The sequence below is a fragment of the Catharus ustulatus genome, chromosome 20, assembly GCF_009819885.2.
Source record: "Catharus ustulatus isolate bCatUst1 chromosome 20, bCatUst1.pri.v2, whole genome shotgun sequence".
In the NCBI taxonomy this organism is placed as follows: Eukaryota; Metazoa; Chordata; class Aves; order Passeriformes; family Turdidae; genus Catharus; species Catharus ustulatus.
Window position 1 is genome coordinate 1845121 of NC_046240.1, and position 66250 is coordinate 1911370.

Here is a 66250-nt window from a genome sequence, read left to right on the forward strand (position 1 = left end):
TGCTGGGTACTGCTCCAGCCCAATCTCTTCAGGGGACTCTTGACAGTTTCAGCCCATGGCCAGAGCAGAATAGACCATGAAAGTAAACACAGTACCCTTGCAGTAAGCGAGAATCCAATTCCAAATCAGCAGTTAAGGAGGGTACCCATCCTGCCACATGAGAGGTGGCTCCATGGAGTACAGGAGGTCCTGCCAAGATCTTTTTTTGGCTCTTTAGTCAAAACTTCCCTTTGCCTAAATTTCCATTGCTCCTGGGCACAGTATGTGCCTTCTTGGAGCACCCCAAATAACCCCCGCTCGCTACCATCAAGTTATTGTTCCATTTAAATGATATTGGAAGCTCCTCCAGCCCCAGCCAGGGAGAAAGGCTTTCCCTCCTTGCCAGGGGACTATGTAATAGGACAGTTCTGTGCCAGAGCTGCTCCATGGGGGCCAGGAGAGAAGCAGGAGGGACATAATGTGCTTTCCATGAGGGAAGCCCATTCTACCAAGGTCTGCTGGGGCTTGTTCTGCTGCTGGCATGGTTGCCTCTCACAAGTTGTGCAGGACTTGATAAAGTCAGACAGCTGGATGAAAGAGCATAAATACCCTAAACTTAAACATGCTATTGAGGAGCTGAAGGCAGGACATAAATAACTGCACTCTCGCTTTCATGTTTATCATACAATTGCAACAGGACCATATTTGGAATAAGTATCCCAATATTTGAATGCAACATGTGATTGGAGTTTATCTGTTGTCATGTTTTGAATAAATATTCAGAAAACTCATTATTTCGGATATCCCCCTCTTCTCGCTTTTTCCCAAATGAGGTGGAGCTAGGCAGTTTGGACACTGCTGGAGCTGTCTTTCATGTTTTCAAAAGCTCTAAGCCCTGGAGCTGAGCTTAGCACAGCTTGTTTCTGAGCCGTCCAGGAGTCTGGATCTGTGCAGGGCCAGCCCCAGCCAGCAGCCAGCCCTGCCCCACACACCAGTCCAGGCTGTCCCTGTCCCTGTCCCTGTCCCTGTCCCTGTCCCTGAGGTGTGGTCACTCTGCTGGGCTGCAGCTCCTCCTCTCTGGAGGCCCTCACTTGGTGGGTGACAACAGAGAGGCTTTCCCATAACAATGACAAGGGACCATGGCAAGGTGCACCCAAGGGAGAGGGAGGCAGAGCATCCTGCCTGTGCTTCACAGACAGACTTTCTCTGCACAGGGTCAGTGCCAGTCCTGTGAGCTCTCAGGTACAACAGGAAACACTGGCATCATTTTACCCTTTGAGTTTTAATAATGTCAAGTGCAAGAGGCCCCCCAGCACCACCAGCCATGATCAGGTGAAGCATAAAAACACATCAAAAAGCCTTTGAGAAGGATGTAACAAAACCAGAGGATCAAGTCAACTACAAAGATCCTCTTTACACCCAAAGCAGTGTTTTTAACTGATTATACTCATTTGTAAGAAATTCAATCCTGTTAGTGTCTGGAGGATGCACAGACTGGTCTGCACCAGCACTGTGGATGATGTTATGATTGCAAAAAGCTACTTAAAGGCAGTCTCTGGGTAACAGAGCTTGCTCACCCTGTGGTGGGCATACCCAACAGGTAATGTGTTAATGTAAAGCTTTAATGGTGCTGCAGCCAGTAAAGGGGTCCAGGGCTCTACAGATCACGTGAGTCAGTGACAGGGTCCTGAGTGACAGTGCTGCTCCAGGGGTGCTTTACCCAGCTCTGCTGCTGAGGATTGTTCCAGCCCTTACAAACAGATGATTAGTGCAGTGGTACCTCGTTAGGACAATGTGGATTTGATCAGTACCCAAGGTTATCTTTGCTGGGAAATGCAGTGTTTCAAAGTAGCATTTCCAGTAACATTGCCTTTATTTTCCCTTTCACTCTTACTCTTACTAGATCAGATTTTGGCAGAAAACACTCCATTTACTTCTAAAAACATGAGTTCTGCAATTAATTTCATCTTTCTATTGTCTCAGAAATGTTGGTCAACAGGGAGAATAATTCTGGACTGGATTTCTAATGTGTATCGGGGTACGGCACCAAACCGTGCTGCCAGCTGACTCCCAGGCATGGGATGCATTAGGGAGGAAATGAAATCTCAGGGCATGGCGTGGGGAAATGCAGGATGTCTGCCTTGCACGTTTGCACAAGCAGCAGCACACATGTGCAGCGCTCAGTGCCAAGGCTCTCACGCAAACATTGACACCCTGAGTGCTGTTGTGTGCTCAGGGACCCTGGGCTCACACCCAGCTCACACCAGCACAGCCCCACTGCTGTGGTTCTTCCTTCACACAGATGGGCCCCGGGGTGCTCTGAGTTCTTGGGGCTGATGGAAATGCCCTGTCTCCAAATCTCCATGGAGCCAGCTGTGGGCAGAGCTGTAGGAAGCACAAGCTATGGATGAACAAACAGTTCACAACCTTCTGTCATGCAGGGAGCCTACAGGAGGATGGAGGGGACAGGACAAGGGGAAATGGCTTCACACTGTCTGAAAGTAGATTTAGTTTAGGTGTTAGGAACAAAGTTCTGATTGTGAGGCTGGTGAGATCCTGGCACAAGTTGCCCAGAGAAGCCGTGGCTGCCTCTGGATCCCTGAAGTGCTCAAGACCAGGTTGGACAGGCTTGGATCAACCTCATCTAGCGGGAGATGGAAGTGGATGATCGTAAAAATCCCTTTCAAACCAGGCCTTTCTGTGATGCTGTGATTCCATGATTCTCCATCCTCCTTTCTCCTGGTTGCATGGCTACACCTCCATTTGCTTTGTGACTGAGAGCACTGGACTGCGGAAATCTGTCACTCTCTTCTCCCAAGTGCCACTGCCCTTTTGCCAGATTCCCACTTCCTCCCATGCAGAGGACACAGCAGCCAGGACACAGGTCCCCACCTGCCAGAGAGCACTCAGTCTGTGCTTGGTCTCTTGGTTGCTCTGTGTGCAGGTGGGAGCATTCATGGAGCATTCATCCTCCATGGGTAATAGACCCATTCAAATGCTGCATTTAGACAAGTTCTTAACACTTAGCTACCCTCTCCTGAAACACCACATCTCAGAAGGATCACTATGAAGAGGGAAGCAGCCAGGGTGGACAGAAAGGATTGTGTCCCTGGTCTGTTCCTTTCTAATCTCCACTGAAAATGTGCTCTGGTACATCTCCTTCATTCGTGAGGTCCTGCACACTGCCTCAGCCCCTGCAGGTTCAAGCTGCTCCTAAACACGGTGCTCATTTGCTCGGAGCAGCTAACGCGGAACAGCGGGCTGAATTTGTTGACACATCTCAGAGAGATCTCACTGATTAATGTGCTGAATCTCAAACACAGGCTAAGACCATGAAATCCCTAACAGGGGTTTAGATCAGAGATAACATAATAATACACAGAACTCTTGGAAACATTTTCAAACCATGTAATGTCTATATTCTTAGTGTTCCTGACAGTGCTAATGGAACCAGAAATTTGACAAGATCTCCTCTGTATTCAATTCCCTGATTGCTTTTAAACCCCTTTTCGTGTAGACACGGTTCTTCCAGCATCACTGAAATCTTTCAGGCCTTTAGGATCTGGGATCTCAAGCTTGGCAAGCCAGGGTCACTTCTTCCCTTTCTGTGACCAGAGATGAGAGGCTGCAAAGGCTGCCCAGAAGGAGATGCCCTTGCAAAGGGCAGGGAGGGATCAGCTTTATGGGTGGAAAGGAAGATGAAACAGGCCAAGAGGAGGATGTGAGCTTCGTTTCTCATCTTTTGTGTCTCTGTCCTGCTTGTCTGCAGCGTGGGGAGGGGAATGATGAAATGCTGTTTGAGTGTTCAAGGCAGGTCAGGGGATGCTTATCACTGTGCCTCATCCCACAGGGAAAGGCATATGAGAGCAGACCATGCAGTGATTCATTAAAAAGTTCTGCTTCCCCCTGTCAGAGCCTTACATGGTGTATAGCTCACTCCTGCTGCCCTAATCCTTTGAAGATGCTGGGTCAGTTTTTCCTGTTCATCTGGCTTTAGCTGCACGTGCTCTCGGCGCACGGAACCGCCAGAGTTTCCTGGGCTCTCCAAAGGGGCAAAAGCGAGGTTTTAATTTATCTGATCTGTGCTTCGTTCTTTATTTGTAAAGGGAGCAACAAAAGTGGAAATGGAGTCCCTGCCTTTTCCCATCAAGCCCCACATGTGCCCATGCCATCGTGTTTACTCTCTTGAGGATTCACGGCAGGCAGCTCTGGGATTTCATGCTGAACAGTCAGGAATATTTTCTCTGGGTTTTGAGCAGTAAGGGGGAAGGTTCCCGGACCCCCTCCGAGTCCTGGCACTGGTGCAGTTGAATGAGCTGAAAAAGGGCCCTTCCCAGCAAGGGCTGTGCGTGCACTTATAATGGCATGTGCTCTCAGGAAGGGAGAAGCCCCCACCCAAACCGCACACGCAGCTGGCTCCAGATCGTACTTCACCCTCACCTGAGTCATTGTTAGGTCTCCACTCTCATTGATTGTATCTGCTTTACTCTGCTGGCTTCCTGCCCTGGGGCGGTGATCGCCTGTGCCGGTACAGAACGGGGAGCTGCGGGCAGGGCAGGCAGGGAGCGGAGCACGGTGGCTCCGGGAGAGCAGGGACTCGGGAGCAGCCTCTGGAGGGAGATGCCAGCCTGGCTCCGGCAGGAGCAGCCTCCGGAGGGAGATGCCAGCCTGGCTCCGGCAGGAGCAGCCTCCGGAGGGAGATGCCAGCCTGGCTCTGGCAGGAGCAGCCTCCGGAGGGAGATGCCAGCCTGGCTCCGGCAGGAGCAGCCTCCCTGAGCGGAGCTCTGCTCCCCAGCTGTGCTCTGGCTCGCTGTGGCATCACGGAGCACGGTGAAGGCATTCCCCAGCACCAGAGCCAGGCACGGAGCTTGAGCCAGCTGTGCCCGAGTGCAGGAGGGAGGAGATGCCAGGGCTGGAGCCAGCTGCCCCCGGAGCCAGCCCAGCGAGGGCAGGCTGCCCAGAACAGGGCACTAAGGGGGGGTCAGTGCCCCATCGGGCTGTGCCAGCACACACTGCACCTGGCAGAGCCTGGAGGGTCCTTGCAGCTCGCTGGGTACCGAGGCTGAACTCTCCCTCTCGGTGCTGCTGGGGTCAGGGAGGCTCTGGCACTCACTGTACCCGTGCTTGCCTTGCTCACCTTCCCAGCCCCCCTCCAGCCCCCCGGGGACCTGCAGGCTGCCAGGGAGGTGGGAACCTGCTGCCAGCCCCAGGGAATGCCTGATTTCCCCAGCAGCACTGTGTGCCGTGTCCTACCATGTGTGGGGCAGCCAGGGGTCCAGCCCCCCAACCTGCCCCCGGGCAAGCTCAGCCCCACCACCCCTGAGAGCCTCAGCACCTCATCTCCACCCCAGAAGCACTCAGGCAAAGTAGAAGGGACGAAACAGAGCAGGAGGTGTGTTCAGGAATTTCTGGGATACCTTAGAAGCAGTTTGCATCTACCTGAAGCAGATAAATAACAGAGTTCTGGGGCCAAAGGAGCAAAACCAATCCACAAGTTCTGAGGCTGCACTACCTGTGGTCCTCCAGGAACAGCAATTGGCCTTTTGCAGCCTTCTGGCTCCCTTTTCCTGCCTAGTTTTCCCACAAGTTGTCTGCCACTTTCCTGCTAAAGCCTCTGGTTTATGCCAAACCTCATGTCTGCTGCAGTGTATTAACAGCCAGTGATTGAGGGTTTGACTCCTCAGGTGGTGAGTTCTCTGCATTATTGTCAGAGAACATTGTGGTTTCAATTTTTTCCAGTCTTAGGAAATTTTGGGGCCTGCAGAGAATGGAAACTAAATTTGCTAGACCAAATTATTCTGTTTTGTTTTTTTTTCCTAGCAGAATAAGCACCATATAAAATACACCAGTGACAGTCTCCCAGCTATTCACTGCATGGGTTCAGCAGCACATCACACTGGAGAACAGCTTTAGAGCAGGATTTGGGCCTCAGCTTTTTCCTGGAGCTCTGAATGCCCTGTAAGACATTGCCTCATGCCCTCAACACAGCAAAAATTAACACAATTCACAAAACATTGGGTCCTGGGAGCACTACTGGTGCTGCTGTGGTGATGGTGTCAGCCACAACAGGAGAGACTTGGCAGAAATAACACTGCTGATGGGATTGCATCTTAGTTTTAGCTGATTATGGAGTGCTGGGAATTGGCTGTGACATCCCAGCATGAATCATGCCCTCGGGAAGTGGGCTTCTGCTCCAGACTGGGAGTTCAGCAGCTGGGACCCATGGGGAAGACTGGAGAGCGTGAGTTTATCATAAGACAAGTCTAACCCACTGAAGTCACAGTGAAAGGGAAAATGCAGTGCCAGGATGTCTCAGGATGGCTCCTGCATGAATGACAGGGAGAAACTGATGGCAGGAGCTCCGGAGAGACCATACCTGGAAAAGTGCATGCAGATCTGGTTGCCTGCTTCAAGAGAGACACATTGATTGCTCTCTGGACACAAGTCTGGAGTAAGTTCCAGGGATTAAGAAGATCTGTTCTTGACTCTTTAAGCTAAAGATCTTTGCTGGCAGAAGAACAAATGGGTATAAACTAGTTGTTATGAATTCAATCTCAAAATGAGGAAACACAGTCTGAGGTGGGGAGTGAGATACAGGAACAGCCTTCCCTACAAACAGCGGAGGTTGATCAAATCCCCTCACAATGGAGACAACTGCCTGGAGAACAAGAGCACGTTGCTGTGTGTAGAGGCAGGTCCTGCTCAGTGATTCTTTATTTGCAGAAGCTGCCCCATGTCTGGCTCATCTGGGCACAGGGGATTAGCAGGGCCACAGAGCTGAGGACAGCTGAAGCAAAGGCTCTGCTTATCAGCCCTTCCTCTGAAATGGTGTGTTTGTTTTGCTCAGTTTTTCGTCTCCCAGCACACACTGGGAGTTTTTTTCAGAGCAGGAGCTCCTGGGTGCTGAAAAGAGGCAGTGTGCAGCCAGAGGGACAGACTTTGCTATATCCTCACATTCTGGCTCTCCGTGCCTCAAAAGCAGCAAATGGTCTCTCAGAAGTTACCCCAAACCAATTTCTATAGCACAAGGGTCCTTCTCAGGGCAGATAGTGTATGTGTGCCACATGCAGCTCCTGCAGCTGCTCATCCTGGGCATCCCCTGGGCAGCCCAGCTGTGCACAGCCCCAGGGAATCTGAGCTTCATTTCCAGGTGAGAAGAGGCTGTGCAGAAGGCTCAGTAACAGGCTCAGTAATGGGTAGTGGGAGAGACAAGCACAAGCCACATGGGAACTCAGGAAATGCTCCTTATCACACATCTGGGGCAGAGGAGAGGCAGGAGCCTGCCGAGATGTGAGCGGAGGGGAAGAAGGATGTGCTTGTGACACATCAGTGCAGGGTAGTGACAGCTTCTCTCATGCTGAGGAGCTTTTAACCCCCCTCTCCTGGTGAGACCCAGCAAGTCTCCTCACACAAGCACTTGGCAAGGGGGAGCTCAGAGACCCCACAGCCAGGAATCAAGCTGCTCCCCCAGAGCTCTGCCAATGTGCCCTTGTTCACGAGCAAAGAGCTGAAACCACGATCCCTGGACTTGGCTGTTTGCTCGTGTTCACATCGTGTGACTGATAGCTTAAATCATCTGCCATTGTTTCTGTTCCCTGACTGGATGGCTTTAAAACAGGACACCCAAAAATACACTCTGGTTAGGCTTTTCAGATGAATATTCACTTGGGATTGGATTTGCATGTTTCTGCCTTGCAAACACTTGCCCCAGCCGTGCACATGCTCACCAGGAACCTCAGCACTCCCAGAAATCCCAGCTAGCTGGACACCAAGCCATGCTGAGCACACATCTTGGCAAAGCTCCTCTCTTTACTGTGTGACTGGCTCCGGGGGGTGCTGAGCAACTGCTCTGAGCACCAGGGGGTGAAGCACTCTCCAAAATCTGACCTGGCTTATTTATGAGCTTTGAGATCTCTTCTCCACATCTCCCCATGGGTGAAGTGTGGCTGTGAGCTTTGTGCTGGAGCTGCTGTCATGACAACTGCTGTCACTGTTCTGTCACAGACTGCCCAAGTCCCCTGCCTCTACACCTCTTTCCTCTGGGCTGCCAAGCCCAGGTGGAAATCATGGCTTTAGTAGTTCATTCACAGTCATGACTGTCAGACTTCTGCATGGCTGGGCCCAGGGTGCAGAGCACACAGGAGGAATGCAATGCTGGCTGCACCAGCACCTGCAGTGAGCAGAGTGCCCCACCTCCTCCTCACCAGCTGCAGGGAGCAAAAAGAGCATGGGTGGAAGTGAAGCCATTGGGCAGTGACACAGCAAAGCATGTGCCAGGTGCCCTGCTCTTCTCACCACCCATCATCTTCCTTTGGAAATGCTCCAGTCTGTCTCTCCAGAGGCCTTCAGGAAGCAGGAGCTGGTCCCTGCTGCAGCCCTCTAGGTCCTTGCAGGGAGGATGGGGAGCCAAACACCTCTGCATGAGCTCAGACTGGTGATAACTCCTGCCTGCCTGGCAGGTGGTCAGTGGTGTGCTGATGGACCAGGCATGGCACTGAGCTCCTCTCCATGCAGGGTAAGGAAGCAGAGCAGTGCCAGCCTCAGGCATGCTGACTTTCCAGGGAAGTGCTGTGGGAGTTCCTGGGAATGGCTGTGGAACGTCATCAGGACAGGCTCTGCTCAAAGGGTGGTGTGGCTGCCAGGGAACACAGAGACAGGACAGACACCAGCTGGCAAGGGAACCACACACACCTCCAACAGCATACCTGATGCCTGGAAAGGCTGACCTGGAACAGAGACTAGGCAGAGCAAAAGGGAGAAAATCGGTATTTATTGAAAGGATTCACCTTGGGCAGTGCAAAAGCCTGGCTGGGGCTGCACCCAAATCAAATCCCAGATGGATCCTGGTCAGGAGTCTTTACACTTTTATAAATTTTGGTTCATCTGCATATTGGGTCAACTATCCAACCACACCCCAGGCTATGAAGTCTCAGCCCCCCTTCCCTCACTGGTGTTTCTGCTTTTTGGGTACCAGCTGTCCTTGATTCTCCTGCTGGGAAGGGATTCTTCTGTCTACCCTGTGAAGAGACCTTACTAACACCTAATATGAAGTTTCAGAGTTACACATTAAGCAGCAAAGATTCTGGAAAATATAAAAGCTAAAGCCCAAGGCATCATACCTAGGGACAAGAAACCCATCTCAGCATTCTCCTAGAGCAGGATGGAGGGCCTGGCCACCAGCTTTCACTGGTGGATGTCTCCTAATTCAGAATTTGACCTTGAGATGGGTTTGAGGCACCAAGGCTTTGGATGAGAAGGGGTGGGTGAGGAGGGCAGGTAAGAACAGAGCCCTTGGCTGCCTGAGCCCCACTGTGTGTGCAGCTGTGTGAGGGTCACTGGCAGCTCCTTGTCCATTCACTCCTGATGGGCTGGCAGCAGCAGGACTCTCACATCTGGGGATCAGGACTGTGCTGAGGCAGCTGCTGTGGGTTACCCCAGCCCACCCTGCTGCCCGTGCGTGAAGTGCCTGCACACAGGGGACAGTATGTGCAAACCCGTGCCAGCTGAACCTCCCAGGGCTCAGGGAGAGAGGAAAGCTGCCCTTTAGCAGGAGCTACAGGAGCAGGTGGGTCTGGGCTGCCTCTGCCAGCGTGGGATATCCCAGGCAGCTGCTGCAGAGAGGCTGAAAGAGGGGCTGTGACTCCCCACTTGAGTCACTGTGTCATTTCACTTGGCACTCTGGGCTGGCTCTGGGCACTGCCCATTTCCACAGCCCAAACACTGCTCTGCAGATCAGCAAACTCTGCCTGTATTTAAATCTGCTGAGGCAGGTTCCACTTGCCAGAAGATTCAGGGCAGACTCTGTATCCTGAGTGATGTTGTGGGGACATTCAGGCAGGTGATTCTGTATCCCTGACACATCCCCCTGATGATGGATCCCTTGACAGAGCTGGCTGAGCACCAAACCTTGGAAACTCGAGGGATGAGTTTGTAGCAGAGCAGTGCCAGGTCACAGTGGCTGGGTTTTTACTGGAGACAGGAGAGATCCAGTTCTGCTGTCAAATCACCTCTGAAGGGGATTCAATAATCTCTTTCCTGAAAGTGTCTCACTCCCCCTGATAAGAGGGAAGGCCCTGAGGACTTCTGGTTCTCCACAAGAGGGGCTGGCCCATCTCAGTGCAGGAGAGGGCTCACAGCCCAGAGCCTGGGGCAGGGCTAATTTTGAGGGACAAGGTCAAGCCCTGTCCCTTGCCACAGCCTTTCCTGGTGCTCCTGTGTGTCAGTGAGGAGGATGAGATCCAATGGATAGGCTAAAGATGAGTCCTACACCATGGGACTCCCAATCTGGTGTCAACCCTCCAAGGGCTTCTGCTTCTCCACTTAGCAAACTCCCTGAGATGGCATCATGAGCAGATGGCAGCTGAGAATGTGATGTGAATCTCAGAAAATCAGGGCAACGCAAATATTTGTGATATTAGAAATAGCTGCAAAAATATAGAGCAATAGAAGACATGATTAGAATTATAATAAGAAGTGCATTCCAGAGCTGCCACAGTGCCTTAGCTTGCTTGGGAAGTTGGCATCTTGGCCTCTTTCAGAGATGGAGGAGGGACAATGGGAAATGGAGATGTCTGAGGAACTGTGCCCATTCCCATCTGAACATCCCTTCCTGATTTCTTCTTCCATGTGAAGGGTTTCCTTTGAAGAGAAAATCTGAGGGAGAGACTCCCAGCAGGTCTCAGTGGGCCAAGGGCATCTTGTTTGCAATGCCTGCTGATTTCCACTCTGTCTCACATTTGACTTTCTGGCTTTATTTGAAATTATTTTGTTTTTAAAGTCCTTTTTCTTCATGGGCTGCTCATAAAGAAAAGGACAGCTTGATGCCTCTGCTTCAAACTCTGGAAGACTCCTGGCCCCATCACAGAGGCTGGAGACTGAAACTTGCTTGAAATACAAAATACAGTGGCATCTGTACACTGAGAATGCCATAACTGGTGGTGAAACAGGAAAAGGGATCTGACATTTCACCTGGATAAGCTCGAGAAATGCCAGTGGGAATCTCATGTGGTGTAACAAGACCAAGTGCAAGGTGCTGCATGTAGATTGAGGCAACCCAGGTTTGGGATGAGCAGAGGGAGCAGCCCTGGGAGAAGGATCTGGGGGTGCTCTGGGTGAGAGCTGGGACCAGCAACTCCCCTTGCCCTGGGCTGAGCTGGGGGGGGCAGCAGGGAGGGGAGGGGGATTCTGCCCCTGTGCTCAGGTGAGACCCCACCTGCAGAGCTGCCCCAGCACAGCAGGGACCTGGAGCTGCTGGAGAGAGCCAGAGGAGGCTCCAGGATGAGCTGAGGATGGAGCAGCTCTGCTGGGAGGAAAGGCTGGCATAGCTGGGATTTGCTGGGAAAAAAAAATGTTTCAGGATAACCTAATTGAAGCTTTCCAGTGTCTGAAGGAAGCTACAAGAAAAATGGAGAGAGACCTTTTGCAAGGGCCTGCAGTGACAGGACATGGGGGGAATGGCTTTAAGCTGGAAGAAAGGAGGTTTAGATTGGATATCAGGAAGAAATTCCACCCTGGGAGGGTGGTGAGGCCCTGCAACAGGGTGCCCAGAGAAACTGTGGCTGCCCCATCACTGGAAATGTCCAAGGCCAGGCTGGACAGGGTTTGGAGCAACCTGGGGTACTGCAAAGTCTGTTTATGTGGCCTGGGCAGATGTGTGCTCTGAATGGACTGTCACTTTGTCCCTGCTGCTGGCATCAGGAGTTGCTCACAGCACTGTTGGGAAGCTGAACTGCAGGAGTGCAGGTGCCCTGCAAACACATGCCCAACCTTTTCACAGCAGCACAAGGACCACGGGAAGATCTATGAGAACCATTAACATTAGTCCTGGTTTTAGCTAAAATCTCATGTCTATGGTTTTTCTTTGGACTTCTAAACATTGTTCCATGTCTTTCTCATTTCTGAACTATTTGCATTGCATTACTCTTTATTTAATTGCTTCATGTGCAATCTGTCATCAAAATACTTTGAATTAATTGGTTTGGGAGGGGTGAGTTCCTTGAATTCCTCTCCATTCCAGCTCATGTCAAGATGGAGACACTGTCACAATCCTGCAAAACCAAATCTCTCTCTTTTCTCCCTGGCTCTAGCCCTGATTTTTTCTTGATTTGGTGTGCAGCCAAGAAGGGATGGGAACTGTCCACCACTGCAACCTAGGGTGGTAATGCAGTTCTGTGCTTGCTGAAGGCAGTGATATTATTCACTGAGAAACAGAGTTTTGGGTATTGTTCAGGCAGTTTAAAGAGCTTTTCATCAGACCTCACTGCTGCCCTCCCAATGCCACTCCAGATCTGCCTGCTGCTGGACAACATCTGCCTGCACAGGCTCTAGAGTGTATTCCAGCCCTGGCACCAAGGGGGGAGCCTGCAGGTACCAGAGGTAGAATTGTGTGGATGTATCCAGAATCTGGAGACAGGACAGCCAAAGGGATTGGCTGTGCAGGACATGGAGGTGGGACTGAGGCAGCAGCCAGCAAGGGGAGGGGTGGTGGGACATGCCTGACATCTTGTGTTCCCAGAGCTTGCTGCTGCCAGGAACACACGAGTGGTTGGTCCCAGCACGTCTGATGGCTGTCCCCTGGGTCAGTATGGCAGTGGAGAAAACAACCAGTAAATCTCACTGACCCCTCTGCTGACTGACCCTAATGCTGACTGACCCCATTGCTGACTGACCCTAATGCTGACTGACCCCACTGCTGACTGACCCCACTGCTGACTGACCCTAATGCTGACTGACCCCTCTGCTGACTGACCCCATTGCTGACTGACCCCACTGCTGACTGACCCTAATGCTGACTGACCCCTCTGCTGACTGACCCCATTGCTGACTGACCCCATTACTGACTGACCCCTCTGCTGACTGACCCCTCTGCTGACTGACCCCACTGCTGACTGACCCCACTGCTGACTGACCCTAATGCTGACTGACCCCACTGCTGACTGACCCCACTGCTGACTGACCCTAGTGCTGACTGACCCTAGTGCTGACTGACCCTAATGCTGACTGACCCCACTGCTGACTGACCCCACTGCTGACTGACCCTAATGCTGACTGACCCCACTGCTGACTGACCCTAATGCTGACTGACCCCACTGCTGACTGACCCCACTGCTGATTCTTTCCAAGCTGGAATATCTTGTCCCCCGAGCCTGCCCACCCTCCCAGCACAGCTCAGGTGTCATTCAGAGATGTCAGTGAGTCTAACTGAGGTATCTCCACATCTTGGCCAGTGGTTTTCCTCTGGACAGAAGCAGTCCCTTTCTGCCAGGCCCTGGAGCCGAGCCCACCGTGCTGCAGGAGGTGAGAGCAGGATCTCCTGTGAGCACAGCTCTGTTTGCTCACAGAACACACCAGGACTGGGACCCTGCCAGTTCCACTGCCCCTTCTCCTTGGCCCCATACACCATCCAGGAGGAGTGTATTTGCTTCTGTCGAGTTTTTCAGCATCCAGTTTAAAGACTTTCATTTTTCCTTATCATTGTCCCCAGGGGTTCACTTAGCACATTCTTTAGGTGGCATTTTTGTCACTTGCTTGCACCTTTGAGCACACACACAAACACACACTCAAATCAGAGTCAGTAATAAATAAAACTATTCCTTTCAAAACAAAAACTCGTTTTTGTCAAGATTCCCATCTATAAATACCTCTGAAAAGGACAAGAAAGTTTAGTTTGGCATGAAAATGTGGGTACCATGAGGAATGCCATTTTTCTGTGCTACCAGAAGGGGCCCTGCAGTAGATGCATGCCATGGATACAAATGTCCTGCCTGGAATACGTGCCTCTCTTGTGCCTGGCTGTGCTCTCTGACCTACAGGTTGGGCATGCCTGGGAAGCAAAAGTCTGCAGAAAGCTGCAGGGAGCTCCAGGCAGTCTGACTGGACAGGCAACAGTTCACAAATTCCAGAAAAATGCCTTCTACCATGAGGTAACAAGAATGGAGTCAGAGCATGACAAGGGACACCCCCACCCAGAGGAATTTCACATCTCAGTAAAGCCTGTGTGGGAGAGGAAGCAGGCCAGGAAGGGATTGCTGCAGAGGGACATCCCTGGTGACAAAGGCAGGTTCCTGAGCATCTGTGCCAGCCACTCTCTTTCTCCTCAAGTGCTCTCCAACCTGAGCTGCCCCTACCGCCCCCAGAGCCCCCTACACATCTGCAATGACTTGTGTTGCTCTTGGCTGCTTTCTGACCTGCCCTCCAGCAGCCCTTGCCTTCTCCATGGGACCTTGCACCACTGCTGGAAGAATCTGCTCTGCAGACACTGATCCATCCCTTCCCACAGCACATCCCACCCCTCAGACCCCACTGCTCACCAGCCCTGCCCCAGGCTGTGTGCATGTAGGACCAGGCTGAAGGGGCCAGGGCACGGCTGGCTGCTATGGCCGTGCTTGTGAAGTGCAGGTGCCTGTCTGACTGGCTGATAGAACTTCCACAGGCATCTGGATACCCCCAAATCAAGTGTGGTCTCAGTAACATGGCAGGAGTTCACCCAGCTTTGCTTCCCCAGGTGGCTGCCCTGATGCCAGGGTGTCCCTGGCACACCTCAGGGGACAGAAAGCAAAATGCAAAGGGCTCTCTCATGCCCTGCACCCCAGACACTAAACTGGGGTCAGAACAGCCCCTCCTCCCCCTTATCAGCTCTTGGGAAGAACCCCATCTGTGGTGGCAGCTGGGGCTGCTGATAGCGAGGTCCTTAGGTCAGGCTGTTTCTGAATAAAGCCCCCTATCTCAGCTCAAAATCCTTTCCCATTCTGGGTTGTGAAGCCATGTCTGGGGAGTCTGAGCACTCTGGGCAGGAGACACATTTGGCTAATCTCTGGTTGTGGCTGGCTGCTCAGAGCACAGCTGACACCTGTCAAAGTGATAGCAGAGGTGGCTTCCCAAAGAGCCCTGGCCTCCAAATCCTGCGAGGATCACGGCGAGTAGGAGCCAGCACCCCTTAGCCCTTATCTCCAGCTCTGCTGAGAGGAACCTGAGGTGTGTGAAGGCAGCTTTATCTCCCAAAGTGACAAAATGACTCCAATAAATAAGCTACCGGGCTGGGGAAGGTCCCAGACGTGTTTCTGGGACATGTTTTGAATGGCCCCAGCTCACTGCTGAGCTGGGAGGAGCTGATGGAGGAGTGGTGTGTGCTAGTGCAACCCTTCCTCACACCCACAGGAGAACCAGCCAGGTGTCCCACCAGAGAGAATGGCTCTGCCACACACCTCTGCACAGAGATGTGGGCGTTGCTGACCTGCTCACCAGGCCCTGCACTCTGAGGGTGATGAACGTCAGCCCACAGAGGAATCCAACCACAGAGGACGGGCAGTACCGTACCAGAGCAGTCATCTCCCTCTTTTAGCTCTCTCCCAGCTGCTTCCCTCCTTCTCTCGTACGAGGGAAACTGGTGACCAGAGCCCCAGGGTCAGGGCCATACTCAGAGGAGCAGGCAGTCCTGCCATGTCCTGATTATGTCATTGGAAGCCAGAAAGAAAACCAGGTTTTTCACATTTTTTCCCCAAATGTCATTTCCATTAGGTCGTCTGTTTCAGCCAATTTAAGCTCTCAGCAGAATTCCCACCAAATTTTGTATCGACTATTTTAGGGTAGGGTTTAAAAAAGTGAAAGAGTTTGACTAATTTTAAACCCAGTGTTCCCGAGGGACACTTAACAAAACACACAATGTCTAAAAACCTTTGGCGTTTCAAGGAGTTCAAAATAACATTCCAGAAGGGATCTTTAGAAAAATGTTCCTGCACCGGTCCCGTTCCCGCCGCTGGGCTGGGCTGCCTCCCTTTAATATCCCACATTTGTTTTCCATTTAGTTATCAAACCTACATTAAAATAAAATCTCAGAGTAAATGAAATCAAGCTAACCTGCCTCCTTTCATTTCCAGAATATTTAAGGCATATTAAAGGAGCAAAGCCTGTCTGTTTTCATTTCCAGGGGGTCAGGTAGCTCACGAGCTGCCCCTCTGAGCCCGTGGGATGGGGCCAGGGCTGAGCACACCTTTGCCTGCCCTCATCCCACACCCTCCTGCTCTGCACCAACAGCCCTGAAACCACCCCAGAGAGAAGCTCTGGGGCTGTGCTGCCACCCCCACTGTGATATGGAGGCAGCCCAGCTGCCACTCGCAGGGAATCCATAAATCTCATTTTACACTAATCCAAGGACTCTGCGAAGCTCCCTCTGTAGCTTTTGTCTGGAGAAACTGGATGTGTTTAGAGATGGTTTTATTAAAAGAGGCTTGGAAGGAGTTATTTAAATCACCCTGCTTGGCAACCTGACAAAATTACCTGTGCTGAGCCCAAAATAAAAGCACCCAGTCACTTGCAGAATCCCACACCTTATATAAAAATCAAAAAACTTCCCTCACCTGACAAAAAAATACGTGTTTCTTTATTACTGCTTCCCTCGCTCACTATTGCCCCTTCCTCACCCCTTTGCCCAGGTTACCCAGTGTCAGGGCTGGTCCCCAGCTCTGGCAGGTGATGGTTTGGGGGTTAACACCTGAAATCCCACGTGAGAATGAGCCTCATTTTTGTACAACATCACCAGCACCCTTCTGGTGATGGCAGCCCTTTGAAAGTTGTTTTACGTCATCTTGATTTGTGCGGTGGGAAGGGATAGTGACAATGTGAGATCTTTGGGAAAGAAGATTTATTTTGTCTAGTTTATTTCTAGTTTTCATAGTATGGATGCACTTCGATGCAAACATTTAATTTTTAGCTTCTTTTTTTTTCCATAAAATAACTAAAAATTAAAAATTTGTATGAGTCAACATCTGTCCAGAGAGCATTTGCTAAAATATTAACTGTACAAGTAGCTCAATACAAAGATTTCCCTCTTTCCATGAACAGCAGACAACATTTCTTTTTGTCAGCAAAGATATTTCAGATTTATTGAGGCATAGTAGGATAGTCTGTGTCCCAAACATACAAACAAAACTATAAATAGTTCAGGAAGATAAGAAAAGTATCTTACGTAAATACTCATTCTAAAATGAATACAGAATCCAGGAATCCTTCTTTGCTCCCCACTATATTTAACATTTCCAGATGTGTCTGGATGACCAGTTTGGGATTAGGGGTCTGAAGCTGCATGGCGTGGGGCCCACTCCTCAGAGACAATAAACTGGAATAAATGTCCTACAGCACATCTACTTTTCCACAGTTTTCCCTGTCCTGAGCAAGTATTTGCTGTTTCATAGCAGAGATGGTTTTCACTAGATTTTGCCTGTCCTGTAGATCAGCCCCTGGAAATTTCTTTTTCTTACTGTGGCTTCAAACTCTTTTTTCCCTTGGGACCACCTGGTCCCGTGCTCTTCACACTGAACAGACTCAGATGTTGCAGTGGACCGAGGGCCTCAGTGATCTCCACATTATCTTGTCCGTGATCTTGGTCAGGAAAAAACGTCACACCTTGCAGTCTGTGACATGAGATGAGCTCCACATCTAATTTCTAGGCAGTCCAGTCGGGAAGGACGGATGCAGCTCTGACAGCAGAGCAGGGCTAAAGGCATCCCCTGCTTGTTGCAGGATTGTCACTCCCACCTGCACAGGCAGGCACGACATCCCACAGCCAGCCTGCGTCAGGTGTGGACTTCTCAGAGTGTCTCTTCCTTCTCAACCAGAGATGTGAGGCTCTGAAAAATCCCTCAGTACCTTCAAGGAAAAGAAAAAGGGAAAAAAATTAGTTAATTTCTAAAAAGAAGTCTGTAGAAATAAGGGATCATAAAATAGGCACATTAGGCTCATTTTCCCTCAGAATTGAAAGGCTTTTTAGAGCAGTGTGCAGAATGATTTTATTTCCCCTACATCTGCTTTAGAATGGCAGGTCTGCGTTTACACAGCAATTCAGAGACCTCCAAAGAACTTCCCTGAGTGTTCCCAAGCCAGCAGCAGGCAGCTCCTGTCCCCAGTGCTGGGATCTTTTCTGGTTGCAGATCTCTGGCCACAGGCACACACTGCCCGTGTTTGCACTGCTCGGGCTCTAGCAGCACCTCGATTTCTCATCAGCCAGAAAAAAAATAAACATAAACATTACAAGGTTATATACAGCACTGATTTCTATTTTCGTCATCTTTAAAATAGTAGGTAAGTCCTGTAGTTCTATCCAAGTTGGCCCAATTCCTCTTTTTATTTGTTTGGGGTTTAATTATCTTGGAAGAAATTTGCCGGTGATTTTGGGTCTCCACTGCAATGCTGTGACCAAGTCTGTGCTCGGGTTATTCATTTCCAAGTCTGTGTTTTGCAAAGCTTGGCACCTCCATGCCCCTCCCCATCAGAGAGAATTTCAAAATCTCTGCTTTCTCTCCTCCTTGAGTAGCACAGACTGAGGGGAGGCTGCTGAAGTGGGATAAAGCACCAGCTCCTGGCTTCACAGCAGCACTGCTCCCATTTCTGAGCAGACAGGGACTGCTGGAGGAAGACAGTAAAATAAAAAAGTTTGTCAGGGGATTTTGGCAGCAAAAATGCAGTGCCCTATGGAGAGCTGCGGGGGAAGGGGGTCCTGGGGAAGCTGGCAGCTCCCGGGCTGCAAAGGCAGATGCTGAACAGAGCCGTGCGTGAGCAAGCGCTGCCGAGCAGCCAGCCAAGGTGCAGGACAGTAGCAGCCTGAAATTTTATAAATAAACAGTGCATGCAGATGGCAACCAGCAGATTCCTGTTCCTGCCCCAGGTCTGCGTGGCTGTGCAGGATGAGATGCTCCCCCAGGCTGCTGTGCTGTAAGCTCTGCTGGGTGCCCTCACCACAGCTCACCATCCTCCTGAGCAGGCAGAAGTGCAGATTCTCTGTTTTTCACCATTGTCTATGTCAGGAGCAGAGGCAGAGAATTGGGCTGGAGCAGGTCCATGTGTGAGAGGGAGCTGGCTCCTGTTCTGCCCCAAAGCACCATGGCCATGCTCATGTATTCCTGCCAGAGCTGGGCTGAGGGGCCGCTGAGGAGCAGCAGTGCAAGTTCTGAGCTCAGGTTAAACAGGGGAAGGGCAGAGCACTCAAAGCATCTGTGATGGGGCCAATATCTCCATGAGAACAGGGCCCAGGGAGACCAGGAGAAAGTCCTGTCCTGAGAGCACCAGGTGGGATCAGTGTCTGTGCATCCCTGTGCCTGAGGCACTCAGCTAAGCCCAGAGGTCACCTGGGTGGGAAGGGCTGGCAGTGCTGCATGCACAGTCCTCCAGGAATCTGACAGTTTGAGTGAAATTCGGGATCCATCTGCACCCTCTTCCATGGCCAAGGCAGGCAAGCAATGGCATAAGATTCAGCAAAATAATGCATCTAATCCGCCTGAGTAATGCTAATGCAAGCCTCTTGATTAGTGTTTAGAAACCAGGCAAACAATTGATTTAAAATAATTGGTAAATTATGATTAAATAAAAACATTTATACAAAAGAGTTTGTCATTGATATGGTTAAATAAATATTTGTAGAAGTAACTTATACTTGGCCCGATGCCTGGGCGATGAGCTCTCTTGGGCTGGCTGTGGTTTCATTTTAATAAAGACCAGAAGGCATTCCAGGAATACATAATGCTCCCAGCCCATCCGATGTATATCTGGGGCTTTAGCTCTGCTCACCACTAACCCAGGCCCAGCTTTGCTTTGTATCCCTCACTAGTGCTTGTCACACCCCTACCCAAAACACGCTCCTGGTTTAGGGCTGGGCCACCAAACAAAAGTGGCTGTGCAGAGGTGGCTCCTGGGCAGGAGGGAGGAATGCAGGTGGGAGCATCAACGTGTCCATGGTGGGGGCAGAGATGGGGCAGTGCAGGCTGCTCTGAGGGGAAGCCTCAAGCTCTGGAGCTGCTGCAGAGCTTAGAGCAGCACAGCTCTTATCTGGCCCTGCTCGGTGGGAGATTTCCAAGAGCTTTGCAGAGGGGTTAGCCTCATTATGGCCAGTTAGAGATAAGGAAACCAAACAGAGACGTGACTTGCTCAAAGTCCCTCTGCAGAGGGAACAGAAGCCAGGTCACCCCGGCCAGGCCCTGTGGAGCCTCCTCAGCTCTCAGGGTGCTGCAGACTCTTCCCCTTTGGCTCCACAGGCTGAGCATCCAGCTGCTAAATGGACCAAAGGGACTCGTGCAGCCCCTCTGGCACCTGCGCTGACAAGGAGCTCTGGAAACACCCTCAGAGTGAAGGGTGAGGGGGGACACAGGTCAGCAAATGGATTATCTGGGCACCTGGGGGTGATACTGGCACTGCCATGCTTCTCTGCCTCATTTCCAGCCAGCCACCAGTGCTTGGAGCAGCCAGACCAGGCACAGAATCCTTGCTGCCTGCACTGGCCACCCAGAAAGCAGCCGTGGGCTCATCACTGCTACACAGCACACCAGCTTGGCCTCGCGTGTTCCTCACTGCCCTCAGCACTGGTCGTGCAGCTGCTCCCACCAGTCCAGCTGGCTGGGAAGTCCTGCTCACAGGGACATCACCCTGGCCCCAGCCCCACCCTCCTCATGCTCTGGCACACGCTCCTGAGCCTGAGGGCTGCCCAGAGGGGGTGCACATTTGGCTGGGCAATGGCAGTAAAGGCAGGAGGGACACTGGACAGCACACACAGGTGTCCAGCAGCACAGCCTGGGGGTGGAAGGGGTGCTTGGACCCTTGCTGGGGTGAGCAGTGGAGCTGGCTACAGGAGCAAGGACACAGGTATCCAGCTCTAGCTTTGGTTTGCACCATGCACGAGGCAGTGGTGAGGTGGAAGAGGAAAACCCTGCTTTGCTGGGCTGCAGCATTTGAGGCTTACCCCAAGCACTACTTCAAGGGGAGCTCAGCACCTGGGAGCATCCTGCTCGTGGCCTGAGACATCAGAACAGCTGTGGGTGTGAGAGAAGTCCCTTGAAGGGAGCAAGTCACCAGCTCCATTGGGAAACCATCCCCAGAATGTCATCTCCAGTGGATTAAAATAGAAATGTGCCTGCTCCAGCTGTGAAACACAGAAATTCACAGTCCCATTCACTGTACACCCCCTCAGTTGTGCCTGCAGGGAATTCACAGAGCCTTTCCCCAGTTCTCCTCCCCACAGAGACAGGGGAACCAGAGCCTCCACTGAATTCACAGAGTCTTTCCCCAGTTCTCCTCCCCACAGAGGCAGGGGAACCAGAGCCTCCACTGCCTGTGAGTCCACTCCAGGCCATGCTCAGGGCATGTAGTGCTGCCGTGCTGGACCTCCCACCGAGGCCAGAGCCCTGGCCTTGGTGTCCCACCACAGTCATGAGTCAGGAGGCAGCTACTGGTATCTCCCATCCCACACCCCATGCCTCTGGACAGCATGGGCTGCGTCTGGCCTGGCCCTTCCCCCTGCTCTACATGGGACAGAGGAGGTCCCTGAGTGCCTTGAGCTCCAGCCAGCACAGCCCACTTGACCTGAGCACTGTGCTCCAGCCAGCGACCCCATGGAGAGCATCACCCCTGCTGCTGACCTCCCTCAAACCACCCTCAGACCTTGAGCCTTAACTCTTCTTTCACCTGCTCTGATCCCCTCTGCCTCTGTCCTGAGGCTCCTGGAGTTGATGGAGTGGCTGCAGCCACTGCTGCTCAAGGCCCAGTGTGTGTGTCAGGAGTGACAATCTGCCTGGAGCCAGCAGTCAGGGATGAGTGCCAGTGCAATGCAGGGTCCCTGCAGCCTGGAGCACACAGAGAGGAACAGGCAGGGACACGGCACGTGGCACATGGCACATGGCCCATGGCACGTGGGTCAGCCCCCAGCACAGTGCCTGGCTGTGGCTGCTCTCTGCACTCACTGCACATCCCTGCTCGGTAAACACAACAGCCAGAGTTTTACAATCAAATATTTATGCTAGTAAAAAACATTTTACATAATCTTTAAACAGCTATGTCATCTCCCTATTTTCATTCTCTGATCTTTCTGTTTTGAGTCGGGATTGGAGAATTTAGTGTATTTCCAAAGAAATAAATATTATGATGAAAACATCAGGCAGCTTAATAGTAGCTTTAGCAAAGTGCAGAAGTATTTTTGTGTTCGTGTTGTCAATTGCATAATATCTTCTGGACCTTCATAAATTGAGGAACCTTGCTTAGATGCTTAATAAATAGTTCACAGCTTCAATTCAAGCAAGGCTGTCTGCTGTCGGAATGGGAAGAGCTCATGACATCTCTGCCATAAATTTCAGCCCTCAAGCTCTGTGAGGAGATAGAGAGGGGACAGAGCACTTAAAAGCCTGGCAGACAGTGGCAAATTCAGGATAGTGGAATGCTGCTGTGGTGGTGCTTACCTGGTGCTATCAGAAGTGAAGGACTGGACCATCCCTGAGCTAAGAAAATACCATGCTCTGGGCATGTCCTGAGCTAGGACACAGCCAGGATCTTTCTGAGCTAGACCTAGAGGCCACCTCTGCTTCACAGGGGCAGAGGCACTGCTGCCTCACTAGCTCCAGCTCAGAAAGCCTCTGTTTGTCCCAGGACATGGAGAGAAATATCCTGACTGTGCCGTGTGAAAGCCACAGGAGCTCTTTTCTGTTGCAATTCCTCCCCAGGTAAGCCTCAGGCACACAAAGATAATTTCTCCTCAAGTTCCTAAAGGCCATGATGAGCAGCATGGCTGGAGCTCTGCTGGGGCAGCCTCAGAGCAGGAGGTTCATATCTGCCCTGAATTCAGATCCACTCATGGACAATTCAGCGAAAATTCTTTCTTAGGGAAAGATTTCTTCTTCCCAGTCTCCATCACAATGATGACATCCTGGCATCAGGCACCTTCAAAGGATGTCCAGAGTTCCTTGTGAGCCTTGGCTAGTGATTTCCCTGTGATATCTGCCCTGAGTTACTGCTCTATACTGTGTATTGGGTATGAATGGGAGAATGCATTCCTCCTGAGCAACATATTTGTAAAGGCAACTCTTTTTCCAGCCTTCCCACTCCTTCAGGATTCAGAGTTATGCCAGCCTGGGGACATTCAGCACAGAGCTGTGTGCCAGTGCAGCTGTCCCTCCCCATGGGACCTTGCACACCACAGCTGCACAAGCAGACAGCAAATTATCAACTACTCTACACAGAGGATGGGGCAGTCAGGGCTGGGAGCTCCTACCATCAGATCTGTCCTTCCAGAGCATGCTGTGGAGATTCAAGAAATAAGGCCATGGCAGGAGGGGTCTTTTCCAAATGGAGCTGCCAGGTGCTAGAGCAAAGAAATCAAAGACAAGCCGGTCTCATTGCCACAGGAGAGGACAATCTGAGCAGATATGGCTGGCACAACACCAGGTTTGGGGAAACTCCCCTTTGGCACAGACACTGTCACACACTGACCCCTCCAAGTCCCCATAGGGGTTTCACTGGAACTTCAGCTCAATTTGGTTCTTTTTCCCATAACTGCAAATCTACATACAAACAAACAATCTGCTTTAAAATAAATCAGTCCTATAAACGATAGGGTGTGTTGGAAGATTAGAAGGGATGGCTTCCTGAGATCTGGTGAGCAACACAGAGCTGATATCCTCATGGCTCTGGGGTGTGACTTCTCAGTTCAAAGGCATTCCCTTCCATGACTAATTTATTCTGGCATTTAAGGATCACTCTTGCACTCACCATAGTCATGATGACCTCCTTTACAACAGAGGCGCTTATAGCAGAGCTGGGAACATGGGAATGGGAAGCAATTGTGGTCTCTGCAGGGACCTTGGTGCCTGTGTCATCTTCCAGAGAAGTGGTGATGCAGCTGCTGCTGAGGCCGTTTTCAGAGCTGACCTTAGTGCAGACACAGCCAAAACACGAGAGCTGGGCAATGGCAACTCTGGAAACTCATTAAGACCTTGTAGGGGGATAAATATTTCTGGGCTACCTAAAGCAGGCAGCAGCCAGGCAAATGGCTCAGTATCTGTGGTGGGATCTCAGTCCTGTCCTTGGCTCTGAGATTCATGACAGACAACTTTCCTCTTCCCTGAGGACATCCAGAGTACACGTGGTCAGGGCTGAGTCTCACGTAATGAACATCACAGGGAAACACCAGCTCTGGACTGTGAGCAATTTGCTGAGATGAGTCAACAATCATAGGCTGTGTCACCCCTACGAAAGATATATCTCCATTCCCCCTGCTATCCCCTGGAAGAAGGAGGGAGGGAGGGAGGGAGGGATACCTGAGTGGAGCTTTGGCCAGCAGGAGCAGTAAGTCAAACAAGAATTTGCAAAGCAAAAAAGGACAAAATTGTGCAGTTTAAGACACAGGGTGTCAGTGAGTCCTGCCTTGTCCTTGAGCTGTTCATGGCATGGTTCTGCTGAGTGGTGGAGTTTGTTGTTGTGATTGTGATGTTAACTGCATTAGAGAGGACATTTCAAGTACAGTGGAGTAAACATAAGGAGAAATTAATAAGGTACAAGACTCTAGCCACCTTGCTAGACAACACAGTAGAACTCTGTTTACAAGCTCAGCTCAGTGCTTGGAGATCAATTTATTTAAATCATCTCTCCCTTGCCAGTCATTAAGGAAAATCCACTTCATCAGGTGTAGCATGAGCAGGAAATCCCATCCAGCCCATGGCAAGCAGGGAGCTCAGCTCAGGGCAGCCCCATTAACCTCAGCTGTCAGGTAACAAGCAACAGGCCAAGAGGAAAAGGTCTGAAGTTGTGCCAGGATTTAGGAAAAATTTCTTCACTGACAGAGTGTTCAGGCATTGGAACAGGCTGCCCAGGGGAGCGGTGGAATGGTGGTGGCCATCCCTGGAAATGTTCAATGAATGTGTAGATTAGCTGCTTAGAGATGTGGGCAGTGGTGGGCTTGACAGTGCTGGGCTGGCAGCTGGACTTGCTGTTCTTAGAGGGCTTTTCCAACCTAAATGATTCTGTGCTTCTGTAGTTCTGACACATGGACTACATGAGGGTGAGAGACCCCAGGAGCTCTCTGCTGTACTGGGGCATGATGAATCAGAGCCTCTGGGACCATGAATGTAGAAGCTCTGAAATTCCCCTCCCCAGCCCAAACTGTGTAGTACTTCCCAGAAACCACAGGATTTAAAAAAAAAAAAAAAAAAAACAACAAACAAAAATAAAAAATCCCAACAAAATTTCAAATCAGTCCTGAAGCATTTTTATGACCTAGAGGGAATTTAGGCAGCTTCCTAGGTGAGACCCACATGTCAGGGAAGCTGGGATCTGTCCTTGACTTAACTTGGCTTGAACTACTTACATTGCACAGTAAAAGGTGAAAGGTGCCAGCAGATCATCCACTCACTCAAGTGAATCAGATGTGGCCTCGAGGGAGGGGAGCCTCAAAGGGTCTGTTTCTCTTTATTTTGTGTATTTGCTATCAGCTTCTCTTCTCTGAGAGCTTGTTTGGAAGGTGGGGAGGGATCCTCCAACACAGCAGTGTCCTCAGCTTCCCTGGGATCGCTGTGGCAAAGGAAAATTCGAGCCAAGGGTTAGCCCTGCCTCACATGTCCCGTGTCCGTGTGCCACAGCACATGGGAGCATCTCAGGTGGATAATCCCTTGGATACAGCCACACACTGGGCAAGGTGTGCAGCACAGCTCAGGGCACACCTGTGCGGCAGCAGGGATGCCCAGGTGCCACACCCGAGCAGTGCCACACTCTGAGCAGAGCCACACCCTGAGCAGTGTCACCCCTGAGCAGGTGCCACCCCTGAGCAGGTGACATCCCTGAGCAGAGCCACACCCGAGCAGTGTCATCACTGAGCAGAGCCACACCCTGAGCAGAGCCACACTTGAACAGTGCCACACCCGAGCAGGTTCCTCCCCTGAGCAGATGCTACCCCTGAGCAGAGCCACACCTGAGCAGTGCCACACCCGAGCAGTGCTGCCCCCACACCTGAGCAGGTACCACACCTGAGCAACGTGCCACACTCGAGCAAGGTGTCACACCCTGAGCAGTGCCACACCCTAGCAGGTGCCACCCCTGAGCAGAGCCACACCCGAGTAGAGCCACACCTGAGCAGGTGACATCCCTGAGCAGTGCCACCCCCGAGCAGTGCCACACCCGAGCAGCCCCGTGCTCAGTCCCTGCTCTGTGCTCCCAGCAGCCACGTCCTGTGCCCTCCTGACGGGGATGGCACCCAAGGCAGTGCTCAGGTGCGACTCTCCCAAAGCCATCCTCTCGCCAGGACGCTGTCCCGACCCCAGCCCTTCCCTCCCCTTGGCGAGCCGAGCCCCCCAGCCCGGTGAGGTGCGGGGCCCGTGTCCCACCACAAAGAGTTAAGCCCTGGCTCTGTTGATATTTCCAGCGGTTCCCAAAGTCGGCTGAGACGGGGAGCGCCCGGATTGGCTGCGTACGGCCGGTAGTAATTAGGATCAGATATCAAACTTCTGTCTTTGCTAAGACCCTTTCCGATAGTCGCTGCTCCCCGCTAGACGATGACATCAGCCAGGACACCCAGCTGCTGTAGTAAACTCCGGGCGGGAGGAGGCTCCCGCTGGCTCCACGTTAATTAGTTCAACTCAGCACAGGGGGAGCAGTTGGTGTCTGTGCCGGGTCACTGCTGGATGGGACCAAATCTTACAAAGCCACTTGCTGCTCCTTGCCAGCCGGCTGTAAAAGCACCCAGAGAGTCCAGGAGAGCTGGATGAATCCTGAGCACCAGCCACGGTTTGGTCGGCTTTTCCCTGTGGAGGAAGTTAATGGTTTAAGTGAGGGGCGCCTGGATCTGGTCCCCGAGTCACCATGACACTCCTGGGGTCTGAGCACTCCTTGCTGATTCGGAGCAAGTTCAGATCAGGTAGGGAAGACCTCGAGATTTCTCTTAAAACTTCTCTCTCTGTCGAGCCGTAGCCACAGACTGTTTTGCATTAAATGTTCGGAAGCAGCATGTGAGCAAAAGGCTCGAGGGGTTGTAGAGCTGTCAGGGCTTTGCTCCTTACAGAGGCTGTTCCACAAGTGCAGACGCATCTTCCTTCCTCTCTCTTGCTTTTTTTCCCTCCTGGTTTTTCGCTGTCTTTGATTTATGTCTGTGCTTTATTTTGGTAAAACTGCAGTTCATGGCTCTCCTGCTCTGGCCCTGCTGCAAAGGATTTGGGCAGGAAGCCAAAAGGGCATCTGGGATAAACAAGGTGTCTAATGCCCTCCGTGTATTCCAGGTGCTCTTGCGGGTCTGTGTGGGATAACCACAGAGAGAACGGGCCTGACACGCTCTCTGCCAGGCAGGCAGCCGAGCTTGTTCCATTAAGTTGTGACTAATTGGAGAAAAATGAATTTGAAGAAATGCGTCATTTTTAGAAGTAAAAATAACAAATGGAACATGAAAAGTATTTAAAGTGACATCATCAGAGAAATAAAACCAGAGGCACACAATTGATTGCCACTCGCGGAGGGTTGGCGAGTTAAACATGCCTGCAGCTCGTAAGTCAGGGAAGCACCAGGCAGGGGCTTCTCCGAGGACGTGCAGTGAGTGAAGGTGAGTGAAGGTGAACTATGGGACGGTGGCTTCTAGATCAGCCCCTCTGCTGGATGTTCATGCCCTTAGTCACTGGCTGCACCTATAGTAAGTATGCTTTTTGGGAGTGGGTATCCTGACTTGTAGCTTTTTTAATGATCACAACATACTGCAAATTTTAACAACAATGCCAAAAAAAACGTTGTCAAGGTGCTTTCTCTGACCTTCCCAGAGGTGAAGGGAATATTGTGTGTGAGGATGTGCAGATAAATCAGTTGCATGTGCTGTTTGGGATGCTTTAAATCCAGACAGGGCAGTCACGTTGGAACATGCACCGCTCTGGCATGTCACCCACGCCGTGTGTGTTTTTGCCTCCTTACTCATTGTAGATAATGAAACGGGAGATTTATGGTACTGATGGGAGACATGAGTGGTGTTATCAGGATCTCTTAGATAGCTGGGTGGTCAACTTAAACTTTGTTTTCTCAGCAAATACAAAGTTGGCAATTGGTTGAAAACCCCAGAGTGTGTGTGCAAACACAAGTGTCCTAGTCTGGCTCAATTATACAAAGCCTGGGTCCAGGTCTTTGGTGTGGTTTCCATATCGCTCTGATCTTACATTTCATTAGATTAAGTCATTCCTTAAATTTTGTTGGTATATTATGGTACACTGCTGTTCATTTGAAAAAAAACTTAGTCTGTAACAATTTCTCCAGCTTGTACAAAGCAACACTGCCACCTCCCTGAGGAGCAGAGGATGGGCTGTGCATTGTCCCTGCATTCTTTTCAAATGAACCAAGATTGTTTTTAAGGCTCATTTCTAGTTTATTTGTAAGCTGGTTTTATTATGGAACCAACAGTGGGCTCTCTAAACATATTTTTCAAATGATTCTCCAAGAAAAGTAAACATTGTGGATCTTTGTGTCCATAAATTCTCGTGCCTTTCAGCATTTCTAGGACAGTCAATTTGTGGGGCATTCTTTCCTTCATGATTTATTCCAACAACTGCTATCCCTTGCTATGGCCTGGTGTAAGGCAGGCTTCCCATTTGACAAGATTTCTCTGCTTGTTGATTTTGTTGGAGCTGTGCTCACCAACATCCCAAATGCGTGTCTGCACCTCGCTGTCCCCATGGCTGTGACCGCTGGTGACATGGGACATGGCCACAGCACAACCCTGGGTGTCAGTGTGTGAGGTGGGAGGATGCTGAGAAACCCAAATAAGTCACTAAAGCAGCTTTCAGTTTGTGCTGGATTTTTAATATCATGGGCAACAGAGAAGAAAAAGCTAACATTTAATGCAATCTCTGACTTGCAAAGTCTCAAGGCACAGTTTCCTGTGGCATCCCTGCTCTGTGTGCAGGCTTTGTCACCTGTAAAGCCCCACAAGGATGGCAGGAGGTGCAGAGCCCTGATTTACCATCCTTCCTTTGCTTGGAAGAGGGTTGAAAGTCTCAGACATCCCATGGCTGTGCCCCACACCACCCTGCACGGCTCAGGGGCTGTGACACGGGCCAGCAGCAGTTTCAGAGCTGTGTAGCTTGCACAGAGGCAGGAGGGATCAGCCCCTGAAATGCCAAGCCCCAAGAAGGCACACTGAGCTGTGCACCATTGCTTTGGGAATGCTCTTGAGCCGCAGGTGTGAGGCTCTGTTTGCTCCCCAGGTTTGGGAAGGATTAGCTGTGCTCCATGACTCATGATATGAGTCTGAATCCCTTTTGAAGAATTCCAGGCCAATATTAAAGAGGGCTGAAGTAAATCTTAATAACTAAACTTTTGCTGTCTCTCCCTGGCCTGCACACTGAGCAGCTGAAGAAGCTATGTGAGTGCGTGAAGGGGAGCTGGAGAGACATCACTTGTTGTTTCCTCCTCCCAGAGTCCCTTTAATCTCTGTGTTATGCACCAGGCAGAAAAGTGGAGCAAGGAGCTGGCAGCTGGAAGGTGGTGGCACTGGTGTGGCTCCAGGGCCAGCTCTCCTGTCCTTCACTTCCATCTGACAGCATCAGTAGCAAGCAAAAGTGTGTTTATCCAGGAAAGGCTGCTGTGGTGGTGGCAGTGGCTTTTCTCAGTGTGCCCTGCAATCACCCCTTGAGTGCCACAGTGGTTTCTCCTGTTCTTCTCTCTCCAGTGGTCTCAGTGGAGGGCCAGCACAGCTGTGCCATGAGGAGGGACAGTGACTATCCCAGTGCCAGGCACCCAGATCCGCTCCAGAGGAGAGAGAGAAAATCACCACCATGCTGCAGTCCTGCAGGGTCCTGCTTCCCTTCCTCAAAGATCTGTGTGCCTCTTTATTTTGTCTGTTTGACCAAACATAAATATTCTAATCTGAGGTCATCCTGACAAATTTTGCAGGAATGATGATTCTTCAAGTATGCCATGCTGTCCCATACGATCCAACTATCAATGGGATTGCAGTAAATCAACAGGACATCTAAGTGCTATTCCAGAAACACATTTAACTCTTCCCAGAGATGATCATTTTTGTGCTCTCTTGCTCTGAGTACAAACCAATTGTTCTCCAGCAGTGGAGAAGCATTGGCATTGGACAAAGCAAACAAAGCTGACAAATGCAGATCCAGCCTTAGCCCTGACCTTTTTTTTGCAGCTGTATGGAAAGCACTTGCAAGGCCAACATCTGCCTAACTTCAGTGGTAATTCAGATAATTGGTGAGAAGTGAAAGTTTAACACTATAAATAAGACTCTGCATGGCTTGGCATGGGGTACCAAGACCTAATTGTGGACATATGGGTGTGGGTTTGCAGAGAACACTTGCTGGCTCTATGGAGGAAAGTATTCATGCTTCCACATAGGGCTTGAATGAAACTGAGATGGGAGAGGAATTTATTCTGTCTGCCTCCGGTGGCGAGAGTGATTTGGACCAAAATCAGCAGGTCAATAAAGGCAGAAGAGAATCGGTCTTGGTAGGGTGTTTGGCCAGGCGTTTTGGCAGAACCTTTATTTTGATTTTCCTGGTGTCCAAAGATAAAGCATGTGCCTGTGTTTCCTCTCAGATCATGAACTCATACAGGTCACAGCCAGTGTGTGTGCATTCAAACTATGGCCTTGCTGTAACTTATGAGACTTTTATGAAGTTTTCATAAAGCACTGACTTGGTGTAGATCAGTTTGGGCTTTTGTTTTTCTGGGACCTTATCCCTCTGTGGTTTAATGGGCAGTCAGATGTTCCTTTGTCAGTCAAGCATGTGTTGTAGCACAGATTGAAACAGACCTCATTGTGCTTCAGGGACATCTGCCTGGGCTGCTCATGGGGTGCTGAAGGGCTGGCTCCAAGGGCCTGTTCTCAAGACTACTGTGAGGTTGGGGTTGCACATTAGGATGGATTCACAGGGATTTCACAGCTGGTTGTGCCCATTTGGTGGTCTGGGCTCCTTGCTAGCCAGCTGTGCTAGCCTAGTGTCTCTTCTAAGGTACCTGAAGACCTGGACTTGGGGTTAGAAATGTAATTCTCACCCGTTCAGAGATTTTTAGTGCAGTCTCACAGGTAACACACACATTTGTAGCACATCTGTCTGTTAGAAGTAAAATGCTCCCAGCTCTGAAGTGACATCACAGGCAGAGATAAAGCAGTGCCCACCTGGGAAAGAACTGACCAGGGCTGTGCATGGCTGTCCTGGCTGAGCAGTGCCATTTCCAGCTTCATCTCTGAGCTTCATCTCTGCTCGCACAGGTCCCACAGAGGTCACGTTGTCAGAGGATAACATGGGCCTGGAGACGTGATGTTAGAGAGAAATCACTTAGTGGCTCAAGGCTATGGGCAGGGCAGATGGGCTGAAATCCATGGTGGGGATCAAGACAAAGCCTGGCCAAGGTGTTTTCACAAAACAGCAGCTCCAGAAAAGTCCTATGGGACTCTGCTGTGGCTAGCTTGTCATCCAGCTCAGAATCACTCCACACTGGAGTTTAATGCCAGCTGGGAGGGAGCCCCAGGGTCCTGCCCACATCCTGCTTGAGAATTGACTCTTGCTCCTGGTGCAGCTGTGAGGAAAAGACACACTCCTGAGAGAGCCATGAACAGCATGATTGAACCTGCCAGAGTGCCAGCCCTGATCCTGCCCTGCTGGCACCTTGGGGCAGTCAGAGGATCCATGAGGCAGCTCCCCTTCCCCATCATACAATGTCTTGGACATTAAATGCAAAGCCAGTTTCACAGCCAGCAGCAGTCCTGCCTTTCAAAGGTGGCTGGGTCCAAAACAGGGCCAGGAGTTGGATTTGATGATCCTTGTGGGTGCCTTCCAACTCTGGATATTCTCTGATTTCGGGGCGACTTTGTGCAATCAGTGTGTGAGCAGGGCAGGTCACCAGGTTCCCTGGTACACACCATGGCCATGGACAGGCCTGTGTTTCACTTTTGCTCAGCTGCTGTTTGTGGGCAGCAGGAGCTCCCCTCCCAGCTCCCAGTTTGTTGCCAACCCCCCTCCAACACCCCAGCAGAGCTGTCCCCATCCTGTGCACCACTGAGGTGCACTCACACTCCCCAAACCCCAGCTCTGAGCCATGAGGGCAGGAATGAGCTGCTGGTGGCAGAAGGGACAGTGACTTACTGCTGCTTTTTCAGGGGTCTCCTCCTTGGGGACAGACCAGCCCCAATGCTAGGTCAGGTCAGCCGTGTCTGTCCTGCCTGTCCGAGGAGGGCACTTCCCCCAGCCCATGGGACACGTGCCTCATGCTGCTCAGCCCCCTGTGCTGCTCAAGCCAATTCCCCGAGGAGAGGATGGTGCTGGGAGTGCTCTGGCAATACCTCAGTGCAGGGATGGTCTGATGCAGGTGATAAAAGTCCCATCCCATCCTGATTGTCTGCTGAGCCCCAGACTCACAGTGTCCTCACAGGCTGAAGCTGATGGCCGGATCTGCCTGTTCTTGGGGTGGAGTGAAGATTTGAACATGTCTTTTCTGTGCATCACCAGCCCAGGCAAAGCCCAAGCTGTCCTCTGAGTTTTCTACAGCTCTGAGGTCAGTTCCTAGAGAGGAGGATGACTCATGGCTGCAAGTCACAGGCAGTGCTCAAAGCTTGAGCCACCAGAGATGCCAGGAGGTCTTGTCTGCACCACTGACACAGCCCTGCTGCACAGGACATTTCTGGAAGCCAGTATCAGTGAATGGGACTTGGTACTAGCATACAAGTGAGGAGTATTTCTAACAGAAAAAGTTCATGAGCAATTTCGCTGGGATAGGTCTGCCGTGTATCTCATCATCCTGGGAGGATTTCTCATTGTGGGGCACCCCAGGAGGGAGCGAGATTGCTGAAAGAAAGGCTGTCTCTCAGTTGGGGGTGGCACAGGATGACCAGTGTGCACAGCTACTCCCTGGCTGCCACTTCTCACCATCCAAACTGGTGCAGGCAGGCAACAAGTGTTACAGGTGAACAAGGATGCTGAGTGGTGGGACCAAGATTGTCTCTTCAGTGCTCCAGCCACCACTTTTCATATGATAAATGTTCCTCTGAAGTGTTAGCACACCAGTTCCCTTGAAAAATAAGAATATTCATGAAAATTTAATTCCCATACAGCACTCAGAGCTCAGGCCTCCACACATGCAGCAGAGGAAGAGGAAAGAACTGCAGCTGGGGTCAGACAAAGCTTCAAGGAAAGAGCTAAATGGTGGTTTGCATGGTGCTAGGGACTCCTCCAGCCCTGATTTTAAGCACTGTTGGTTGTAAGGGAAAGGTGCGAGCCTTAAGCTGGCATCTGCCAAGCTGCAAATTGCAGCACTGCCTCAGAGGCTGCTCCCCTCTTGTACAGAGATGTTCAGCATTTTTCTCTGACACTGCCAATACTTTTCTTCAGATGGTTTGCAACAGGTTTTGGAAGTTCGCAGAAATATTTGAGAGTCAAGTCATGCATCCTACTGCATGAGGAGGTCCAGATTGGGATGGATATTTGGTGGCTGAAATAACTGTTTCAACTCTTGAGTGTGTGCTGCTCCTGGAAGTGGCTGCTACTTGCTCTGGCCTGTCCTCACATTTTTTGACAGCATGCCCTGAACAGACAAGGCTGGATAAAATTTTCCTCCTTGCCCTGTAGCTTAAGGATGGGCCAGGCTTAAGGACATTTGTAAGCTCAGCATGGCCCATGATGAACTCCCTGTCTAGGGGAGGTGACCTGCCCATGGAATTGCTCAGCTCTCACACCAGAGCACTGAGTGACATTGCTGGCTCACAGCCTTTCTACCCATCAGCACAAAAAACAAACTGGAGACTTTTCTCCTTGCACAAAATGACCATTACATAGTCCCAGGTCCCCTCTGTGACAGTTTATCCACAGGGCAGGAGGCAAAGGAGAGGCTGTGAGGTGCAGCACAGACCAGCTGCAGCGTGGGGGATCCCCCATGTTAGTGGAGAAACACAAAATCGCAGGATGATTATATGCAGGTGCTTTTATTGAAGAGCTCTGGGAGTCGGGGTACAAACCCAAATCTAACTCTGACATGGATTCAAGAGAGACATGTTTTTATACCCTTTTCATTATGTAACTATATAATAATTACTAAACCCCTATTGTTCTATTGTATACATTGATCTTATCCAAGCATGGATTCTTGTGATTTCCATCAGGTCCCCAAAATCCCCTTTCTCATGATTCTTGTTTCGATTACATCGCTTCTCATGATTCTTATTATGATCAAACAATAATATATTCAACTTACCAAACAATTATTACATTTAACAATCCTATTATTTATCACATGATGATTACACAGGTGCAATTTCACGATTCAATAAAGACAAAGCTCAACATTTGTTCCCAGGGCCTGGTTCCCTTTCCCAGGCCTACCAGACCCAACCTTTCTTTCTACCCTCTGAATCTGTTGTATATAATTCCCATGATTTTAGAAAAATTTTTAACCCTATGCTATCACCCAGACTGTGTCCTGCTCACTGGAGGGCAGTGGGATCTGGGGAATCTGGGTTCCCAAGCACTGCTCCTGCAGCCAAGCAGTGGGGGAGCTATGGCAGTGAAACCCACACGTTTTTATCACTTCTTGCAGCAGGGCAGATGATTAATCTTACACCAACCACATGGGAAATCATCATCACCTTCCGAGCTATGCTCCAAGGGGATTTGTGCCCTGTCCTTCTCCTCCTCGCCAGCCTGGCTGACAGCTGGCTGCTCCAGGGCACTGGTGAATTGTTTGTTTGCTAGCAAGGGCTATGAAATAAGCAGAAGCAGAAGGGAATGTGGGCCCTGAATGCACAGTTAGAATCCCCCTTATGGATGTGGTACCTCACTTGGGCTGGCTGTGTCGGAAGCTGGAGTGAAATGGTGCAAATAATTTGGCACACGTGGGAGCTGTGAAGGGAAGTGATGGAGGATCCTCACTCAGGATATTTTACAGCCTGATGGGGCACTGCTGTGTCCTTGGCAGGGTGGTGTATGTGACTCGAGCAGGCTTTGCTGTCTCTGATTCCTGTTAATAATGTGATGTTGTGTGTAAATTGCCTCAGTTGAAGGCAGGATGCTCTAATGCCTGGGATACTGGACCAGGACTAGGAGAGGACAGAACCATTCTTGGGTGGTTGACAGACTGTTTTTATTCTTAGACAGTTTCTTACCTCCCTTAGCTCACCTCTTCCACAAAGATCCATCTCTTCCTCAGGGAAAGTGCCAAGCTCTGCAGTTCTTCAGTACTGTAAGCAGTCACAGAGAGGGTTCTGTGCAGAGAAATTGGGGTACAGCTCATCCTGTGTGAGATCCCAGCCAGGAGCTGGTTACCTTTAATCTGCCTGCATGGCCCAGGAGGAAACACAGGCATTCCCAGAGCCTGGACTGTCTCATTTGGTTTTCAGGGTCCCTGAGGGGGATGACTTCTGCAAAAGAGGTGCAGATAACTGGGTGAGTGTAGGTACCCAGAGAGTGAGGGTCTAAATCTGTGTCCACAGGCAGAGCCAGCACTTACTCAGGGTGGTGCCACAGGGCAGAGGAGGGCTACAAACTCCCCTGGCTGCAAGGTTTGCAGGGACTTCAGCCATCAGCTTCACCCTGGGTTAAGAAGAGCAGCACACACACAGACTTTGCCACATACTGAAGGCTACATTTTTCCCTCCCAGCAAGAATCTATCTGTGGTGTCCAAAGAAGTGCTGGAATTTGGCAGGAGATCATTGTCCCACATGAAGCCTTCACTAAACATTTGCTCTGAATGTGAAACATGGTTTGTACAGAGGACATGGAAAAGTCACAAGCAATGGCATGTCAGGGAGCACCATGCTTTGGGGACTGCTCTGCAAAGGATTACTTTTCAGCTCCATCCCACCTCCCAGGAGAGCTGTGTTGTAGACATGAGCTGTTGGCAGAGCTCAGCAGGTTGCTCCCAAGGACAAAATGCTGTTCTTGCCTTTGTTTTCCTTCCAACCCCAGCTCATTCTGGGCCGCTGAGGTGAAGCAGCCTGGGGCTGTGCTGGTGGGCAGGGAAGTGTGTGGTTATGTGGTGACTGAGGTGTCTGTATTTGTGTTCTGTTCTAACTGTTCTGAGCTTCCAGCAGGAAAGCATGGGACTGAGTTCTGTATTTCACCTTGTGATACAGGTGTTCTCTCGAGGACAAATTTGCAAAACCAAAGGTGTAGAATATGACACTAACTCAAAGTACAGGCATGGTTACCTGGGTGAAGGGATGAGCTGAATTGTTCACAAGGCTGGTCCAACAGCAGCAGGGATCAGTGCCAGACCTCTGTGCCACACACAGACCCCACACACTTTGTCCCTGTATTAGCACCTCAGGGCAATCCTGCCCCTTCCCCTGACACTCTCTCTCTCACAGTTTTACAGCTACGGCTCCAGCAGAGAAGGACCCGTGAGCAGCTGGCAGACCAAGGCATCATGCCACGTGAGTACCTTCCTCTGCCTTTTTCATCCTGGTTCAGAGGGCTATGTTCACCCTGGGCACTGCTGGGGCATTGTGTGGCACCAGCTGCCCGCTCAGACCCCCACAGCTCAGAGCAAAGTGCTACCAGGGGACTTTGCTGCCAGCCTTGCAGAAATGTGATGATCCCTGGTGCTGTACAGTGCATTTATCACACAGACTATAATGCCCCTGCTCAAATTGAAGTCAAGAGAGATGCTTACTTTACACCGTCCAAAATTTCAGCTGCATTTATGCCAGTCCCAGAGGTCACTGTAGCAGGACAAGCATATCCAGCTCAAGCAGAGGACTCACAAAGCTGTTCATGTAGGAAGGGCAGAGAATCTCCTGTCCTCCTGTAAAAGCCAGGAACCTCTGTGCCAGGACAAGGAAGAGGACGAGAGGGCTCATTCCAGGAGGCTGGGGAGGAAGGCAGCTCTGGGGCACTGCCTTGGCCCTGCTGCAGACAGGCAGTCCCTGGAGGATTGACCATACCCAGGTCTGTGCCCACAGGGCAGAGCTGTCAGTGCACACCTGAGGCCAGTGAACCCCCACAGGGGCTGCTTGCTGCAGAGTGACAAATGTGTTCCCCCTCTGACCCCATCCCCCTCTGCTCACCTGGCATTCGAGCCTGAAGGACAAACTCCAGGACAGCATTACAATGAAATCATTCTGCACCAAAATCAGTTGCTAGAGCCCAAAAAGTGAATGAAAACCATCCCCTTCTGCACCTGCAGGTGCATCATGAAAGCTGTAGCACCACTGGAGAAAGGATGCTGGGAGCTCAGCCCTGCTCAGTGGAATACTCCATCCTGACCTAGCTCAGGCTCCATGTGCAAATCTGTGGTTACCTGAGACCCAGGTAGAGGATTCTCCTTTCTGTCTCATCAAGGACCCCTTGGGTTCACTGCTAAGATCACAATTTTCCAGAGGCTGTGTCACTTCTGTCTCTTCTGGTTGCCCTTGAAGACTGTGAAGGAGCTCTTGCCTAAGCAGCAGAACACCACCTAAGAGCATGGCTCCAGCACTGCTTGCTGCACCCTGTCCCTCCCCTGTCCCTCCTGGAGGATTGTGCTGAACAACAGGTGCCTTCTCAGGACATTCTTGTCAGCACCAAGTACTAGGAAAACTTGAGCAGGATGACAAAAATCATGACTGCCAAGATGATCAATGGTTTTTAAGACTGATAAATGCATACTCTTTCCATGTTTTGCCTGTTTATTTCTTCAAGCACTCAGATTTTATGCTGCCTGCCATGAAAGGGCAGGCACTTTGATCACAAGACTCCAGGAGCTGAAGCTTTAGACAAAATACTGTGATATCTGTTAGAGTAATGCAAGAACATGGGGCAGCAGTGTCCCCTGAGAGGTTTGTACACCTGGGGCTGCTCTGTCACACGTGGCACCCGACAGCTCAAACCTTACACATTGCAAAGTATTCAGCCAAATATTTTTGATGGCAGCTGAAGGGTATTTTCCTGTTACTTACAGCTTCTTTGCACTTCCAACTTCTAGGCTGACATTTTGCAGTCTGGTTTCTGTCCAAGAAGACCATTTTGGGAAACTTGAGCACGGTTCACTCACTGAAAGTAATAGAAGAAAAGGCACTTATGCCATTATAAAAACAAACATGCAGAATTTAACCGCTGAATTTGACATCAGGAGGAAGTGTCAGATGTTAGCATTTAATACATGGGAGCCCCAGCCAGCTTCCCCATGACTTGGGCATGTGCAGACAGTCCTTATGAAAAACAAGTCTTTGTTAACCGTATCTTCCCATGCCATGTTGGTTCTGAGGACCAGCAGGTGAGTCCCCCTGGCTGTGATGGACTGCAAAAATATCTGTGCTTGAAGATGCAAAAATACCTCCTGCTATACACAGCCACCACCTCATCCTCACTGAAGCCTTAAAATAACTGTCCAAGGTGATCAACACCACACATAGCCCCTCCACCCTGGTACCCCCAGGACCTCACCCATTTCATGCTGAAATGTCACCCCTGACAAGTTCTCTGAACTAGCAGTGCTAGCAATGTCTTTATTTGTTCTGCAGACTGAGACAAGCTGCAGCACCCACATAATTCCTCCAAAAATCTTGGTAAATGACTAAACTCTGCAGCACTTTCCCCTTGAATAGCACAGCACTTGGTCAGTGCCTGTAGCACACTGCCAGCATCAGTACTTCACATGAGCAGGGCTGGGAAAGTCATCTCTCTTGCTAACTTCATTTTCTCATATGCACTGTTTAATTTTGCTTCTCATTAAAGCAGCTGTCACCAGTGCTGGTGGCTGCTCACTGGAGCATGGCACAGCAACACCAGCTTGTCTGTCTGTCTGCTTTCCAAATGGCAGGAGTAGGAATGTGCCTTCTGTGTTTTTCTGTGATTCACTGGATGTCCCAGGGGTTCCCTGGGTGTTGGCTTCCAAAAGCCAGTTCAGAGGGCCCCCAAACCTTTCCTGTTTCTCCCCAGTCTTCTTTTCAACCTCCCCTAGACTGATGGAGGATAACAAGGCCTGCATGAAAATAGTTTCTGTCTTTATTGGATCCCATTCAGAAGATGGAAGGAGAATTTCTGTTGTCAGACAAAGAGTTGCAGCAGACTATTTTTGTGGGTCAGGATACCTTCCCCTTCCTTGTCCCAATGGGAACAGTTAGTTTTTTCTGCTTACACAGACAGAAAAGAATTTTTGTAGGATGTGAGAAGTATTAACCCCTTCACTATGTAAATTCTGCCTTGATTTCTACTGCACCACAGTGAACAAGGAAATGTGCAAGGTTCTCCATGACTCCAGCACAGGCTGCTCCATGGGACTGCTGTTCACTGGTCCAAGAGCCAGGGAATATTGGCCTATTTTTGGGAGTGCCACTGGGTTAATCCTCCTTGAAGTCAGGAGATGCTGAGGACATGATCTGCTGCTTGCCTGCCCAGGGAGGTCCCATGTGACACAGCTGCTTCTGAGCAGGGGTCAGGACAAATGCCAGTGGTCAGTGACAGAGGAGGGATAAAGAGAGAAGAGGGATAAACCTGGCAATGCCCTTGCTGGAGGCTGCACCACAGACCCCAAGAGCTGAGGCAGATATTCATTTTCCTGCTGAACTCAAGCCTTAGTCACCTACAGGTTTTACTTTCAGGTGAGGTCCCTCACAGGTGTTTGCTCTCCCCAGATGTGTCTTCCGGATCTGTGGTGCCTTCCACAACCTGCAGGGAACACGGCAGGGAAAAGATTTATCCTCTCTCTGACGTGTCCCACAGAGCACTGTGTTTCAAAGCCTGCACCCCTCCTTGCCCACGTGCCTCCTGCTCTCCCCATGCTCTCCATCCCCCCTGCTCTCTTGCCATGGACTGGCTGAGAGCATGGGATTTCCCAGAGCTTTCCTGAGTTATTTTTAGTCAGCACAATAAAGAGAACAGCTAGTTTGTGTTGCTATTTTTATAGCACTCATTAAAATGCTGTTGCTGAATATCCTGGTAGCTGCTTGCTTCCGCTCCTGTGCTGACTGCTCCTCTTTCTTTCCTGTTGCAGCACTGAAAAGCCCATCTGCATTCCATGAACAGCGAAAAAGTCTGGAGCGAGCCAAGGTAACTCCTGCAGCCGTCCCCATGAGGGAACACATGGGCTTGCTTTGCATGAGTCACGGGGTTTGAAAGCACCTTCCACCACTGTCCCCTCCTCTGGCACCCTCCATGCTGGCCTGGTGGCCAAGGATGAGAGGCAGGGCACCTCTCCTGCTTCCAGAAATGCTTCCAGGCTCACAAACACTCTGGAGCACCCTTCTCCCAGCAGGGAAGGTTTTTCAAAAGGGCAAAGGGGGCATCTGTGCCCTGAGCTGTGGGGTTTTACAGCAGCCCCGGGTTTTACAAAAGGCAGGGCAGGGTTCAGCATGGCTTTGTCAGTCCTTGCAGTGAATGTCCCTCCAGTGGAACTGCTGCTTCCCTTCCTTCACATCCACAGCCTGCTCCTCCTGCACTGGCTGCTCTGCACTCCTGGCAGCGAGGTCAGAGCAGGGCCAGCAGTGGCCAGGCCTGAGGGAACACAGTCAGCAAGTGTGCAGGGGAATGCAGGTGCCACCTGCAGCCAGACCCCAGGGAGCTCACACTTGTCACCAGGCAGGAGCTCTGGCTTTTAGCTCTGCAGTGCAGCTTGGCCATTAGGACACAACATCCAAGGGGAAATGAGCCAGGCTCCCACCCACCCCAGTACCAGGCTTCCCTAAACACTGCCAAAGGCAGGAGCCATTTCCAGAACACACTGAAACTCTGTGTTCTGATCACTTTCTGGAAAATCACATTGGTTTTCCAATCACCAAATATCCAGCCTTGATCAAGCTGGAGGGATCATCCCAGAAAGGGAAGCAATTAATCATGCAGGTTTTGCTTGAACACAAGAATTTGTTCCATTAATGCAAAATGTGCTTGCAGTCACATGGGAAAGGACCTTTGCAAGGAAGAATGATTGTGAAATACAGGGAAATGCTCTTCTGAACTTAAACACACTCCAAATCACTTGCCCCAAGTCTCCTGTGGTAATAAATGGCAAGCATAAGAAATACAGTATGACTCTGAAAGATTAGTATGCTTTAAAAATTTCAAGCAATCCAAAGTATCCTTGAAGTGTCATATATTTTACAGTTAAAGTATACATTTGTGTCTCTTTCTCTTTCTCTTCAAAAGCTTTCACTGGCTAGTTGCCTGGGGAAAGGGGAAGGATGGTCTAGTCTATCCCAAACCACAGGCATGTTTAGAAAGTGCTAATGAAGACACTGAGCACAGCCCATAACAAACATTATTCCCTTGCAAAGCTGCCCTGCTTAGACCTGGGACTGGGAAGATCAGCAGCTGTTTCCAAACACTTACTCAAAGGCATTTCTTGTTTAGCTGATTTTCCCCCCAAGCTGATGTTGTGCAAACAGAAAGCAGATAACTGTTCATGTCTTGTGAAAGCTCCTCTGCTTCAGCTGCTGTTAAAAAAGCTCACATCTGAAGTCTTCATCATTTGCACCCCAGAGACACAAATGCAGCTTATTAACAGCCAGGGTCCAAAGGAACTGAAGTCACAGCAGAGACACAGCTGTGGGACAGCAGCTGGAGCTGAGCCCAAGTCAGGACCTGATCTAAGGATTAGCTGGAAATGCATTATGTGAGTTTGAACTCAGGTGCAGACACCAGCTTGCTCTGAGCTGGCACAGGAACCAGGCAAACCGACACACAGGCCAAGCATAGGATTGTGTTGGTGAAAGTAAGCTGGGAAAAATATGGGGGAAGGGTAAGGCGTTATAAAGACTTTAGTAAATAAAATGTCTATTGTTTGTTTAAACATGTCACTGGCTATGTTAGAGGCTGGCAGTGGGCCAGCACAGCAGACTTTGAAGATGGTGTCCTATAATAGATCGTTGGGGTGGAGAACAGACAGCAGGCTGGCTTTCCTGGGTCTGTCTGGCTCAGCAGGGCTTGAGCACTCACCCAGCACCCCAGCAGAGAGGGGCTGTGGGGTGTCTGTCATGGCTCTGCCCAGAGAAGGACAGCCCCACTGGGCAGATCCTGACTAATTTGTGAGCACTGACAGACACCCAGTGAGCTGCTCTGGGTGTGAGCTCTGACAGACACCCAGTGCCCACAGCCTGCTCCAGTGCTCTCTGAACTGTGCTGTGAGCACTTGCCCCCTGATTCCCAGCCCAAGCTGTTCTGCTGAAGTTTGAACACACTACTGTGTGTATATTCAGAACTCTTTTTTTTCCCTGCAGCAGTTTTAAAAGCTGTTTTGCATCCTGTGTCCCAATAGCCATCTCACTTCTGGACTGACCAACCTCCCCTCCCGTTTACCCCCCGCACTGATCTCATCTCAGTGCTGATGTCTGTAGCTGTCTGCCCAGACCCTTCCACGGACCCTTTCAGATGTAGGGCAGAGAACAGGGCCAAGCTGACACCCTGTGCTGTTTCTCCCTTGCTGGTTTGGGGTTGTGGGTCAGCTGCTGATCACTGGATTCTCCAGAGCCTTTTATACTTTTCCAATGCATGGAGTAACTAATTTCTGCCTAAGGCCCTGTCCAGTGACCACTGCAGGAGTATCTCTGGTGCATTAAGCCTTCATCCACTGCAGTGCTTAATCAGCTGGCTTAGCTGTGGCTGTGACCTGAACACAGTCCTTCCCAAATGTCCTTCTTGAAACTGTAGCCCATGGTGCACTGTAATCAGTTAGCCTTGAATGATTTAGAATGAAGGAGTGTGTCTTCTTTCATTCAAGGCAATAATTCATATATTGACTAGCAGGAAAAATTGCTTTGTAGCAGGATTTGATTTATTCTTCTGTTTAGACTCTGAGCCATTTCCAATTCCTCTGGTGATCCACAGCTATGCTCCTTTTTTATATTATTCTTATCCAGACCAAATTTCTCTGGCTTGCAAGTGAGAAAGCCATGGGAGATAATGTCAAAATATGCTTTGAGTCAAGCTGAATGATATTCATTGTTTATTCCTGTAACAGAAAACTGTCATTTCTCCATAGAAGGAATTTTGTTTGGTGTGATATGATTTGTTCTTGATAAATCCATCCTGGCTGTTGCTCACCTCCTTGCTATCTTCAAAATTCATTTATATAGATTGTTTGATTACTTGGTCCAGTATCTTGCTGTCTACTTTATAATTTCCTGGTTTCTTCTTCCCATTTCTTTTAAAGCTAGCAATTACTCTTCTTTGCCCAGTTTCCTGGAAAGCCATAGATAGTTGCTATTACTCCAGCCTCATGTGTCTCAAAATTGTTTGGGAACATTTAACTCCTCTGAGTACCCTCTAACCTGTTCTCCAACCTGACAATTGGGGTTTCTTCTCTTTTGTTGCTGAAGGCTCTTGGCTGAGCCACCTGTTTGATAAAGAACCATTTGTCTTTTTAGTCAGGATGGTTTTTAAAAGGCATTAAATCCTGTAGCCATCTCAGCAGTATGCATAATTATTTCTCCTGTTTATGGAACACAGACAGCACTTTCCATTGCCTGATCCTGGCTGCAGAGATCCTTATAAGATCTTTTTCTCGTGATCCTGTACATTTTTTACTGTCAATTTCCAATTTTGCTCCAGCTGCTTGTACTATTCTTTTATATTTATCCTTAAGATTTTAATCTCTTTGAATTATGTACAGTTTTTGTACTATTTTTTCCTGCAACTCAGCTTAGCTAAGAGCTTGTCAAAGTTGAGCTCTAGCTTTTCTTCACCAGGGGATAAGCTTATATTGGTATTCTTGAGGTCATCTTCCCTCAAGGCTGTGTTTCTTGGCCGTTATGGATAGTGTTCCTGTACCTCTGTGTGCCTCTCTGTTCCTAAAGCCATGGCACAAGGTTCCAGGACTGTGTCCATCACCAGCCCAGCTGCAGTGACTGCAAAGCAGATCTTCCCAACCCCGTATCACAGCTTGGGTGAGGAACTGCAGAGCACAGGGGCTGCAGGGCTGCAGGAAGGTTAAGCCTCAGGGCTGACCTGGGCAGAGAGTCTGAGTGGCTTCATGTTCTGCCTGATATCTCACCCCGGAGTGCTGGGCTTCCCACAGAAGCCACTGCTACCAGGACATTGTGGAGCATCTCTCAGAAGTGACGTGGTGTGCAGGCCCACCATTCCCAGGGAATAGGTCTCACCCTTCCTATGAGTTCTCATAACATTTCAGGCATCATACTGATGGCAAAGGGCACAGCAGAGGGTGAAGTGAACAGTCAGCAGCTATGTCACATGGTTCCCTTTCTGAAGAACTTCTGCCCAAGTGTTTCAGTGATGAAAGATGTCATTTAGGAGCTCACTCAACCCAGCTTGTAATAAAGCCAAAAGAACTGTGGGATGGGGCAGGTGCTCTCAGTGCCTTATTGCTGCTCTAGCCAGGTAACTCTGCGTTTGTGTTCTGCAGACTGAAGATTATCTCAAGCACAAGATCAGAAGCAGGCCTGAGCGGTCAGACCTGGTCAATATGCACATTCTGCAAGGTAAGACTGCCCCAGCTTCTCCCACATACTCCTTGTGTCTCCTGCCCTGGGACTCATGTTTCTCCTGCCCTCCTTGTGTTCCTTCAGGAATCTCATTGCCATTACTTTGCTCCAGCTGCTCATGGGGGGCAGATTCAATTGGGACACATCGTATGAAATTCAGTCCAGACCTGCTGTTCAGGAAACAGGACATGTTTTTATTCCCTCACAGACACAGTCCCAAGGCCACCCAGTCTTTCTCCCATCTCTGGCAGGAAGCAGTGTAAGATGCTCTAGGAACAGTGGAGTTAAGAACAGCTGTGAGAGAGAACTCTGTTATTAGACACCAGTGCCAATGTCTGATCATGAAGAGCAAACCCAGGGAATTTGTTGTCCAGGGCACTGAAATTCCTATAGCAGGTCATTGTAACACCTTCCCAAAGCTGGACATATTTTGTGTTCTATAATTCTGGATATTCTAGATGGCAGCCTGTACAGTCAATGACCCAAGAAGAGCTGTATGAAGAGCCCTGCTGTTATCAGTCTGTGAGCCACAGCAGCTCTCTCCTCTCCTCTCCCATCCTGGTGTTCCCTCTCAGCCAGAGAGCTGGCAGGGCTGTATCCCATCACAGACAGCAGAACACCACAGTGTCCCTGTTATCTCCAGAGATAACAAGATCCTTAGAGACAGAGAGGATGTGCAGCCTCCCTCCCTCCTTGAGTCCTGTCACTTGCCTGGAAGAAGCAGATCACTCTGGCAGCTGTGAATTCTGCCCTCTGCTCTCAGCATGGATGCAATCTCTATTTCTTTTTCCCTCTGGCAGGCAGGAGGGCTGAGCCTGGGTTCCGTGCTGGATCAGTGTTGCTGCCTTGCTTTTCCCTTGGGTTTCCATCCCTAAAATAAGCTAGCATCCTTGTTTGTTTAGGAGATGGAGAGAGTCCTTGCCTTAGGTTAAATAATAGAAGCAATGTGGATGGAGATGGGGGGCTGTTACCAGCCATGGAGGCAGCTGCAGTCCCTGGGCATGAACAGGGACAGAGCAGCCAGGGAGAGAGACTGCAGAGAGCAGAGAGTGCCTGGCTGTGCACTCAGCAAGATGCACATGCTGCTCCACACCTCCATTACCTGCAGCCTCTGCTCACACCTCTGTCCATCCTGCTCTGCATTTCAGAGCTGTGTCTTGGCATATCAATTTTGTGGATTTGACTTACAAATCCATTTTGTTCACAACTGGACCTAGAGGTGATTGTAACTGGCCAGGTGACAGTTTGCATCATCCAAGTGCTTTACAGGCACCCTTTCTGTTACAGTTCACCTCAAGGAGCTTATTTGTGTTCAGTGGTCTGTATAATCTGAGGCCAGGAATGGCCCTAGACCAACTCTCCTGACCTCCTGTAGAGAATTTCCATAGTATTAAGCCCTGTAACTTGTATTCTCTACAGTATCTCTTCCAGAATGTGTCCAGGCTTTGAAGATAGAACAACCTGTTCTTACTTGCAGCTGTTCTTACTTTAGACCCTCAAGGGTTTAGAAATGGTCTGGTTTAGAAATGGTCTGGACTCCCTCACTACTCACTCCTGGTCCAAGAGAGGAGCCAGACAGCTTTGTTCAGGAAACTTGTCTAAGTTGCTGTTCTTCTGTCATCCTTCAATAACTGGGGTCTTCTCAACTGGCTTTGGTAGGGCTGCAGCTTCCAGATCTACCTGCTTTTGCTCTGCTCCTCCCCAGCTTGTTTTTCCTTGAAGGCATGGAGCACTGTAGTCACATCACCTCCAAAAGTCCACAGCCAAGACTCAGCATTTTAAATTCTAGTGTAAACCATTTACTCCAGTTGTCAAGCACTGCCAATGGTTCTATTCTCCAGCTGTTTCCTATCTGCACCAGCCCACAAGGGGCCAATGTGCTCCTGGCAGGCAGGAGCTGGAGACCCCTTTGGCCCTTGTTAGTGGCAGCATCTTCATGAAGTTTCCATCACAGATCGCTCCTAGGCCTTGCAGAGGATGGTCCAGCTGTAGGCTGGGTTTGCAAGCCCAGGATGGTAGATAGAGACTTTTGTTTGGGAATAGACAAGCTGGGCCTGAGGCTCAGAGAAGGACCCATGTCCCAAACCCCAGCAGCCCCACTCAGTCCAGCAGAGCAGGTCCTGCTATGCTGAGCCACACTCAGCTATTGGCCACAGCCCCCAGAGGCTGTACTGAAGGGCTTCGTGTTCTCACTGTGTGCTGTGCCCACAGGAACCCCTGGTCCTGATGCTTCTGTTTGGCCTTTTAGACTCGGCTGCAGAGGGGTCCATTCAGTCTACTCAAATGAAGCTGAAAAGAGCCCGACTGGCAGATGACCTCAATGAGAAGATTGCGCTCAGGCCGGGTCCTTTGGAGCTGGTGGAGAAGAATATTATTCCCGTGGACTCAGCTGTGAAAGAGGCCATAAAAGGTGAATGTGTGTGTTGTGTGTGCATGGAGTGGGGCAGGGGCTGCCGGGGACCAGGAGGTACCACAGTGACTGCAGGCAATAACCCACCTGGATGTAAGAGCTGCATTTATTGCTGAAATGCCATTATTTTCACAGTAACCAGCACAGCCTGTGAGCACAGAGCTCTCATCTTAGAGCAGTGACACTGAAAGATGCCCCATTGCTCAGCCACATTCCCTCAGAAAGAACCTCCCTTCTAACACCCCTTCCCTCCCCAAGGCTTTGAGCACAAAAGTGATACTGTTGAAGAGAGGACACTCCTTCCTCTAGCATGGGAGACAACCTGAGTGCACAGATGTTGGTTGTGAGACCAGCCCAGATTCTCCCACTTGTGCCCTGCCAAGCTCTCATATCCCAGTAAATGGGGGTAGAGTGGCCCTAGTGCAGTAAGGCTGTGGATTCTCTTTATTTTTTTTTTTTTCCCACTGGTGCTAGTGGTATGCAGGACCCAGCAGAGCAGGATGTTGCATCCCTGGGGTGTGGAGCATCCTTGGGGTGCTAAATTGCTGGAGAATATGAGCAGGGGCCTGCATTCTCAAAGAGAGTATACTCCTACCAACCAGCACCCAGCACTTGCCTTATGCCTAAGCTTGGTTTTCCTCCATCACCTCCTCCCACCAGAGGAGCGAGGAAGAATCATCCACAATTACTTCCCCCACATTGCTGCAGGGAAGCTGGTGTGGGAGTCAACACAGAGCAGAAAGGTGACTCAAATTTCACCAGGGCCCAGTGCCAGGACAGGGAGATCCAAAAGCAAAGAAAGGAGCAGGAAAGCCCACAGGGTCCTGCAGTGACAGGACAGCAACCCTTACTTTTGACATCTGGGGCTCTCTCCACATATCCAAATTGGCACTCAGGTCTGCAGTGAGGCACTGAGAGCTGCTCTGCCCCTGGAAGCTGCTTGTTCTGTTGCTCACAGTTACTCAGTTAATGGGATAATTTACAATGGTGTAATCCCATTTGAAGGGTCTGTTCTGGAGCTCAGAGCAAGCTGGGGACAATGGCAGGGCCTTGGGACAGAAAGGGTCTTGGAATGACAGGAGAGATGCCAAAAATTAGAGTTGAAACAAAGAAGCACTTTGATTTTTCATTTCATCTCAAAAACCATCTTAAATGACATGAAATATTCCAGGCTCAGACACTGCTCTGTCCTACCCCACAACTATTCCTGCTCTTGGTTTGGAGGCTGTGAAACACAGCTGTGTATGCAGCTTCTCCAGCCTGGCCCTGGAGCTGCTCTGTTCCCAGCGTGTCGCAGCTCTCCGCTTTGAAGGTGAAATGTTCCAGGACTCTGCCTGAAGAGGAATTTTTAAGGAGAGTTCAAGTAAAATCTCCCTGGCCACTTACTAAAGGAGAGAACAGTGGGGGGAAAAAGTTTCAAAAAAATCCACCCCCCTTTTATAAACATTTGAGGCAGTGTGAGCATGACTTTATCCCCTGGAGCTGAGGTTTGGAGACTGGGCAAATGAACTTGAATCTTGAATAGAGTGTCTCTGCAGCTGCCTTGTCAAGAGCTCATGGTAAACAGAGATTTACTGGACCAAACTGTTAAAAACAAAAAGTCTGGCTTAAAAATGATTTGTTCAGTTTTAAATTTCTCTGTTTCACAATGCTCTTCTATCACATTGCTGGGGAAAAATATGTCCCTGTAAGCCAGGGTGAAACATTCAGCACATTGGTGTTGCTTGGTACCATAGGGTGCCATGAGAAGAAGGTGGTGCAGCTGCACCAGGAGCACCATCCAAGCCCTCAGGTTTCTGCAGAAGAAAGGATCCTCAAGCTCATTTATGGAGTCAGAGGCACCTTGTAGTACTTACAGTTTGGGGCAAAGGGCTGAACACAGAGCAGAGATGAGTACTGGCACTTCTGAACGTTAAGCCTTTTGTTTTTGCAATACCAGAAAGATGACAGGGTTTAAAATCATTTTACTTTAACCTTGGAATCTCAACTGTTTATACAGTGGAAAGTTCAGCTGACGTGTTCCTCTAATCACCTCCGGCAGGGTGAGCAGAAAGTGCCAGACCCCAACCGAAAGCCCAAACGTCCCAGTGACAGGAGGCCGCCAGTGCCCTGCATAGCTGAGCAGTGATACAAGAAACTTTTTTTACCAGGTCCTTGTCATCACTTTGTCCAATGCGCTCAAGAGGACAATACCCAGTGCATTAGAAACAGCCCGGAGCAAACACCATCCTGCCTGAGATTACAGCAGGGACACGGGATCGAGAAACAATATGCTCAGGCCGGGCTGGGTGAGAGCAGGACAGATAAGGGAAGCATTCCCCATTGGCACAGGCCTGCAGTATCAAACAGCAGGATGCAGGACATTCCTGTCATGCTCTGGGCTGTCGCTGTGTCCCGAAGGTCCCTTGTGCTCCCAGCTTTGGTACCACTTCCCAACACAAGCTGCCCTGCCAGCTCAGCAGGAGCCCTGCAGATCCGCAAGTCTTCCTTGCTTGGAGGCCTTTTTCCCAAGAGATGTTCACTCTGGCCTGCAGGTGTGGGGAGCAGCTCCCATGCAGTCCAGGTGGCCCATGCAATGGTGCAGTTCCTCAGGGACCTGTTTGGGTGCAGCCTCTGATGGAGAGAATGGAGAGGACTCGGGCCCTCTTTCCAGGGACATACGAAGAGAGCAAGTTTAACATGTCTGATCTCATTTCCCCAGCCCATGTCTGGGCAGCAGCTCAGGCAGGGAGCCAGGGCTCTGTCCTCGCCCACCCTGGCACCAGCAGCTGCAGGGAGTGGAGATAACCCTTATCTCTCAGATAGGGGCAGGGGTCAGAGTAGGAGGTGCGTGTCGTTGAGAAGGTGCACATTGCTAGACCAGCAGCAGGGACAGGTGGAAGCTTGTCCCCAGGCCCTTCCTATTTCCCCATTTGTCACCTCACTATCAGCGTGCCAAGCTGCCTGACAAATGCCAGACATGAGCACGAGGAGATTACAAGTGTGGCCACGCTGCTCCTTCCTCTACCCCAACCTGCAGCTCTCCCGAGGCTCACATGAGACCTTTCTTTCTCAGCACTTTATTTATCATCAAACCTCGGGGTCAAACCCTTGCCCATCTGACTAGGAGATAAGAGTGCAGGAGCTGTGCAGGCTGAGCAGCCTGGGGCTGTCGGGCAGGCAGTAGCAATGGTTTGAACCATATCTGGTAGGTGAAACCTGTGGACAGAGACAGGATGTGGGAGCCTCTGTGCACCTGCAGCCACATCCACTCCTCTTGGCTCTTGTGCTGTGAGCAGATGGATCACACTCCAAGCTGACTTCAACCTCAGTCCTTCTGCTGAGGACAGTGCCATGCATGGTGTGGGTGTTCAGCAGGGCTGCTCAGCTGAGGGAGGGCGACATGTGCCTCTCTCCCATCCCTGCCCAGTGGAGGGGCAGGATAGCAGAGCCCCCCTGCACCAGTCCCACCTCTCTCCACCAACCCTGCCATGCTGGGCTCCTCAGATCCTCCTCTCCCCCTGTCCCAAGGAACGTAGGCCATAGTCCCAGGTCCTCAGACCCTCCTCTCTCCCAAGGGACACAGTCCATGGTCCTGGCTGCTCAAATCATCCTCTCTCCCTGTCCCAAGCTGCCCTGTCCATGGCTCGGGCTCCCTGCTCTACCCCAGCTGGGGAAAGCCCCGGAGGTGTCCGAGCCCCCCGTGTTATCCCCCCCACGGCCGGCCAGGGGGCGGTGGGTGCGGCCGAGGCCCCCACGAGGCTCAGCCCGTCCCCACAGGCTCTGACCATCGCACCTCTGCCCCGCAGGCACCCAGGGCGGCTTTCCCCGGCAGACCGACGCTTTCGCCTTCGAGGAGGACAGCAGCAACGACGGGCTGTCCCCGGAGCGGCCCCGCAGCCGCGGCTCCCCGGGCCCCGCCGAGCCGCCCCCAGGCTCCAAGGCCCCGGAGCCGCCCCCCGCCGGCCCTGCCGGGGCTCCACAGGTAGGGCGAGCCGTCCTGGATCCAGGGGAGATGTGAGGGGACAGGGGAGACTCGTGGGGCTGGCACAGGGAGGGAGCACACGGGGGACACGCGGGGTTCCGGGCCCAGGGCAGTGATTCCTCCGCCTGCTCAGCACGGGTGAGGCCGCACCGTGAGCGCTGTGTCCAGCCCTGGGCCCCTCGGTTCAGGAGCGATGTGCAGGTGCTGCAGTGTGCCCAGAGAAGGGGTGAGGGGTCTGGAACACCAGTGCGGTGAGGAGCAGCTGAGGGAGCTGGACATGTTTATCCTGGAGAAGAGGAGGCCCGGGACAGACCTCATCATTCCCTACAAGTCCCTGACAGGAGGGTGCAGCCGGGGGGGTGAGCTCTGCTCCCAGGGAACAGTGACAGGACAGGAGGACACAGCCCTGAGCTGTGCCAGGGGAGCTTCAGGTGACATCAGGAAGAATTTCTTCACAGAAAGGATGGCTGGGCATTGGGATGAGCTGCCTAGGGAGGTGGGGGAGTCACCATCCCTGGAGGTGTTTGACAAAGCCTGGATGGGGCACTCAGGGCCATGGTTTAGTTGACAAGGTGGTGTTGGCTTACAGGCTGGGCTCGATGATCTGAAAGGTCTTCTCCAGCTGGGATTCTCTGTAATTCTCTGATTGTCTGTGATTCTCTCCGATTCTCTGATTTCTCTGTAATTCTCCGATTCTCTGTAATTCTCTGTGATTCTGATTCTCTGTGATTCTCTCTGATTACTCTCTGATTCTCTGTAATTCTCTGTGATTCTCTCTGATTTCTCTCTGATTCTCTCTCATTTCTCTCCGATTCTCTCTCATTTCTCTCCGATTCTCTCTCATTTCTCTCTGATTCTCTGTGATTCTCTCCGATTCTCTCCGATTCTCTCTGATTTCTCTCCGATTCTCCGTGATTCCGTTTCTGTGGTTCTCTCACCCGCGGGGGGCCCGCGCTGCGCGGTGCCGGCGCTCCCCCTGCCGGCCGGCGCGGGCACTGCAGCCCCGGGGAGCGAGGGGTGGAGCGAGGGACTTGGGGGAAATTGGGGAAACGGGGGAAAATGGGAATGTGGAGGCTGGGAGAACAGCGGGGCCGGGGCTAATGGGGGAACTGGAGTGGACTGAGGAACACTGGAGGGGCTGGGATGGACAGGGGGGAAAGCGAGGAACTGGAGCAGACTGGGGTGGGGGAGGACCAAAGGGATTGTGGCCATCCACGGGTCAGCTGGGAAGTCTGGGCTGGTCTGGGGGACACTGAGGGGTCAGCAGTGAGGAAGGATACGGGGCTCAGATGAAATTGGGAGGGCTGGAAAACCAAGGACTGTGGAGGCAGAGGACTAGGAAAGGACTGGGATAGCCTAAGGATGTGGCTGGGACAGACATGAGGGGATTTAGGATGCACTGAGACATGTGGGGATTGGGAACAACATAGGGTGAGGAAACGGGGTACCAGGAGCCCCTGTCCAGGCTGGACAGCCCCTGGGTCCGGCCTCACAGCCCCTCTTACCTCTCCCTTGTAGGATCGTCCTCCCAGTGCCGATGGCCACGCTCCGGACACTGCCCCGGGGCAGGGCAGCCAGTGCGACAGCCCCAAGCAGCCAGCAGGGCAGGAGAGCCCCACGCTGCCGGTGCCCTCTGCCGTGAAGGTAAGGCCAGAGCCTCTAGGCTGCCCAGGAGAGGAACCAGGCTAGGCCATCCGAGCCTGAAGTACCCATGTGCTGCACCCCAAATGTGTGGGAGCTCTGGGTGTTTGCTCTTAAAGGCTTTGAATAATTCAGGCAGACAACCTTGTGTCAAAAACCAGTTTAATTCGTTGTGTAATGGTACAGGATCCAGCAATATACCTTGCTAGAGGCAATTCAATTGCTTGAGTCCTGCACTGAAAACATCCCCTGGGGCTGGGAACATGAGGAGATTACTAGGCAAGGAGATAATTGGAGTGCCTTCCAGGCATGGAGGGTCATTCTTCATCTCCTGTGCTCTTCAGCAGAGGCTGAAATGGGACACAGTGCCAAGGGAGTCCCCCACATCCAGGCTCAGCAGGTCTTGGAGCTGGAGTGTCAAGGTGCCAGCAGGAGCTGCCTTTGTTCTGTCCCAGGCCTCTGAGGTCCCAGGGAGATGACAGGAGCTCTTCTTACACCTAATTCCTTTCCTTCTTTGCCAACAGTCCAAATCATCCAGTGATAGCAAGAACCGTCACAAAAAGCCCAAAGACACCAAGCCCAAAGTGAAGAAGCTCAAGTACCACCAGTATATACCTCCAGACCAGAAAGCAGAGAAGTCCCCTCCACCCATGGACTCTGCATATGCCAGACTGCTCCAGCAGCAGCAGCTCTTCCTGCAGCTCCAGATCCTCAGCCAGCAGCAGCAGCAGCAACAGCAGCAGCAGCAGCACTTCAACTACTCTGGGATGCACCAAGGACAGCTAAAGTGAGTGGCACTGTGCCAACAGCAGGACTTAGTCCTGTCTCTCTCCAGACTTTCCCTTCTGTATCCATTTTTGCCAGAGCAGGGGCATGCCACAAAACAGAAAAGCTTGGCAACAGCACAGGCTCCTTCCAAGCCATTCTGGCTTTGTATACTGGCTGGGGCATTTGTGACCTGCTGGTGGGACACCAACAATCTCCTACAGCCTGGTTTTCCTTGGCCATCCTGAAGTCTCATATAGGAGACAGCAGACCCAAGGGAGCAGAGGGATGGGATGCTGGGCACCAAGACCCTAAGGGAACAGACAAGTTACCCCAAATCTCCTTTGTTATTTCAGGCAATCAAATGAGCAAATGGTCAAAAGTTCAAATTCTTCATCAACTTCTGGCAACAACACCCCTCTTTCTCCAGTGAAAACCACCTTTTCAGGCCAGACTTGTGTCTCATCTATCAAGCCAGGCCCTCTGCCATCCAACCTGGATGATCTCAAAGTGAGTGCAAACTCTGTCACTACAGGAGCAGAATGTCACAGCCTGAGTGTGCTGTGCTGCCTCTGAGTGTATCAGGGGAATGCCATAGGCTGGGAGAGGCCGTGTTACAGATCAGCTCTCATGCTCTGAGCCACCCAGGAGTACAGCACAGCACCCTGGGGCAGGGATTGGTCACTGGGGACGTTTTGAACATGAGGTCTTGCTGCTTTGCAGGTGGTGAGGGGTGCGCTGCTCTAGCCTGTGTATCAGCAAACCAAAGGTGAAGCCTGTGGGAGCTGCAGGTCAGGCTAAAGGATGATCTGAGCTGCTGCTCCTGCAGCTCCTGGCTCCATCCCTATGTGGTTTTAGGGTGGACATCGTGGATACTCTGACAGACCAGCCAGAGGCCAGTAGGGCAGCACGGCCTCCCCCTTAGTGACTCAGCTCCTCAGCTCTCTGCTTGAGCAGGTACCTCCTGCTACATGCACTGTTTTGAGCACCTCTCATGTAGGCAAGAAAGGGCATAGGGGAGAGTCCCTCCTATTCATATGCTAATGGAACCTCAGTCATGGCAAAGGCCAAATCCTAGGAGCAGAGCCCGGGGGCAGCCCAGAAGTAGAAACAGCATGAGTTTGCCCTAGCTCAGGTGACTGAATCATGTGTCTGAGCACAGAGCATGTGGCTTCAAGGTGTCACAGTCTCTGAGCCATCAGCTGGCTCCTGGTTGTGTTAGAGTCCTCTGCTCATGGAGAAATCTTCTGTAGGAAGGGATTCCTGAGCTGCTTCCAAGGACCACTGCTGGTTCAGGGAGAGTCACAGTTCTTGGAGGAAGGTTTTCCTGTTAGGAAAGATTGAGATTCTGCAGGATGTGCAGTGGTCAGGCCTGTGCATGGTGACTCTGGTGACTGCAGGTGAGACAGGAAGCACCTGGGAAGTCAGAGCTTTAAAGCTGGAAGCTGTGAGCCTGTGAACTGATACTCCTTGTTGAAGCACTGGGTTTCTAAAGGGCTTATCTACCCCTGAGACTGATCAGGAGTGACTTTCCTTCCAGGTGTCAGAGCTGAGGCAGCAGCTCCGAATACGAGGCCTGCCTGTGTCGGGTACCAAAACAGCGCTGATGGAGCGGCTGCGGCCCTTCCAGGAGTGCAGCAGCAGCACAGTGCCAAACTTCAGTGAGATCACCACTGTCACCTTCCCTGTCACTCCAACAAGCACCCTGTCCAGTTACCAGTCACAGTCCTCCACCAGCATGTTATCAAACGGCTTCTATCACTTTGGCAGCACCAGCTCCACCCCACCCATCTCGCCCGCCTCCTCTGACCTCTCTGTGAGCGGCTCTTTGCCCGACACCTTCAACGACGGGCCCATGTCCTCTCCACAGTTTGGTCTGCAGCCATCACCGGTTCATGGCAGTGCTGAGGAAAGCCTCATGAGCAGCATGAATGGAGGGAGCATCCAACTGGAACTGGAAGGAATAGACACAGAGAAAGACAAGATGCTGGTGGAGAAGCAGAAGGTGATCAATGAACTGACGTGGAAGCTGCAGCAGGAGCAGAGGCAGGTGGAAGAGCTGAGGATGCAGCTCCAGAAACGAAAGAGAAGCAATGGCCTTGAGGAGAAGCAGCAGCCTGCTCAGCATTTCTTTGGTGTCCCCATCAAACAAGAGAACACCGTGTCCAGCTGTCCATTTGCATCCAAACAAATGGCCCTGAAAGGCCAGGCCGGCAGCTCGGATAAGCTGAGTAACTGTGGGGTACCGCAGGTGCCCCACATTGTAAACAGCCACTGCTTGGAGCCCACAGGGCAGAGCACCATCACCTCCTCGACATTCCTGAGCCCGCAGTGCTCACCCCAGCACTCTCCCCTGGGGGCTGCAAAGAGCCCCCAGCACATCAGCCTGCCACCGTCCCCCAACAGCCACTACCTGCTCCCGGTGTCCCCCGAGGGCCGCAGCGGGTCCCCGCCGGGCAGCAGCTGCCTCCGCACAGCGCCGGTGAGTGCCAGCCCGCCCCCCCACGGGTCACACCCACACCGGGGAGGACTTTCGGCCTGCTGGCAGCAGGTGGGGCTGCCTGCAAGGGCAGAGAGTATCGCGGATGGACAGTGGGTTGGAAGCTGATAGCACTGCAGGGTCCTTTGCAGGGTTTCTTCTGGGGAGTTCTACCACCACAGCCAGTTGCCCTGGAGGGGCCACAGCACAGCTCTCATGCCCCATGGAGCCCTGGCACAGCTCCTGCTGCCCTGAGGAAGCCCTGGCACAGCTTCCCTCTTCCCCAGGGGACCCCAGCACAGCTCTCTCTGGCCCTAGGTGAGCACTGGCAAAGCTACCCATGTCCTGGGACAGTCCTGGCAGAGCATCCTCTGCTCTGGGAAGCCCTGGCACTGTTCCCTCAGCCCTGGAGAGCCCTGGCACAGCTCTCTCTGCCCCTGGAGGAGTCCTGGCAAGCTCCCTCTTCCCTGGGGGAGTACTGGCACAGCTTCTACAGCTTCTTCTACCCTAAAAGAGCCCAAACCCAGCTGCCTCTCCCCTCAGGGGGAGTCCTGGCACAGCTTGCTCTACCCTTGGGGGAGTCCTGGCACAGCTGCCCATGCCCCATGGAGCCCTGGCACAGCTCTTTACACAGCAGGGAGGCACCAACGTGGATCCCTCAGCTCCTGGGAGAGCCTTGGCACAGTTCCTACAGCCCTGGGAGACCCCACTGCAGGGCTGCAGGGCTTTCCAGCATCTTGCCAAGCCATTGTGGCTCCCAGCAGTGTGTGAGGGATTTTCACCACTGAGTTGGAGGAGAGCAGTTGCCCCAAGGAAGTCTTTTCTCAGGAAGCTGGAGCAGGGCTGGCAGTTGAGGTCTGCAGTCAGAGAGAGCTTGTGCCTCCCCAGCAGGCCACCAGCCCAGCAAAGTTGTCCTCAGCAGCCGCCACTCCTCACTCAGCCCGTTGGACAGGATGCTTGGGGAGGGGGACACACTGCCAGCACAAACCAGCACAAGGTTCTGCTGATCATAGCCCCAGTTCATCCAGTGCCCTCCCAGGGCTCCCCAGGCAGCAGCAGCACCTTTCAGTGGCCTGTGCCATGCGCAAGGGGTGCAAGGTTTCCACACAGGGGTACAGCAGGGGCAGGCTGGGTGTGCAGGACAGCCCATGCCAGAGCAGGGCCTCTCCCAGCCCACAGGGCAGGCACTGGGGTGCAGCCCTGCACAGTGGCACAAAGTGGGGCTCAGGGCTGTGTCCAGAGGATGGTGGGGTAGGTGCCTGGGCAGCTGGCAAACAGCACAGCCAGTGAGGTGGGAAAGAACAGCAGTTCAGGGTGAGAGAGGCAGAGAAGAGCTGCCAGTGGAATGGGCATGGAGGGCAATGGGGTTGTGGTGAGGCAGGCAGTGGGGGTGCTGCAGGGGTGAGGAGGGTGATGGGAACACTCTTTTGGTGAGCTGGGCAATGGGAGTGGAGCAGGGGATGCAGGGGGTGACGCTGGCACTGGGGCTGTGGAGGTGAGCTGGGCACTGCAGCAGAGCTGTGGGGGCAATGGGCAGTGGGACACAGTGCTGGGAGGTGATAATCAAGAGAGGCAGCAGGGCTGCTCTGGGCAGCTGAGCAGTGGTCAGTGAGGCTCAGGAGGGAGCAGCAGCACCACTGAGGCATCTCCAGCTGCTCCCTCACTGCCCAAGGGCAAGGGGTGCACGGAGGGGATGCCCCACTGTGTCCTGCAGCTCATCCCAACTCCAACACCTCCCATCCTAAACATTCCTCTGCTGCCTGCAAGGGACTCCCAGGGGTGAGGGTCCTTCTTCAGCAAGAACTCTTCCTTTGTGCCCAGCACTGGACTGGTGTTTCCCATGAGCCAGGAGTAGTGTTCTTTCCAACTACCCTCCACAGAAAGGTGGCCAGGATGTTCATGGCCAGGCAGAGTGACCTCACTGCTGCCCTGAATCCACTCTTGGATCCAACCCACCTTGAAGGACAAGCCCCTGGTGCTGGTTTTTGTGGAACAAGGCCGTGGCCAGGCAGTGGGGAAGGACACACAGGGGACCAGAGATGAGGGGGACAGCAGCTGACAAGGCAGTGTGCTTCAAATGCCATTCATCCTGTGTGGGGAACCTGGCAACAAGTTGGCAGAGATATGCAGGTGTTTGGGACAAACAGAGATTTCCCTCTTTTGAGTGATCTTCCCTGGCTCTGTGAGATGCCCCGAGTCAGGTGGTGGTGGGGAGGGGCTGGGTGTGGCTGGGGAAGTGCCTCATCACTGGCCAAGCACAGCTGACCACCAGCAGCAACTCTGTCTTCCCTTTGTCCTGCATGTCCGCAGCTGGCTGAGCACCGGGCTGTGCTGTGACACCGTGTCTGTGCCCTGGCAGTGGTGAGAGGCCAGCCTGGCCCTGGGTCCCAGAGCTAGCTCAGGAAGCTAGTTTACCTGCCTCTGTGCTGCTCAAAGCCAGGCATTTTGTCTGAGTTTGTCTGACCCACAAAATTGTCATTTTCGCTGGCACCACACCGACCTCAGCAGGGATGAGAGCAGGGCCTCCCGCCGTGCATTGACTCCATTTCCCTGTATTTCCCCATGCAGATGGCTGCGCAGTCAGGCCAAAAGTTTTCTATTTCATCCCCAACTTTTTGTAAGTCAAGCCCAGCCCTGTCAGAGGTAAAGCAGCCTCCACCCTATGAGGATGCAGTGAAGCAGGTAACTGCATGGTTTTTGTTTTCTACAGGGCTGGGGCTGCCCATGATGTCCTTTTGCAGTCAGTGGGACTCAGCTGCAGGAGTTCAGCCCGTGCTGGGGTCTCTGGGTAGGACAGGGCTGTTTCCATGAGGAATGGGCTTTTTTGAAGGGTTAGTTGCTGACTGGCTGTCACAAAAGAGTCGGACACCCTGCTGGACAGGATAGTGTCCCCTGTGCACCCAGGGGTGCTGACCCCCCCCAAGTCCCCTGGAGTGCCAGTGTACTCTCTTTCAGTGCTGTGTGAGAAACAGACCCTTGAGCATTCCCAGGTCACCAGGAAACCTCATCCTGCTCCATGCCATCTGCCCCCTGAGCCATACCCTGGAGTGCTGTTCCTGCAGGGAGGACTGGCCACAGACAGGAACACCTTCCTTCCCATCAGAGTCTGGGAGCAGCTCAGTGCTGGGTCTGGTGGTGCCTTTAGGAAAGTGGAGTGATGCTTTTGCAGGGTGAGAATGGGCTTATGCCAGCATGCAGGAGATCTTCCAGGTTCTGCTCAGGGAGAGGAGGGAGACTAGGCAGTGCAGGGAGCAGGGAGGGCAGGCAGGCATGTGCCAGTGTGAGGTGCTGGGGCCAAAATGTTGGTGTGTCCTGGGACAGGGCAGGCTGTGGTGGCCACTGAGCAGAGGGTTGGCAGCAGGGAAGGGTGCTTTGCTCCCTGGATCCACCAAGATTGTGCCCTGCAGTGCCCTGAACGCTGCTGCCAGCCCCTGTTGGTATGGCCTCTCTTCTGTGTGGGAGGAAGCCATTTGTGGGGTCAGAACCATCTTTTTTGGGGTCTAGAGCCATCCACCTGGCTTGTGGCTGGAGGGACTGTCCTCCTAATGCCCTCTACTCTCCTCTTTGTCGTTTGCTGCAGCAGATGACACGAAGTCAGCAGATGGACGAGCTCCTGGACGTGCTGATTGAGAGTGGAGGTATGCTCTGCTTCCCTCTTCCCCTCTGGGGCTTTCCCTGCAGGCCAGCATCACTCCGTGGGGCTCAGTGCATTCTGTGCACCCCAGCAGAGCTGCCTGGGTTGAGTACAGCTTTCCCCTGCCCTCCCTGTGCCAGCAGCCACTGAGATTGAGCCCAAAAGCATATTGGCCTTCCCAGAACCTGTTCCTGCCAACCCCATGGGGTGGTCTGGGCTTGGCTGTCACTGTGCAGAGAGAAGGAACAGCAGGGCAGGAGCCCTGTGCACAGCACTGCCAGCCCCCTCCCCACAGAGCCCCCAGTGGCCCCACGTTCCCAGGGCTGCCAGTGCCATCTCCTACACTGAGCACTTCTGGTGCCCTCTCTGTGCCCTTCCCCAGCCCCCTGGGGACAGCTGCCAGTGTTTGTGCCCTAGGGACTGTGTCAAACCCAGGGGATCAAGGTCAGAAAGCAGGAATGTGCGAGGATTCCCGCAGGGAGGGTGGGCAGGCGGTGCCAGGACGGAGTGGGGAGCAAGTCTCCATAGGGATGGCCAGGAGGTCAGCTGGAGGGCTGGGGGGCACTGCCAGAGCACCTCAAACCCCTCTCTTGTTGACAGAAATCCCGGCCAATGCCAAGGAAGATCAGTCCTGCCTGCAGAAAGTCCCTCAGATCATGGTGTCTACGGGGAGCTCCGGTGGCTCTGTGGCCAAGGGCTCCGCCCCGTTCGAGCCGGTGTCCTCGGCGCCGCTGCCCTTCGAGCACTGCCCGGGCAGCAGCGACGCGCACCTGGAGGTGCTGCTCAATGCCCACAGCCCCCTGGGCAGGGTCAGCGAGATGGCCCTGCTGAAGATGGGGGGAGAGGAGCCCCACTTCGAAGGGATGATGGAGGGGTTCTCCGGCAAAGCCGCGGATGAACTGCTCAACTCCCAGGAGATTTTACAGACTCCCCTGTCGCCCATGGAAACCCAGCTGTCCCCTTCTCCTGCCGAGGGCTCCGGTTTACAAATGAGTTTCACTGAGTCTCCGTGGGAAACAATGGAGTGGCTGGACCTCACCCCCCCCAGCTCGGCCACCGGCTTCAGTTCGCTCACCCCCGCGGGCCCCAGCATCTTCAACATCGATTTCCTGGATGTTGCCGACCTCAACCTGAACACCAGCATGGACCTGCACCTGCAGCAGTGGTGAAGGGACGTGCTGGGCAGGATGCTGTGAGCCTGCAGCAGGCAGCACAATGTTCTTGTCGTGCCAGAGAACATGCAGGGCTAACGTGCCTCATCCAGGGGAAACTGGAGTCATTTTCCCAGCATATAAACTTGTTTGAATTTCCAGTCACTGAAAATTGACAGCACAGCTCTGGTACTTTGGTTTTCCTCCATTGACACAACCCCACAGAGGACACCAGTGCCTGAAACAACACTTCTTTGATTGACAAGTATTTCCATTTTCTTTCTTTAATCTTTCCCCCCCAGTTTTAGCAGTCACTCTCGTGAGAACTGGAGCAGCTCATGACAAGACTGTGTGGTGAAGTGACCTCACCTGGATGGCAACAGGAAGTCATGGAGAGGGAAGCCCACTGTTGCCCTCCTCCTCTCCTCTCCTCTCCTCTCCTCTCCTCTCCTCTCCTCTCCTCTCCTCTCCTCTCCTCTCCTCTCCTCTCCTCTCCTCTCCTCTCCTCTCCTCTCCTCTCCTCTCCTCTCCTCTCCTCTCCTCTCCTCTCCTCTCCTCTCCTCTCCTCTCCTCTCCTCTCCTCTCCTCTCCTCTCCTCTCCTCTCCTCTCCTCTCCTCTCCTCTCCTCTCCTCTCCTCTCCTCTCCTCTCCTCTCCTCTCCTCTCCTCTCCTCTCCTCTCCTCTCCTCATCCAGTCCTTCAGGCAGACCTGTTGGGCTCATCCTGGCCATGCCCATGCCAGGGTGAAGAGCAGGGGGCTGTGCCCAGCAGGTGCCAAGTACCCTGCTCTGGGCAGCCTCTGCTTCCCTGCTGCCCGAAGCTGCAGTGCCCCATCCCTGCAGAGCTCTGCTCCAGGTGGATGAGAGATGGAGATCACCATGTTGATGGTGGCACCTTGGCATGTCCTGAGGGGCTGAAGGCCCAGGAGCCCGTCCAGGCTGCATTCTGAGCTGAATCAGGCTGCAGCCTGTGACCTTGGAGCAGAGAGCTCTGGACATTGGAGGCAGATGTTCAGGATGCAGGCGCAGGAATGGCGGGGATGTGGCATCCCAGTGGAGCAGCCGTGTCCCCGGTGCACACAAAGACGTGTGTGATGTGTTTTGGCCGAGGTAGGAGCAAGTGGTATGAAAGGACCAGCCAGGCTTTGGAGGGGCTGTTCTGTGCACAGCCAGGTCCGGGTGATCTCCGCCCCTTGCATGACCCGGGAGCAGGGGGAGCCGGGCAGGGAGCCTCAGTGAGCACGGGTGGGGCGGAGCTGAGCGAGCCGTCCTGTGTGGCTGAGGCTTGGTGGCAGTGCCTGCTCCTCTGCCATCCCCCTCCATCCTTCTGCCCGTCCCTCGATCCCCAGCAGTCTTCCCCTCCTCCCTGAGTGTATCCAGCGTCACTGCTCCCTCAGCCCAGAGCAAGGCTACGGAGAACAGCTGTGAATCACCGAGCCTGGAGGAGCCCGTTCTCCCGAAGCCGGCAGAGAAGGAAGCTCTCCCGCAGTGATGCTCCCGTTTGGAATCACCAGCATTTCTCCTATGAGTCTCTGTGCAATATTCTTCCTCAGGCTCTAGCAAGAAGGAGCCTTTGCTTCACTTCTTGGCTTCCACCAAAGAACTTGCTGCAGACTGTGTGATGGACACGTCTGTTCATTGCAACTCTGGTTTTGCCAAAGTAAATATTGTTGCTGACAAAGATTGTTAAACTATTTACAGACTGAGTGTATTTAATATTTGTGTTACTGGAAGGACAGCACACGGAGATGGAGCTGCTGGGAGGAGGTCCAGCCTGGCCGTGGCTCCGTGGCGCTTCCCCAGGGATGCTGGAGCTGTGGGAGGCAGCTCTGCAGCCCGGGCAGTGTCCCCAGTCCCTGGCGTTGTTGCATGCTGTATAAAGCACGTGGCAGTAGCTTTCAAGTCACTATTTAAAGCACCACTTTTCTATTGTACAAATGTCACAGGGCACTGCTAGGATAGACAATCACAGGTTGCATTTTTTTAAAAGAATTTCTTTTTCTAAGTGAGAGATTTTTTTGAAGCCGGTCCATGGAGCATATTCAGAGCACTTGAACCAGAGTAGTGTTAGCTGCTCCACTGCGGCCTTGTACAGAGTTTTCCAGCTAACTTTCTCCTCTCAGCAAATGTATTTCCTTATTTAAAGGGATGCTGTCAGCTTCAAACCTGTAAGCAAGCACATTTCCTTACCTATGTTACCAGCAACACCTTCATTATTAAAACCCTTGTCTTGCCACTCTGTCTGCTCATGGTTTGCTGTTTGACTTCACCACTGGGACACCCACAGCTATCCCAGCTGCCACCTGCTGGTACCAACTCCATGCCCTGGGACAGCTACAGTCCTTCAAGGCCAGATGAATTTCATTCATGGCAGCAGTTTCTCCTGGAAGATTTATGAACACACCAGCCAAAGTCTCCTGTCTTTTTCTTCTGTTGGCTCTGGCTTTGCTTTGTTGTCCTGCAGACCCCACTCCTTGGGTCCCCCCTGTAAGGCAGAGCTGACCCCCTGCACAAGCCCCTCAGTGTTTTTGTCAGCACTGGGCTGGTGGCTGCAGGGTGCTGGTACAGGCAGAGCTCTGCCACAGCCAAACCCCACAGGCACAGCAGGCTGGGACCTCCCCTGGGGGACCTTGGATCCTTCTCCACAGCAGCCCTGTCTGTCTCCAGATTTGTCACATCTTTGATTAGAAAAGGTTCCCAGGTATTTGCCCACCTGTGTGCAAGGAGGGACTGCCCAGGTGGGCTAAAGGTGAAATGCCCCTGAGACCTGGCTCAAGTGAATCTGCAAAGAGGTAGATGAACAAATAACCAGTTTCTATGAACATCTTTTAATGTCTAACCCTCACCCTGCAGCCAGGGTGATAAACTGTGATAAACTGCCTGGGCTGAGTCAGCTCGTGGTTACTCAGACAATGAGGAGACAAGTCTCAGCCTAGGATTGTTTCAGGAATAACCATGGACTGAACACCATCTGCCTGCTGGGGAGAGCCTGCCTGTGCTGCCCCCCTGCAGCAGAGCAGCTGGGGAGGCTGAGTCCAGAGCAGGGTCCTGCCATGGGCAGAAGGAGGGATCAGAGGGATCCTGAGTCTCCTTCCAGGCCCCAAAGGACACCAGCCGCAGATTTTCTGCTGCATGAAGTCAGCCCAGCTCTGGTCCTCCAGCCAAACTGGAGCAGCCTCCTGTGAAAGCAGAGGGTGTGCCAGTGGGATGGGACCCCTCCCCTTCCATTGCCTCGAGTCAGTCCTCACTCAGTCTTCCATGTGTAGGTGATTTTTCCACACAGTCTGTCCCAAAGAATTTAGAGTTCTGGGATTTTCCTTTCTCTCAACAGCAAGCTGAAGGATCCCAGTGATGTCCCACTCTCCCTCAATCTTCCTGCCTGAAAAAAACAGAGGTAATCCAAAATAAACAAACAATAAATGTTCTGAGAGTCAAATTAACATTTTTTATGCCTTTAGCAAGCGTTTTTAAAATGTGAGCTGCCTGTCTCAGTTGACCAAACAGTGCTTCCCACATCACAGTCACTGAGACATCCACAGCATCTCCCCACCAGCTCCCAGGTGAAGACAGACCATGGTTCAGGGTTTCCCTCCCACAGGCACAGCATGGACACCCCCACAGGTACCCAGGCTTTACCATACACAGTTCTGCTAACCAGCAAACCTTCTAAGTGTGAGGAGCTGGCTTCCCACACACCAAACCCTTCTCAAGGGGCTGGCACAGCTACCCCAGCAGGTTACACCCCTGCACCCAGCTCTTGTGCTCAGCTGAGCGGGGCTTTGCTGCTTGGACATGCCACATTCTCCTGATGGGAGGTATCGGGATTTATGCCAAGACAAAGCCCACAGACTGCCCTGCTGTTCTATTTCCACTGAAAGTGCCGTGTGTCTCCAGGAGAGGGAGTTTGTGCTTCATCTCCTTCTCCCAGCTGTAAACATAAAGGAAAAATACAAAGGCTGTTTCCTGCTCTCAGAGCAGTCATTCCATCTTATCATGCTCAAAGCAATAGCCACGTGTGATTTGTATCAGGAGTCGAAGGGAAAATTGAGTTGTTTTAAAATGCAGCACGTATGTGTTAACAAAATCATGGAACCACTGAGGCTGGAAAAGCCCTCCCAGACCACTGAGTCCAACCTGATCCCCACCCTGTCCCCAGCCCAGAGCACTCAGTGCCACTTCCAGGAATTCCTTGGACCCCTCCAGGGATGGACACAAACCCCCCTGGGCAGTTCCAATCCCTGAGCACCCTTTCCATGGGGAAATTCCTGCTGTGTCCACCCTGAGCTCCCCTGGCCCAGCCTGAGGCCGTTCCCTCTGCTCCTGTCCCTGTTCCTGGAGCAGAGCCCGACCCCCCCCGGCTGTCCCCTCCTGTCAGGGACTTGTGCAGAGCCACAAGTTCCCCCTGAGCCTCCTTTTCTCCAGGCTGAGCCCCTTTCCCAGCTCCCTCAGCTGCTCCATTCCCTTCCCTGGACATGCTCCAGCCCCTCCATGTCCTTCCTGTCCTGAGTGTCCCAGAGCTGCCCCAGCACTGGAGGTGCCCCAGCAGTGCCAGCACAGGGGAACCCCCAGTAACACAGGCCTGAGCACTTCATTTATACTCATCTGGCCCCCAAAGGAGAGACAGGGATGGGATGAAGGCCAGGGGAAGCCATGCCAGAACATTAATGGAGATACTGCCCATGCAATTCCAAGTGTTCCTGACAGAACAGGCAATGGTGCACATCTGCATTCCACCTACTTGGGTCCAGGCAGGGATGGGTTTGAGCTCATCCAAACCTCCAAGCTGGTCTTGGAGCTCCCTAGACACATAATGACCACTACAGAGCACAGTGGGATCTTCTGGATGCTCTGTGATGGTTGTTGAAGATCTAAGAAACACCTTGACCATGCCAGTGGGCACACAGGTGTTAGGTGCCAGTCTGGGCCATGAAGCACAGCCAGTGGCCAGTGGCTCCAAGTCCTCTGGGAGGCTGATCCAGAGTCCTGGCACTGAGCGTGGAAACCAGGGCAGCCTCTGAGCCCGTGTGCTGGTACAGAGGGAGAGCCAGAGCCGAGCCCTGCAGACCTGGCTGTGATGCCCAAAGGAAAATTCCCAGCCCCAGGGCCAGAGAAAGCCATCACACATTGCTCAAGCAAGGAGAGCTGGAATTGTCCAAGGGCTGTCAGGAGCAGCAGCAGTGGCCCTGTGCAGGAATGGATCCTATGGGAGACACCAGCAGCATCTGGGATGAGGTCAGACTTTTTCTGTGCTGCCTCAGCAGTGACACAGTGACAACAGGATCCTCGGTGAGGGCACTGAAGTGCCCACAGGCAGGGAAGAGTCCAGAGGGAGAATGGAGCATGAGTTCAACAAGGAGCAGTTGAGAGGGACTGAAATGTCCATAAATACATTCCTTCCCAGGGACAGAAGGATCATCCCTGGTGTGTGCTCAGATTTTGTCTTCTTCCTTCACCAAATAAGGGATTGGATTCTGACTGAAGGTGACCCAAACATCTCCAAAGTATTGTGCTGACAACACAAACTCCAGAAAAAGGCTTGTTGTGGTGGGAACGCAGAATTTAGGCAAACCAACACGACTTGAGCTATGTGAGCCTTTCACACTGTGCATCTCCACACAGAAAGACCTACAGCTCCACTTGTCTTCCCTGCCTTCCCTTCTCTCAACACAACTGTCACCCTCCAAGGGCTGAGACCCTGCAAGAGCTGGTGTCAGGTGATCCCCCCATTCCCAGATGTTCCTGATCCTGAGGTATACTATGACCAGCCGACCTCTGCAGGATGCACTGGCTCTCCCCTCTCCTGGACTGTCCCATCCACCCCTGGAGCAGGACTGGCATTTGTGACCAGGCCCTCTCCCCCAACACTGTTCTTTCCCAGTGGGGCTGCTTTCCCAGTTCTGCCCACTTGACCTGGCAGATTCCAAGCCCTCCACAGCTCCCAGGCAGAAGAGACTTCCCAGCACCAGACAGCAGGACTTACTCTGAGACCATCTGGGTTCTGCAGACCTTGACTGCTCTTGCAAAACTAAAGCAGCCATCAGAGCTGGGAGCTGCAGCTGCCCTTTCCCTGGAGGGTGGGACAAAGGGTCCTGAGCCACCAGAA

At 52.0% G+C, this 66250-nt stretch overlaps 1 protein-coding gene across 1 annotated transcript; it reads left to right on the plus strand.

Annotated features, from left to right (window-relative positions):
- Window positions 1-26417: 26417 nt before the first annotated feature.
- Window positions 26418-60574, plus strand: MYOCD (myocardin). The gene is made up of 12 exons (XM_033076797.1): window positions 26418-26632; window positions 36060-36125; window positions 39665-39720; window positions 44027-44102; window positions 46354-46515; window positions 50304-50479; window positions 51998-52123; window positions 52645-52907; window positions 53242-53395; window positions 54426-55367; window positions 58945-59002; window positions 59599-60574. The coding sequence occupies exons 1-12, from the start codon at window positions 26578-26580 to the stop codon at window positions 60165-60167; spliced, it is 2703 nt and encodes a 900-aa protein (XP_032932688.1). The 5' UTR covers window positions 26418-26577; the 3' UTR covers window positions 60168-60574.
- The last annotated feature ends 5676 nt before the right edge of the window (window positions 60575-66250 follow it).

What these genes read in the sequence shown, in the direction of transcription:
- MYOCD (XM_033076797.1), top strand. Translation starts at nt 26,578, where the DNA reads ATGACACTCCTGGGGTCTGAGCACTCCTTGCTGATTCGGAGCAAGTTC. An exon ending in TCGGAGCAAGTTCAGATCAG is followed by an intron (nt 26,633 to 36,059) that starts GTAGGGAAGACC and finishes TCTCTCTCACAG; the next exon opens with TTTTACAGCTACGGCTCCAG. An exon ending in AAAGTCTGGAGCGAGCCAAG is followed by an intron (nt 39,721 to 44,026) that starts GTAACTCCTGCA and finishes TGTGTTCTGCAG; the next exon opens with ACTGAAGATTATCTCAAGCA.